The sequence below is a fragment of the Schistocerca nitens genome, chromosome 1 (genome assembly GCF_023898315.1).
Source record: "Schistocerca nitens isolate TAMUIC-IGC-003100 chromosome 1, iqSchNite1.1, whole genome shotgun sequence".
NCBI lineage: Eukaryota > Metazoa > Arthropoda > Insecta > Orthoptera > Acrididae > Schistocerca > Schistocerca nitens.
Genome location: NC_064614.1, coordinates 92,255,944 through 92,328,032, shown reverse-complemented (window position 1 = coordinate 92,328,032; position 72,089 = coordinate 92,255,944).

The following is a 72,089-nucleotide window of genomic DNA, read 5'->3' as shown; positions in this document are numbered from 1 at the left end:
GGTATTCGTGCTGGTCGTCTCCATTCGCTCCAGTGAGGAATTGAGGGACAGAAAGTACGTAATGACTGGAAAGTTGCATAGGTCACACCAATACACGAGAAAGAAAATATAAGTAATTCGTTGATTCTAGACCCATAACACTCTCATTAATTTACATTATTATCTGGAAACATATACTGCGTTCAAACATTATAAAACATCTCGAAGAAATCGACTTTCTGACACATAGTCAGCAAGGATTAAGAAAAGAAATGTTCTTGGGGAACACAAATGGCTGTTTATTGACTCGAAGTAATGCGTGCTATCCACAGGAGATCTCAAATTGATTCCACAGTTATAGATTTGTAGCACGCTTTTGACACCATTCCTCACAAGCGGCTTCTAAAGAAACTGCGTGCCTATGGAATGTCGTCGCAGTTGTGCGACTGGAGTCGTGATTTTTCTGTCAGTAAAGTTAGAGCTCGTGGTAACTGACGGGAAATTATTGAGTGAAACAGGAATGATATATGGGGTTTTCCAAGGACGTGTTAATATGGCCTCTGTTGTTCCCAATACATATATAAACAATTTAGGAAACGATCTGAGCATCCCTCTTATATTGTTTGTAGAAGATGCTGTCGGTTACCGTCTACTCAAGTCATCAGAAGATGAAAACCGATTTCAAAATGACTTAGACAAGATAACTGTATGGTGGGAAAAGTGGCAATTGACTCCAGATAATATAAAGTGTGAGGCCCACCATATGAGTACTAAGAGAAATACCTTACATTTAGCTTACGTGATAAATAACACAAATTTAAAGACTATCGATTCAACTAAATACCTAGTGATTACAATTAAGATAAATGTGAATTCGGACTATCACATAAAAACTGCTGCGAGGAAAGCGAACTGAACGTTGCGTTTCACTGGATGGAGATGCAACAAATCTACTAAAGACTGCCTACACTACGCTTCTCTGTCCTCTTCTGGAGTATTTCTGTTCGGTTTGGCACCCTTACCAGAGAGGGTTGATAGAGGACATCGAAAAAGCTTAAAAAGGGCAGTTCTTTTTGTGTTATCAAGGAATAGGGGAGAGAGTGTCACGGATATGATTCGCAAATTGGTTTGCGGTGAGATTTTTCCCGAAATTTCACTCACCAACTGCCTCCTTCGATTGTGAAAATATTTGTTGACTTCCACCTACATAAGGAGAAAAGACCATCGTATTAAAATTACAGAAATCAGAGCTCTCACGTAATAAAGATTTAGGCATTCGTTTTTCCAACTGGAATGTTAGAGAAATGGTTTGAAGGAGTTCGATAAACCCTCTGCTAAGCAGTGTGAAATGCAGAGCAGTCATGTAGGTGTGGATCCAGATGTAAATGTGTTATTGCGCATTTTTGTGTTATCGTAGTGTGTGCGTTCAGTAAATAATCCTGAACTGCCATTGCAGTAAGCACGTATAGAAGGCGCTCATATGAATAGCTACACGTAGTCGTATTAACGCTGGCTAAATTGTTCCTGTTTTGCGAGGTACCCAAAATACGAGCTTTAAAAATGCGATTTATCAACTGTGGAACGTAAAATAAACAGGAAAAAAACAGTTCTGCCTTTTCAGATTCCGAGCAAGCTCTCTTTTTACACAATTTTATATCGATGAAGTGTTCTGTATGCCACAATATAATCGCCGTATTCCAGGAAACGGTCCATTTAACGCCTGAGAGCTGACTGCCTTTGAAGGTAGAGACTGTTTCCTGCGTTTAACCGAAAAGAACGGCTGGAACTGACCTTCCCGTCGCCGTGTCGGCGCGACCAACCTACCTCTCCGTGAAGGACTCGGCGAGATAAGATCGGCTAGTAGTGTAATGGAGAGATAGCCGGGTGTGGTGAACAGCACGCGGCTCGATCGTGTGAGGGTTTAGGGGGGGGGGGGGGGGGAGACTTGCGCTTCGCAGTCCCGTCCCACAAAGGCACCAGCTCACACGAGCGACTCGTAAATAAGCGCTCTGGTCGTAAATAACACGTTATATCGAAAAGTGGTCCTACATATCCTTGAACATAACCTTGTTCGGGACCGTTAAAAACTCAGATTGACCGGTCTGTTTAATTTATATGCATTTTATGCCGTTAATCTGAAGGCTGAGCGAGGTTCCACTTCGTGGCAAGAGACAATTATAACTGTCCGTGTTGCAGATCTCATCTCTGCCTACGAGTAGTCTGCTGTGGCTGCGCGCCAGTATTTATTGCCGCTAGTCTCACGAAAATTGCACGTAGTTATGCCAACGGCTGAGCTCCGCTGTGTGCGGCGTCTTAATCAGAATTTGCAGCATTTTTTGCAGGAGGTATCTTCAGGTGCAAGAGGAGTAAACCTGTCATTAAAATGCCGTGCTTCACTTCCTTATTTGATAACAAGGGCTTATTTCACAGTAGCTGGAGAGTGTTTATTAGCTTATAAAATGGTAATCACAGTTTACGCCCGTGACTTCACCATGTTAGTACACAAGAACACGTTATTCATATGCCTTGTAATCCCGTCAGTCCTAACAGCCGTATGCTCTTGGTCATGTGTGCAAGCGCTATAAAATACACTCCTGGAAATGGAAAAAAGAACACATTGACACCGGTGTGTCAGACCCACCATACTTGCTCCGGACACTGCGAGAGGCCTGTACAAGCAATGATCACACGCACGGCACAGCGGACACACCAGGAACCGCGGTGTTGGCCGTCGAATGGCGCTAGCTGCGCAGCATTTGTGCACCGCCGCCGTCAGTGTCAGCCAGTTTGCCGTGGCATACGGAGCTCCATCGCAGCCTTTAACACTGGTAGCATGCCGCGACAGCGTGGACGTGAACCGTATGTGCAGTTGACGGACTTTGAGCGAGGGCGTATAGTGGGCATGCGGGAGGCCGGGTGGACGTACCGCCGAATTGCTCAACACGTGGGGCGTGAGGTCTCCACAGTACATCGATGTTGTCGCCAGTGGTCGGCGGAAGGTGCACGTGCCCGTCGACCTGGGACCGGACCGCAGCGACGCACGGATGCACGCCAAGACCGTAGGATCCTACGCAGTGCCGTAGGGGACCGCACCGCCACTTCCCAGCAAATTAGGGACACTGTTGCTCCTGGGGTATCGGCGAGGACCATTCGCAACCGTCTCCATGAAGCTGGGCTACGGTCCCGCACACAGTTAGGCCGTCTTCCGCTCACGCCCCAACATCGTGCAGCCCGCCTCCAGTGGTGTCGCGACAGGCGTGAATGGAGGGACGAATGGAGACGTGTCGTCTTCAGCGATGAGAGTCGCTTCTGCCTTGGTGCCAATGATGGACGTATGCGTGTATGGCGCCGTGCAGGTGAGCGCCACAGTCAGGACTGCATACGACCGAGGCACACAGGGCCAACACCCGGCATCATGGTGTGGGGAGCGATCTCCTACACTGGACGTACACCACTGGTGACCGTCGAGGGGACACTGAATAGTGCACGGTACATCCAAACCGTCATCGAACCCATCGTTCTACCATTCCTAGACCGGCAAGGGAACTTGCTGTTCCAACAGGACAATGCACGTCCGCATGTATCCCGTGCCACCCAACGTGCTCTAGAAGGTGTAAGTCAACTACCCTGGCCAGCAAGATCTCCGGATCTGTCCCCCATTGAGCATGTTTGGGACTGGATGAAGCGTCGTCTCACGCGGTCTGCACGTCCAGCACGAACGCTGGTCCAACTGAGGCGCCAGGTGGAAATGGCATGGCAAGCCGTTCCACAGGACTACATCCAGCATCTCTACGATCGTCTCCATGGGAGAATAGCAGCCTGCATTGCTACGAAAGGTGGATATACACTGTACTAGTGCCGACATTGTGCATGCTCTGTTGCCTGTGTCTATGTGCCTGTGGTTCTGTCAGTGTGATCATGTGATGTATCTGACCCCAGGAATGTGTCAATAAAGTTTCCCCTTCCTGGGACAATGAATTCACGGTGTTCTTATTTCAATTTCCAGGAGTGTAGTTAGCCGCGCGGAGTGGCCACGCGGTCCAAGGCGCCATGTCACGGACTTCGCGGCCCCTCCCACCGGAGGTTCGAGTCCTCCCTCGGCCATGGGTGTGTGTGTTGTTCTTAGCATAAGTTTGTTTAAGCAGTGTGTAAGTCTAGGAACCGATGACCTCAGCATTTGGTCCCTTGGGAATTCACACATATTTGAACTTTTTTTTTGAAGGATACATTAGATGCAAAAGTATCCCTTAACACAAACGCTTCCTTCTTTTCTATCAGTACTACTACCGGGTACAAACACAACTTGTGCCTTTGTTCTGAATCGTTAAAATAGACAAATGGTTCCATAGTTAAGCAATCTGATCAGTGGTAAAAGTATACACCTCGCCCCCGCTGCTCTCTCTCTTCTACCCCCTCCTCCCCTCCCTCCCTCCTTCTCTCTCCCTCCCTCCCTCTCTCTCTCTCTCTCTCTCTCTCTCTCTCTCTCTCTCTCTCTCTCTCGTAGCGTTTGCCCTCTGTACGGAGTTAGCCATTTTTGAAGCTTTGGCAAACTTACTGTAGTGTCGGCAGACTTACCAACACTACGCACACTAATTGAAAGAGGCGGCCAAGATGCACGCGCTAACTCACGAAGGATGGAGTGAGGTCTGAAACAGGATACGTAATGAATGTTATAAAGAAAAGTACGTAGCTTCTGGACTACTTAACTTTAATCCATCCTTTGTATACATCGTTCTTGATGAGACATCTGGAGATTGTGGCGATACAAGTGAGACTCTTTAGATACAAGCTATCTAAGGCTAATGGCGCCTTGCTAGGTCGTAGACATGGACTTAGCTGAAGGCTATTCTAACTGTCTCTCGGCAAATGAGAGAAAGGCTTCGTCAGTGTAGTCGCTAGCAAAGTCGTCGTACAACTGGGGCGAGTGCTAGTCAGTCTCTCGAGACCTGCCGTGTGGTGGCGCTCGGTCTGCGATCACTGCCAGTGGCGACACGCGGGTCCGACATGTACTAATGGACCGCGGCCGATTTAAAGCTACCACCTAGCAAGTGTGGTGTCTGGCGGTGACACCACACTTACACTGCTTCATAATCGTTAAGGAACAGGGACGGACGACATGAAACACAGTAAATACTTCATAGAGGTGAAAATGGTATACTTATAACGGAAAATGGTACAGATTTCGCCACGCTGGAAGGCAGGATAACAGACATAAATAACGTTCTTGTTTGACACAGGTCAGACTTTCAACATAAAATATCGATATCGGGCTCTCAGCAAGGAATGTGCCCTCCTCGGGCAGTAATTCTCATTTTGCGAAAGTGTTCAGGGGTCCTTGAAGTCTATTGTCCCACTCCTCTCTCGACGTGGTTTTCACTTTTGCATGGTCCGGGAACGAGGAGTTCATTGAAAAACACGTCTTCCAAGAGCATCCCAGGCGTGATCTATAATGTTGAGATCTAGGGAGTACGCAGCCCATTAAATGCGTTCAGTATCTTCACTTTTCAGAGCCGGCCGCTGTGGCCGAGCGGTTCTAGGCGCTTCAGTCCGGAACCGCGCTGCTGCTACGGTTGCAGGTTCGAATCCTGCCTCGGGCATGGATGTGTGTGATGTCCTTAGGTCAATTAGGTTTAAGTAGTTCTAAGTTCTAAGGGACTGATGACCTTAGAAGTTAAGTCCCATGGTGCTTAGAGCCATTTGAACCATTTTCACTTTTCAGAGCGTCAGACACCTTAGCGGTCCTGCGTCGGTGGACATTGTCGTCCATTAAGTCCACACCCGTAAGCAGACGGCCCTAATACATAATAATCCCCCTGCAATACCGCTGTGCTGTAACGGTACCTCGAGCAGAGATATGCAGCGGTTTTCGGCTATTGTGTATAACTCCAGCCCATAACATTACGCCTAGGGTATACCGATGATGTTCATTGACATTCTGTGGTATGTAACAAGTCCTCCCCACTCTCTCTCCGCACCAGCTAGTGGCCAGAATCAATTTCCACAGTGAAGTGGGATTCGTCGGAGAACTTGACACTGAATCACTGCTCGCACCAACCAGCATGCTCCCTATAACAACGAACGCTTTCTCGGATATGGCGTGGTTGTAGTGGGATACGTTTAGCTTGCTTCCGAGCATACAAACCAGCCTAACTCAATCGCTCGAAATGGTTCTGGCAGAAACACGTGTGCCATGGTACGAAACGACCTGCCTAGGAGTAAGGTGTCTGTTCCTTTTCGACGCTAGGGATATACATCGACTCCCTTGTGGTGTGGTGACCGTCTACGAGTACCGACATGCTTTAGCACAGCATTTCCACCTTCAGAGTCCTTTTTTAATCCCGAAATGTTACTTTTGGACACACTCATTAATGTGACCACAATAGTGACACTTTGACCGGCTTCGAGACCTCCAATTGCTCGTCCACTGAAACGATGTATTGCCGACTTATCGCCGTACCACACTCAATACCGCACTATTTGGTTCCAAAAGATTCGTCAACACCATGCTGCACAGGCTTTGTTGCAGTTAAAACGTCCTGCCTTCTGCATTTCCTCTTACTATCACGGATCGCGTGTTGCTTAGCAATTGTCTGTTGTTCTGTAGCAATTGGGTAGTTTTTCCTTAGCGAGTTCCCGTTGATCGTTAGCATTTGCCAAGCAGTATATTTTTAATGTTAAACTTCGTGGACGAATGTCCTTCTTGTCGCCACAGTGGCCAGTGAATATACAGGACCGGAAGTTGCGGGCACCATCAGTCTGTGCGTTCAAAGATTTTAACAGTTTGCGTATCGTATCTTCCGGACTGGGGACAATGCCAGCATTTGGCAAAACAAGCATGGGAAATCGCCTAAAAACGACATTCTGGCTTGCCGGTGCACCAGATCCAAGTTCGTTAAGCCACCTCGTAGATTGTAACCGGATCAGGTAAGCTACCGTGCTGTGCGGTAATCTGTTTGAACAGATTGTATACTTATACATCACCTCAAAGAAGTGATAACTCTATCCTCACTAACATGTGAATAACAGATTTAATGAAAGGAGACAGTCTCGCACGTTTGGTGTTCTGCATATTGAAGAAACTGAAAATAATTCATGTTAATAACAATGAATTTGACGTAGCAGGTTTTATTTTGCAGTTTATTATATCGGACTAGTTTCGGACGTTAGCCCATCATCAGCAGAGTCTGTAGTACACAAGACAAATCCATAGTGCTTAGGCGGCTATCCCGGGGCACAGGTCAACTGGTTCCTATTTTCAGGTTGCTCATTTGACGAATTCCATGGGCAACAAAAATTTAGTTTCCAATATTTCATAAAATTGTTAACAAAATTTAAAATGATTTCATCATCTGCTTACTAAGACGTACAATTTTCTGTTAAAGATTTGACACAGTAAGACACGCGTTAAAGTTAGAAACTATGTCTATGTCTGGAGAAAGCCTAACTCACACCGCGCAGATTACAAGAACTCTAGAACTATATGCACTGAAGCGTTCCTCCTTCTCTCTCTCTAAAGACTGAGGTATTTCAATAAAATTATTCCTCAGCAAGTCATGATATGAAGACACTAAGAAATTTTTTCATGACACGAATTTCGAGGCGAGAAAGCGGGAGCTCCACTGACGATAAATAAAATATAGTCTCTTTTTTGACAAAATGCTGTGAAATAGTGTATGATTACGAGTTAGTAATCATTTATGAAATCATCCATCGTCAGAATTAACTTGTGGAGCTGTGGGCATCAGACCTTGGAGGTGATTGATGACGGCATAGTTCGACGGTAGTTGAGTGAACAGGTTCTTAAAATTCTTAAGTAAAAATGGACGCGGGAATGAGGAAACGATTGAAGAGATATCATGGTGATTCCGATTTGTAATACGGAATAAACTACACCAGAACACGTAAGGTGTTCAGTCGTTATACCACTGAACAATCCATCCTCTGTCTTTTCGATGCGACCACTGTCAAAACGGCCATAAGTACATAAAATACTATATTTGTTAAACAGGAAATGAAGAAAGTCAAGAGTACAATATAATCTTTTTACAGTCAGTAACAGTAATTGCCGCTGCCATGTTCACACTCGGCATCAGACAGTGAAACGTCGCAAATATACAGAAGAAAAAATTGAAGTCAGCTAGTTTAATTTATCAAAAACATTTATCAAAACATTTTGGGAGGGGGTTATGCGGACCGAAACAAGAAAAAAATTTCCAGTAAACTTTGGCTCTAAAATGCATACATTAACAGCTATGAGAAGGTCTTCAATAAAGGAGATATGTTTCGTAGTAGCGAAAATGAACAAGTGCTCATAGCCCCTGAGATACGAAGTTTAGAGTCCACGTTTATTGCACATTTTTTGTTGTTGTTTTGATCCTTACTATCACCTCTGGAAGTTATCTACCCTGCAGTCTTAACAACAGCATTACCGGTACATGTACTCCGTTGTCAGAGGTCTCAGAACGATTTTCGCTTATAACTCCCAACTTTTCCGTTTCCGAACCCTTACATCTTCGAATGTTCGAACATGTAATGTTTTGTCCTCTAGTATTCGATAGTGAGGGCGCTTAGCAACTTCCAACAGACGTCGAGCACAATTTTGAACATAATTTGAGAGAGTTTCTAACCCTTTTCTCGCTTACATGCTTAATGTCAAATATTTAACACATTAACTCATGCGTAATCAGATATTTGAAGCTGTTTCACACACGGGGATTCTATTCTTTAAAATCTACAGACCTAAAACACATCAAGTCTCTGTATTTCCATCTTTCCACACACTGTTGCGGGACCTCGATGTTCAGTACAGACTGTCAAATCAAACACATTTCAGCCGTTTAAATCGTTATGTAGTTGGGCCACCAGTTTCGGCGATTTATTACGCCACATTCCTGCCCCCTGACCGATCTGTAAGAGGGTTTCCAGTCGGAGTAGGAGCCTGCATTCAATGCCTGAATGCCTGGTATCGGCAGATTTTTGAGACAGCGATCTCTTCAAACATCACTAGCTGACTTTTGGTACTATTTTGAAGTGATTGCTGTCTCAAAAATCAACGGATGCCAGGCACTGAATGCTGGCCCCTATTGTGACTGGACCAAAGGTGGGAATCCTCCCACACGCTCGTCAGGGACCTGTAGATGGCGTGATATAGCGCCGAAACTGGTAGCCCAATAATATAACAATTTAGACGACTGAAAGGTCTTTGATTTGATATTCCGTTAAAAAAATTATTCTCTCCCACTTTACAAATCTGTACGCTTTCCAGACACTTGTGGTCAGTAATATCCAACTATTCCAGTACTTTATCAAACGGGTTACGCCAAGGGTCGTCCTCATTGTATCAGACCTGCTCTTCGTTAGAAATATCCGTTCTCGCCTGCATCTCCATAAATTTCAACACCAGACTTCCCTTACCTATTCTCCCATAAATATCTCATTTTGGTCTTCCGTCATGATCTCGTCGTTACCCGAATGAGTCCCAGTATCACTCCGTTCGTCCTTCTCTGTTGTGGCCGACAGAGCATCAACGAATTCCCTCATACTGAAGATGTCGAAGTTTAGACCGCTCTCTTCAGTGACGTGTTGTGCCCCACGTATTCAGTGTCTTCAGGTTCTGACTTACTGGTGACTACATCTTCCCACTCTTCATTATCATTTTAGTAATCTTATTCAACACCTCCATCACTCACATAGAAATTCGAATCCTTAGGTACTAGGTTGGGTTGATTTGGTGGAAGAGACCAAACAGCGAGGTCATCGGTCTGATTGGGTTAGGGAAGGATGGGGAAGGAAGTCGGCAGTGCCCTTTCAAAGGAACCATCCCAGCATTTGCCTGAAGCGATTTAGGGAAACCACGGAAAACCTAAATCACGATGGCCGGATGCGGGATTTAAGCACTAGTTGATGAAGTACACAGTCTCCTTCCTTCTCGGATTCTGCTTCGCCATTGCTGTACGTCTCCGTCCTTAATTCTCATTAATCGCATTGTCCATGTCTGCAAATGTCACTTCTTCCAACTCCCTGTTGCACGTTCAGAGCTCGTCTTCGCGACATAACATCATTGTCATCATTAGTGACCAAGAGTCCTAAAGCCACGAATCTCCCGCCACGTGGTTTGTCTAATTCGTCTCTGAATTTTAATCTGACCCCTTGATCAATCAACTGCTTCACGGCAAACCACAAGGGTCATCCTCGCTATCGCTGACATGCTCTTCATGGGAAATATCCCTTCTCATCTGCATCTCTACGTAAATAACAGCACTGGACTTCCGTTACTCACTCTTCCATAAATCTCTCCATTTGGTCTTCCATCATGGTCTCGTCGTTATTCGAATGTGATTAACTATAGTCTGCCCATGAATTATGGGGAGAGAAATTTGCATTGGATGCAAAGTGGTTGCCCGAATCTTCCAGAAGAATATTAAACTTCGCGTCAAATAACATTGCTGACTGAGTCATCAATGAGCCTTCAGTTACTTGAGAAAGGTATTCGATTCGCAATATGTACCTAATCCTAAGAACGCACCTACAAAGGCACAGCTATTCTCATACCAGCTCGCCCAAGCTGTGATTTCTCACCATGTTCAGCACGCAGTTGCGTGGGCTGTAGTGAGCACCGTGATCTGCAGATTGCAACAAATCACCTCTCTATCTGATGTCTAGACGAAACGTGTTATCTCTCAAATTCCGAGTCGAAGTGCTCTCAGCGCGATCCCCCAACGAATTGCTCTCCACCGACACCAAGTACTTTCTCTTCTCTCCAAATCTGCGCAAATCACCAACGGGAAAGTCTCTTCGGAATGCTGGTCAATGATATTTTTGTGAAGAAGAGAACTATCTCTTCTCCTAGCAAAAGTTTTCTATTGTTACATACACTATGTCATCAAAAGTATCCGGACACCTGGATGAAAATGACTTACAAGTTCGTGGCGCCCTCCATCGGTAATGCTGGAATTCAGTATGGTGTTGGCCCACCCTTAGCCTTGATGACAGCTTCCACTATCGCAGGCATACGTTCAATCACGTGCTGGAACGTTTCTTGGGGAATGGCAGCCTATTCTTCACGGAGTGCTGCACTGAGGAGAGGTATTGCTGTCGGTCGGTGAGACCTGGCACGAAGTCGGCGTTCCAAAACATCCCAAAGGTCTTCTACGGGATTCAGGTCAGGACTCTGTGCAGGCCAGTCCATTACCGGGATGTTATTGTCGTGTAGCCACTCCGCCACAGGCCGTGCATTATGAACAGCTGCTCGATCGTGTTGAAAGATGCATTCGCCGTCCCTGAATTTCTCTACAACAGTGTGAAGCAAGAAGGTACTTAAAACATCAATGTAGGCCGGTACTGTGTAAATGCTACGCAAAACAACAAGGGGTGCAAGCCTCCTCCATGAAAAACACGACCACACCATAACACCACCGCCTCCAAATTTTACCGTTGCCACTACACACGCTGGCTGATGACGTTCACCGGGCATTCGCCATACCCACACCCTGCCATCGGATCGCCACTTTGTGTACCGTGATTCGTCACTCCACGCAATGTTTTTACAGTGTTCAATCGTCCAATGTTTACGCTCCTTGCATCAAGCGAGGTGTCGTTTGGCTTTTACCGGCGTGATGTGTGTCTTATGACCAGCCGGTCGACCATGAAATCCAAGTTTTCTCACATCCCTCCTAAAAGTCATATTTTTGTGAAGAAGAGAACTATCTCTTCTCCTAGCAAAAGTTTTACTATTGTTACATACACTATGTCATCAAAAGTATCCGGACACCTGGATGAAAATGACTTACAAGTTCGTGGCGCCCTCCATTGGTAATGCTGGAATTCAGTATGGTGTTGGCCCACCCTTAGCCTTGATGACAGCTTCCACTCTCGCAGGCATACGTTCAGTCACGTGCTGGAAGGTTTCCTGGGGAATGTCAGCCTATTCTTCACGGAGTGCTGCACTGAGGAATGCCGTTTGGAATTCCTGTGTGATGGTCTGAGTAGATGTCTGCCTATTACACATTACGACCCTTTTCAACTGTGGCAGTCTCTGTCAGTCAACAGATAAGGTCGGAATGTACGCTTGTGTGCTGTAGTGTCCCTTCACATTTCCACTTCACTATCACATCGGAAACAGTAGACCTAGGGATGTTGAGGAGTGTGGAATTCTCGCGTACAGACGTATGACACAAGTGACACCCAATCACTTGACTACGTTCGAAGTCCGTGAGTTCTGCTGAGCGCCCCGTTCTACTCTCTTACGATGTCTAATGACTACTGAGGTCGCTGATATGGATGATGATGATGATGGTTTGGTTTAGCGGCTCTCAACTGCGCGGTTATCAACGCCTCTACAAATTCCCAACCTTTTCTCAGCTCACTCTCTCCATATTCATGACTGATGATGAAATGATGAGGGCAACACAAACACCCAGTCATCTCGAGGTGAAAATCCCTGACCCTGTCGGGAATCGAACCCTGATATGGAGTACCTGGCAGCAGGTGGCAGTACAATGCATTTAATATGAAAAATATATGTTTTGGGGGTCGTCCGGATACTTTTGATCACATAATGTACCTATGTTCGCAGTTCTTAAGCAATTTTGAGTTACTGTAACACTTCTCAGCAATGTTTTCTACTTCGGCCAATGCATTCGTCTCCACGACCACATTTCTCAGAAACTGGCCTTCTGAATTCTCTGCTCCGATTTTATTTTAGATTAACCAACTTTTTATGTCAGAGGTTATTCACCCAGAGCAAAACGGCTTATCGCCTTGCAAAGAGAAAAGAACCCCTTCTCAGAACGCAGGCCTGTAGCTTCTTACGGAACGCCGAGATCTTTGTCTGTCGCTTACTTCTTCTGTTTAACGTTCTCTGAAAGCGATTCATCGGCACAAAACGGTCTTTGGTCAAGCGGCACTACTTGTAAAAACTGAGACTGCACAAGCGCAAGTGTTCGTCACGCTATGTTATATGATTTCTGCAAATGTAGTCCTGGACCCCGCTTCGAACAGGGTGTGTTATTCGAAAAACTGCAGCAACGCATCTCACAGATGCCACTACTAACAACGCACAAGCCCCATCCGCTACCAGCCCTTGAAGTGTTTCACGTTGGCTTGGGCTGCGTGGTGATTTGTTATACTTCAGCTCATCTACCAAACACTTAAATAAGTTGCCACCTGAACACTCCTTTTATATACAATGAATGTTGCTTACTGGATATTCGGTCGCCGTTAAGTATTATTAATCAGGGACCAGCAAATCTTTGCTCTGAATCCTTGTGCCTTCTTCCACCAATCTAGCTCAGACTTCACCTCCTTACATGCTGCAGACATAGCTGCTGAAAATTAACTTCTCGTTCTCATTCACCCTACCACATAAATTTCTTACTTCATCTTCAAAATCACAACTCACGATAAATGAGGACAGCTACCAAGTCGTATACTGCCTCTCTGTACTACGTAAGTAACAGATCTGATATTCAACTTAATAATTAATAATCACGGTACATTTATTATCTTTGACATTTCGCTTTCTTAGGTTTCAAGGAGCACTTTCTTCCGCACCGCCCGCTCCATGGAACTCCTGTATCCACCTCAGCAGGTAGGGTCCTCTGACTTCTGTACAGTCACTGAACCGTCACCTCTGGTGTCAGCACCTACGATTTAAAACACCTCCCAAAAGAGGGGTGCTCACCACTTATCGACTACTCTCAGTCACGAATATCATTCCACTGACACATGTATTTAAGGACGTGATACCTCTCGTTCAAGGAATGGGACGTATCACTGTGCCCAGAGTGTTCATCTCGTCTCATCCCCTCGCATTTTCCTCTGAAAGGTGAGCCCTAACTCACATAGAGGTAGGTGCGGACACCAAGTAACTCATCTAGGCCGCTGCACTCAGTCTGGCTCATCAAGCACTCAGCTAAAAGACCTGTTCAAAACACTGGGCATTTTAACTGCTCCATTTGAATACATTTACCAGTCAGTTGTTTACATGAAAATTAACATTGCATGCAACAAGATATATACTCAACTTACATTTACCAAGAAAAAGTGAACATAAAACTCAAAACAGCATTTTCTACCAAGGAATAAAATTGTACAATAAATTACCAAAAGACATTAAAGAAATTGCAAAAATACGCTTATTTAAGAAGGCAGCTAAAAAAGTACCTGTTATGCAACACATTTTATACATTGAAAGATTATTTAGATAAAACAGAGTAAGGGTTTGATAAAAATGTTATACAAATAAATAAATAACAATAAAGATTATAAAACATCTAAAATTCCACACAACACCTTCACTTTATGTGATAACGTAGATTTTCCCGGCGTATCAAATACTGATGATTTTCACGGGTTTGCAGCCGGGTTCCATCGTCCTGACGACAACACGATATTCCGGCGGACCATCTGGCCGCCATCTTCAGGTGAGATGGAGTGCACAATAACGCCGGAACTGAAGAGACCTAAGATTCGGCGGCGCCTTTATACCGCAGGTACGGGCCGTTGCGCGTGCGCGAGCAACGGAAGAGCTGCTGCCCTCTGTGAGGCGAAGAATTGCAGCAGCGCCAGCGGTGAAAACTGTCAAAAGCGAAGAATCGTATAACGAACGCAGGTCTGTTGCTTCTTACGGAACGCCGAGATCTCTGTCTGTCATTGACTTCTCCTGTTTAGAGTTCTCTGAAGGTGACTCATCGGCACAAAGCAAGGTTCCTTTGAAACGGTTTTTGGTCAGGTGGCACTGCTTGTAAAAACTGATACTGCACAAGCCCAAGTGTTCGTCATGCTATGTTATATGATTTCTGCGAATGTAGCCCTGGACCCCGCATCGAACAGGATGCGTTCTTCGAAAAACTGCAGCAACGCATCTCACAGACGTCACTACTAACAACGCACAAATCACTGTCCGCTATCAGCCTTTGAAGTGTTTCAGGTTGGCTTGGGCTGCGTGGTGGTTTGTTATACTTGTACTAATCTGCCAACCACTTACATGAGTTGCCACCTGAACATTTCTTTTATATACAATGAATGTTGCTTACTGGTTATTCGGTCGCTGTTAAGTATTATTAGTCAATGACCATCAAGTCTGTGCTCTGAATCCGTTTGCCTTCTTTCACCAATGTAACTCAGACTTCACCTCCTTACAGGATGCAGATAAAGCTGCTGAAAGTTAACTTCTCGTTCTTATTCAGACCTACTAAGGAGACTGCCTAGCTACGCTTGTCCGTCCTCTTTTAGAATACTGCTGCGTGCTGTGGGATCCTTACCAGATAGGACTGACGGATTACATCGAAAAAGTTCAAAGAAAGGCAGCAGGTTTTGTATTATCGCGAAATATGGGAGAGAGTATCACAGAAATGATACAGGATTTGGGCTGGACATCATTAAGAGAAAGGCGTTTTTCGTTGCGACGGAATCTTCTCACGAAATTCCAATTGCCAACTTTTTCCTCCAAATGCGAAAATATTTTGTTGACACCGACCTACATAGGGAGGAACGATCACCACGATATAATGGAAATCAGAGCTGGTACGGAAAGATGAAGGTGTTGATTCTTTCCACGCGCTATACGAGATTGGAATAATAGAGAATTGTGAAGGGTGTTCGATAAACCCTCTGCCAGGCACTTAAATGTGATGTGCAGAGTATCCATGTAGATGTAGATGTTATATTAGCATTTACACTGGTGAGGGAGAACACTATTATCATTCGTTTTACAGCGTGTTGCTTCACATTTGAATGAAATATACAGGGTGTTACAAAAAGGTACGGCCAAACTTTGCTCACACACAAAAAAAGAAAATATGTTATGTGGACATGTGTCCGGAAACGCTTAGTTTCCATGTTAGAGCTCATTTTATTACTTCTCTTCAAATCACATTATCATGGAATGGAAACACACAGCAACAGAACGTACCAGCGTGACTTCAAACACTTTGTTACAGGAAATGTTCAAAATGTCCTCCGTCAGAGAGGATACATGCATGGAATCCCTGGTGCGCTGATGCAGCCCTGGAGAATGGCGTATTGTATCACAGCCGTCCACAATACGAGCACGAAGAGTCTACATTTGGTACTGGGGTTGCGTAGACAAGAGCTTTCAAATGCGCCCATAAATGAAAGTCAAGGGGGTTGAGGTCAGGAGAGCGTGGAGGCCATGGAATTGGTCCGCCTCTACCAATCCATCGGTCACCGAATCTGTTGTTGAGAAGCGTACGAACACTTCGACTGCAATGTGCAGGAGTTCCATAGTGCATGAACCACATGTTGTGTCGTACTTGTAAAGGCACATGTTCTAGCAGCACAGGTAGAGTATCCCGTATGAAATCATGATAACGTACTCCATCGAGCGTAGGTGGAAGAACATGGGGCCCAATCAAGACATCACCAACAATGCCTGCCCAAACGTTCACAGACAATCTGTGTTGATGACGTGATTGTACAATTGCGTGCGGATTCTCGTCAGCCCACACATGTTGATTGTGAAAATTTTCAATTTGATCACGTTGGAATGAAGCCTCATCCGTAAAGAGAACATTTGCACTGAAATTAGGATTGACACATTGTTCGACGAACCATTCGCAGAAGTGTACCCGTGGAGGCCAGTCAGCTGCTGATGGTGCCTGCACACGCTGTACATGGTACTGAAACAACTGGTTCTCCCGTAGCACTCTCCATACAGTGACGTGGTCAACGTTACCTTGTACAGCAGCAGCTTCTCTGACGCTGACATTAGGGTTATCGTCAACTGCACGAAGAATTGCTTCGTCCATTGCAGGTGTCCTCGTCGTTCTAGGTCTTCCCCAGTCGCGAGTCATAGGCTGGAATGTTCCGTGTTCCCTAAGATGCCGATTAATTGCTTCGAACGTCTTCCTATCGGGACACCTTCGTTCTGGAAATCTGTCTCGATACAAACGTACCGCGCCACGGCTATTGCCCCGTGCTAATCCATACATCAAATGGGCATCTGCCAACTCCGCATTTGTAAACATTGCACTGACTGCAAAACCACGTTCGTGATGAACACTAACCTGTTGATGCTACGTACTGATGTGCTTGATGCTAGTACTGTAGAGGAATGAGTCGCATGTTAACACAAGCACCGAAGTCAACATTACCTTCCTTCAACTGGCGGTGAATCGAGGAAGTACAGTACATACTGACGAAACTAAAATGAGCTCTAACATGGAAATTAAGCGTTTCCGGACACATGTCCACATAACATCTTTTCTTCATTTGTGTGCGAGGAATGTTAAGCGAAAGTTTGGCCGTACCTTTTTGTAACACCCTGTATATGCGAGTCTGTATGGAACGGACTCAGCAAGGTCTCTGTAGCTATGTAGCACACGATGCCTACGTTCAGATCACGGAGTTCTCGCAGTTACCAGGTCAGTGGATTGTGGGTGCGGAGCTGGAGACCCATAGACCCATAGCATCACAGAGGTTCAGTTTATGGATGTCAGTTTATTGCATGGACGAGGGACTTCAGCTGATGATATATATGTGAGAAAAAGTACCATCACAGCTGTTTCTTGAGAATGTCTTTATTCTGTTTCGAGGGCACATTACCGCCACGCTCAGGCCGCACAACTGCCAGAACTATTTGGTTTCCTCGGCGCTTTTATTCTGGGATCTTCGTTACTAGCACACATGGAGTCTAGACTCCTGATGAAAGCTAGTCTACGTGTGCCGATAACAAGGACCCCACAATAATGCGCCAAGGAAATCAAATAATCTTTTGGCAGTGGTAGGTTCTCAAACGTCAACGTGAGTTTCCTTTCATGCTCTTCAAACCACTGTAGCTCTATTCTGGCCATGTGGCACAGACAGTTATTCTACTGGAACATGCCACAGCCATCGGGAAGGTATCACGCATGAAGCAGCTCTCATGGTGCCTTCGATTACTACCACAGGGCCAATGAAAGCCAAGGGGAATGTACTCGATGGCAAGAAACTACCCCCAACGGACTGCATCCATGGCCCAGTGTTTGTTTTGAGCGGCCATTTCTGACACGACCATAGATCTGGTGTCACAAGAAACGTGATTCATCCCATCCGAAGCTGTTTTCACTGAGTCATAGTCCTATCTGGATGATACCGTGCTCACTGCAATCAAAACTGAAGGTGTCGTTTGGTCGACATGGGAATACTTAGGAGTGCATCTGCTGTGGAAAAATGGTTCAAATTGCTCTGAGCACTATAGGACTTAACTTCTAACGTCATGAGTCCCCCTAGAACTTAGAACTACTTAAACCTAACTAACCTAAGGATATCACACACATCCATGCCCGAGGCAGGATTCGAACCTGCGACATTAGCGGTCACGCGGTTCCAGACTGTAGCGCCTAGAACCGCTCGGCCACCACGGTCGGCCGTCTGCTGTGGAGACTCGTGTTCAATAATATACGGGGCACTTCTGTGACGCCTATACAGACTTTCACGGATGATCAGGAAGAGCAAATATATCAAACTTTGGTAAGGGACCCTGGTCCAGAACCGACCCAGTCGGAAGTTATAAGCGGAAATGGTTCTGATACCTCTGAAGTGGACCTCTTTTACTGCAAGCTCTTTGATGTCCATGCCTTGGGAGGCGGTGGTATGGACTAAAACAAGGAGAAAATGTCCACTAAACATGGATTCTAAAATAGATAACGTAAGAACTAAGAGCACTCTTTCAGTAAAAGAGATGCGTTTCACAGTTGCAAAGATGAATAAGTGCTCATAGCACTTAAGATACGCACTTTAGCGATTATATCTGTCTCCTGTTTAGATCCATACTACCTCATCCAAAAATATGGAATGAAAAGAGCTTGCCGTAGAAAAGATCCACTGTCAGACACATCAGAAGAATTTCCGCTTATAACTTTCGACCGGTCGTTCCCGGACCAGAATCCCTTGATCTACATCTACATCTACATGGTTATTCTGCAGTTCACAGTTAAGTGTCTGGCAGAGGGTTCATCGAACCATTTTCATAATACTTCTCTACCATTCCACTCTCGAATGGCGCGTGGGAAAAAGAAACACCCAAATCTTTCCGTTCGATCTCTGATTTCTCTTATTTTATTACGATGATCATTCGTTCGATCTCTGATTTCTCTTATTTTATTACGATGATCATTTCTCCCTGCTTACGTGGGTGTCAACAAAATATTTTCGCATTCGGAAGAGAAAGTTGGTGATTGAAATTTCGTAAATAGATCTCGCCGCAAAGAAAACCGCCTTTATTTCAGTGACTGGCACACCGACTCGCGTATCATATCAGTGACACTCTCACCCTTATTACGCGATAACACTCATACATTTACCCTTCTCCATATTCCCAGAAAATGTGTTATATCATCACGAAGTCATCCAAAATGCTGAATTCTGTGCTCCAGAATACTTGTGCCCGTGCCAGCGTTGCACTGTCGTTAGAGTTGTCCCTCCTGCTTTATAGAGTACTAACTGAGACCCCAGCATTGCCCAGGTATACACTTATTCCAATATTCAGTGCATCCATCTCCTGCTATCTGCCTCTCTTTCTGTCAGTCTCCTCCTTCAACTCCACTCTCTGTCCCTCTCCTTTTTCCCCTCTCCCTACCCATCTCCTCCGCCTCCCCTCTCTCTGTTTTAGCTGCTCCTCACTCCTCTGTTCATCTGCTCCTTCCCCTCCTCCATCCCCTCCTCCCCACTCTAATCCCATCTTCGTCTCCCCCTCACTACGTTCATTGCCTCCTCCCCCCTCTCCCTGACTATCTCCTCCTCTCCCCTCTCTATTTCCTCTTCCCTTTCTCTGTCAGTTTCCTTCTCCCTCTCTGTCTGTTTCCTTCTCCCTCTCTGTCTGTTCATCTCCTCCTCCCTCCTCTCTCAGCATATCTCTTTCTCCCCTTGTTTCTTTCCATCCAGTCCACTTTTATTACTCTGTTCATCTCATCCTCTCTCTGTCCATGTCCCCTCCCCCTGTCACTGTCCACTTTCTCTTGCCCCCTATCTGTACCCAACTCCTCCTTCACACTTGTGGTCTGGCCATGCCCTCCTCTCCCCTTCTTACTCAACCCAAAGGAGGCTGGTGGTTCTTACCTTCACAGTATTGCTTTGCAGAGTGAGTCTAACACGTGTACCAAATTTGGTTGAAATAGTGCTATGGTTTTGGGATGAGCTTTTTACCTATGTCTTTGCACGCATCCTCACATCTCACATATATTTCACAAATATTTAACGTATTTCACACAAATTTGTACACATATGTCACCTGTATCTCTAGCGAATTTCGCCCTGCAGTTTCATTCTCACGCAGCTCAATATTTATGACGTCGTATATCCTGAACTATATGCTGTACAATAACATAACTTCTTAGGTACATTCAGTGGTATATATGGCTGCTGTCTGTGAAATGTGGTGTGAATTAGAGTCAGTAATAAAGAAGTAATAAATTAAAACGTCATGCATGATGCGGCAGTGTTTCACACATCTCGGTGTTAATGACGTCATATCTCCTACAATTAGTAGTGAAGGACTATTAAATTAAAACGTCATGCCCGAAGCGACTGTCTTATTGCATAAAATCGAAAATGTAGTAACAGACAAACTTTTCGCCTTTTATCATTTTGTGGGAGTTTTGGCGCATAAAAAGTTTCTTAATGGTTTAAAATTATGTGTAAAGTTTGTTGCAAGGCTCTAAGTGCTCTCAAACTGAAATGCTGGATGATTTAAGTACGGGTATTCGTACGTCGTAGACAACACTGTCTTTCCACCCCCATCCCCACCCCTTTGACAGGTAGGTGGTTCTTACCCCACAGCGATGATTTCCAGACAGTAAGTGACATTTGTACCAAGTTAGGTTGAAATCGGTCTTGTGGGTTAGGTAGAGATATGGAATATACGTACATCCATTTCTGTAAGCTGTATGGATGTAAGCCTATGAACTCCACGTTTTGTGGTCAGATGTGGACGTCCAACACTTTGTCACCTACTCGTAACTTCACCATCTTCCACGTAGTAAGCGAACACCCGACCAACTTTACCGTTTTGGAGACACTCGTTCCCATGCGGCGACCACAACAATCTACGCCAGTTTCAAAATGTTTATGTCAGAGTGTTTCTCCATTTGTGGCCCATAGCTCTGTTAGACAGACTGTCAGTTCGTCTCACTTCCGCTCACATGTTTTCCTTACCGCGTCACGGGGCCGCAACGCCAACAAGCTTAATTAATTCTCGCTGTGGGCGGTGGACATAAAGTTTCCGGTCATGAACGTCTTGCTTTCTTACTTGGCCTAGCCAGGTAGTGGGCACGCACGTAAATTTCGCGATCTACATTAAAGTTCCGGAGCAACGGAAAATTTGGAAAGCGGCTTGTTGACGGTCAAGATCGAGTGAAAGCAGGGAACGTTCTCAGTGCGACATCAGTTCGCTTAACGGTGTGTCTGGCAAATCGCACTTTCTCCCACACAACCGTGTCGAGTTAAAAAAAAAAAAAAAGAAGACATACGGCTCTGGTGATAAATAGCGGAGAGCTAATTTATTCGGTCGTTATAAACGTGTTAGTAGGCTCCGCTTTCGCTACTTACTTCGTCGATAGACCTTGCGGAAAGGAATTCACTCAGAATCACTTCCTACTAGACCACAAATGAAGGCGTTTAAAGTGACATACTCGTATTTCGTCTACTACACAAGCTCCAGCCTTCCATCGTAATTCCCGTCTCTTAAACCGCTTGTTCCTGCAGACCCGGAACCAGCAAGTACGTACACCCTTCGATGAGGGTACGTGAGAAAAGCGTGCTAATATGTAAGGCATCACAAACTCAAGTCATTTTTCCAGAAAGACTGAAATGTGCCATTGTCAAACACCTCCATAAGAAAGGTGACAGGATAGACGTCAGTGACTAAGGACTCGTTTCACTGCTCACATCGTTGTACAAAATAATGAGAAGGTGATGTATTCTACAACAGTATCTCAACTGAACAAAAATATCCCTAGAAAATCACAGTTTGGAATTCAGAAGAGTTGTTCTACTAAGAGTGTCATTTAATGTACGCTTGCCAAATTTTAGAAGCAGTATACAATAAAACAGCGCCGGTTCGCAGTTTCTGAGATCTGTATAAGGCATTTGACAATACTCTCCTTGATAAATCGGATTGATGGTACAGCCAACCAGTGGATAACGTCATATCTAACTAAAATAATGCAGAACGTTGTACTTATTCATTCAAGCAATACAGTAGGGGGACGTTCTACTGACTGGGGAGAAATCACGCATGGGGTTTCCCCAAGGTTCAATCTTTCGTCCACTACTGTTCGTCATATATATGTAAACGATCTACCGTCTGACATACAACAAACAGAATTACATCTTTTTGCAGATGTCACTAGTACTATAATCAATCCAAGCATACCTCTACTTACAGAAACAGAAAATATGGTTAAGAATGGTCCTAAAAGTATCACTGACTGGTTTTCTGCGAATGGTCTCACCCTCAGTTTGAAAAAGACACAACTTATTTAGTTCTACGCATAGGGGTACTACACCAACCCTAAGTGTAACATACGGCGAGAAAATACTAAATGTTAGAAACTTCAAAATTGTATGGAGTCCGTACTGATGAGAATTTAAACTGGAAAAAAGCACATATCTGAACTCCTAAAACAACTTACTTCAGCGAAATTTCACTTAGAATCATCAAAAATCTTGGAGAGAGATACACCAGTGAGTTGGAATATTTTTCGTATTTTCATTCAATAATGTCATGTGGGGTATGGGGTAAGTCACCTCAAGAAAGAAAGTCTTCATTGCTCGAAAACGTGCAATAAGATTAATATGTGGTGCTCACCCACAATCATCTTGTAGACATCTGTTTAAGGAGTTCGGCATTATTACTAGTGCTTCACAGTATATTTATGCCCTTATGAAATCATTTGTAAATAATCCACTCCGTATCAATTGGAACAATGATGTACATAATTACGAAAACAGAAGGAAAAATCAAATTCATTACTCCACATTAAGATTGTCTTTAGCACATAAAAGAATGCACAATGCTGCAACAAAAACATTTGATAATTTATTCAGTGATATACCGCATCTGACAAACAGCAAAGTAAAATTTTAAAACAAACTGATAAAGTTTTTCCTTGAAAAATCCTTCTCTTCCGTAGAGAAATTTCTATTACTGTAATGTATAAAAGTTGTCGCGTGAGAATTACTATCTCACGTTTCTATATTAAAATAACTTATAAATGTTTGACATGTAGCCATATTTACAAATTACTTTACGATGCAAATGTAAAATTACTCCTCCACTCAGTTAAGATTTATGGTGTAAATGATCCATGGGACATGAAACTAACAGCCTCTAAGTTGGCAAATAAGTCCTTTTACTGTGCCAGCATATACGAGTCCACAACTGACTGCGAAATCACTATAGCCTTAAAACGGTCACAAGACCATGATTCCAGTGACTTGACTCATGAACTAGCAGCTATTAGTTCGATATAGTTCGCATTTTCTACTTCCACATTAAGTACGTACGGGACTAAGCAGCCCCCCACCCTCCAAAAAAAAAAAAAAAAAATATGACGCGGAGGGCAGCAGTTGTACGTTCGCTTCTAATAAAGGTACTTTGCCTAAACCAGGTGCAAATAACAAAAAAAATGGCTCTGAGCACTATCGGACTCAACTGCTGTGGTCATAAGTCCCCTAGAACTTAGAACTACTTAAACCTAACTAACCTAAGGACAGCACACAACACCCAACCATCACGAGGCAGAGAAAATCCCTGACCCCGCCGGGAATCGAACCCGGGAACCCGGGCGTGGGAAGCGAGAACGCTACCGCACGACCACGAGATGCGGGCTGCAAATAACACTTCAAATTCGCTGCAGAGGTCATTCAGAGCTTGAATGTCATTGCATACCAGGATCGCTATGCATGTGACAGTATATGCTACCAATATGTTCCAAAAAGATGCGCATAAAAACTGGATTCTTCCGGGGCTCATACCTCGGGTTCTGTCGGTGACAGTAAGGTAGGGTGAAGTGTGTCAGACCTTGGGGTAAGGACCAGTTGTATAAGCAGCAGAAGGGTAGCTTTAGTGTAACAATCCTACAGTGCCGGCCGAGGTGGCCGAGCGGTTCTAGGCGCTACAGTCTGGAAACGCGCGACCGCTACGGTCGCAGGTTCGAACCCTGCCTCGGGCATGGATGTATGTGATGTCCTTAGGTTAGTTAGGTTTAAGTAGTTCTAAGTTCTAGGGGACTGATGACCTAAGATGTTAAGTCCCATAGTGGTCAGAGTCATTTGAACCATTTGAATACTACAGTATAGATCAGCCTCGTCCAAGAATAGTGCCCGGCGGGCGCACCCGCGCCCCGCGGGCGCCAAGCAGTGTAGTTCAGCGCCCCGTCCGCGACCGTGTGTCGCTAGTGTCGGCATAGGAGCGAGAGAGAGAGCTGCGGAGCGAGTGAGGTCGCACACCACTGCTCTACAGTGGACTGTCCCGCAGTCAGAGTCAACGCAAACAAAATAACAGAGGAAACAGAGGAAGCGCGCCTCTGTAAAGGAGGCCGATGAGCAGTAAACAAAGCAAACCATTTACCGCTTAGGTATCAACTAGTGTTCGTTTGGCAGAATTACTACGCAAAGCTTTAGACAACAATATCCAAAACAAGAATCGAAGAACATCTTAGTTGTTTTCTGACCCACAGGTTCATTCTATTACTACTGCACATGCACACTCGTCGTATGTACAATAGGCGTCTTCTGAAAAATACGTCAGTTTCTTAAATGGAGTCATAAATATTCTATTTTAGAAATAACTTTATGTAAGGGATATAGAGTCTCATTCTTACTGTTAGCAGTTACAACTAAATATTTTTTGTTATACTTCGGGCTACATCTCTTTGTATCCCTTTCCAGAGTTTAGAAATGGGATCCTTAGTTTGCTGTTTTGTACGTAATAATTTTAACCGACCAAGTTTGAAAACTTATTAAAAAAATAGAATAAGGTTATAAAGCTCTTTAATTCTTACAGTCAACATTGTTAAATAAGACAATTAACAAGATACACTTTTTTCTTTTTCGAGGAAACGATTTTGTCAACGTTTGGTACAATATTCCCTGAGACTGATAACCTCAAAGAATTAGTCAAATTTTTATCGCCAAGTAATGAACGGTTCTTAGTTTTAGCAAGCTTTAAAAGAGAGGAAAAGCGCTCACAGATATACGTGGAACCAAACATTGAGAGAACTTAAGCCGCGTGCTTGTGCAAAAGAGGATATTTCTCTCGTGGAAGACAGCCGTAAAAGTCATCCAAAGTTTTACACATGAGAAAGCGGTCCTTCAGGCGGATATCGCACTGCATGTCAATCAGCTCTTGTTGAAGCACTTGTGAGACGCCCTATGCCGAAGGGAAAACGGCTGAACAAACATATTTAAGGCCGATTGAAGCTCACTTATCTCCAAAAATCTGTTTACAAACCGTTCTTGTAATTCGCAAATGATTGCAACATAATCTGAAAAATCCACATCTTCTATAACGCTGTCTAGTGCAGGAAAGTGTCCACAATTCTTCTCGCGCAATTGTATTTCCCACAAAATAAGTTGTTTTTTGAAATTCTTGAATCGTCTGCACTAAATCAACGACATAGTGATTTTCGCGTTGAAGTGAAATGTTTAAAGTATTTAAATGACCAGTAAGGTCACTCACCCACTTAGGATCTCAACGTAATTCTTCTCGACGTCCTTTCATTTCCAAAAAGGTATTTATTTCGCCCCTCAAGGAGAAAAACCGATGAAGTACCTTTCCTCCACTCAGCCATCTTACTTCGGTGTGGTAGAGGATGTCCGGGTATTCCGCTTCGATCTCAGCCAGAAAAATTCTTTAAATTGGCGATTTGTGAGTCCATGCAAGCGAAGATAATTAACCGTTCGAAGAACTGTGTCCATAGCATTTTTTTATGTTGACTATCTTCGCACAATGTGCCTCCTGGTGTATCAGACAATGGACTGTCGCGAATAAGGAACAACCGACTTCAGCCATTTTTGACCTCACGTAACTCAGAAATGCAGTGCGTATCCCTCGTAGCGCAGGGGCTGCATTCCTTGTTACACTGGTCATGCGTTCCCATTTTAAATCCATTGACTCTAACACGTTTTCCACCGCTAGAAAAATTTCCAAACCCGTGGTTGTGTCTTTTAATAGTATAAGATCGACAAATTCTTCGGTGAAACGCAGAATGTCGTCGACACCTCGAATGAATGTGACGAGCTGAGATATGTCCGCAACGTCCACGGACTCGTCAAGAGCGATAGAAAGTGAAATGAAGTTTGCCGCTCTCTCCATTAATTGCTGCTCCATATCTGGGACCATATATTCGACTCTGTGTGCAACAGTTTGAGACGAAAGAGCTATTTTTTCAAATTTTTCCGTGAGGTCTGGTGGACAAATACAAGCCGCCGAGTCGACCAGGCAATCCTTGATGAGATAACCAGCAGCAAAGGGTTTCCCTGCTTTCCCAATTCTCAGCGATCATTTGTAACTTGCGCAAAAACTTTGCCCACCTGTTTCCTGCTCGTACCACGCCAAAAAAGAACATACAATTAATTTTGAACAATCCTGTTTTTAAAACACTTTTTTCACTTTCACAATTAATTGTTTCATTCATTGAAACTCAAATAAAAAACTAACAGAAAAGATTGGTTTCAGATGCGTTTTTCCCCAGTTCCGCTGAAAAGGACAGCGATGTGTGGTCGGAAAATAAATTTTTATGTATTGCAACATTTGCGTACAGCGGCATGGCGAGGCTCGGCGGGCGGTCTGCACGGCCAGCTAAGCGACACGGCTGGCCAATGTGCTGGCGATCGCGGGCGGTAGCGCCCCAGGGGCGCGGTTTGGACGAGCCTGGTGTAGGGTCAAAGTTTTAATGTTACATCTTCCACCTTGGGAATAAGGACTAAATTGTCTGGTTCTTTTTGCATTCGACGCCGTCTACGGTGCGTCTCAGGGGGCTTGTGGGGGCACAATTCAGTTCATAACCGGTTTCTTGGAAATTTCGAAATTTGTGGTAAGGTCTTATGGGACCAAACTGCTGAGGTCAGTCGTCTCTAAGCTTACACACTATTTAATCTAACTTAAACTAAGTTACGCCTAGGACAACACACACATCCATACCCGAGGGAGGACTCGAACCCCCGACGGGGGAGCCACGCGGACCCTGACAAGACGCATCAGATCGCTCGTCGACCACGGGCTGCAGCCGGTTTCTGTGAAAACCCGAAAAAAGCATTTTCACCATTTTTTCGCCGTCGGTAGCAGATATCTAAATAACTATACGCAACAAATTGCTCAAACCTTAATGCTATAAACTCCCCATATTCAAAAAACCTTTTCCCTTATCGAGAAATACCGCAAAGCTTTTCGGTACCAAAACCGGGCCGCGGATTCCACATGGGTACGCACAACAGAGCAAATGGATGAAAATTTTACAATACACCCTTAAGCTACCAGTATCGAATAACCTTGAAATTTTTATTAATATCTTTATCCGTTTCCATCACAGAGAGGTTCAAAGTTAGCTTACTTGTAAAAGTAAAACACGCACGTAAAATACGGTGTGAGGTGTAATCTATGTAATAAGTAACCGCAGCAAATCGCTCAAATTTTAATGGTATACTCTCTAGTCATTATCTAGAAGTTCCATCTAATCGTTTCCCAGAATCTTTTTTCGTTTCGAGAAACAACCCAGGAACATGAGTTTTGGGTACGAAAACCGAGCAGTGGATTCCAAGACGATTATGCACGCAGATGGCTGTAATTTTTAAGGTGTACTTCTAAGACAACCTTGAAATTTTTCTTGATATCTCTGTTTCTGAGGCAGGTTCAAAATTATCCTACTGGTACACATAAAATACACACATAAAATTAGATGTGAGGCGGAAACGTAATTTATTAAATGACGTAGTACGGAAAAATTTGCTGTCAAGTGTCTGCGTTATCACCAGAAGGGTTCTGGAAACTCCACGTTGTAGTACTGATAGAAATACAAAATTTTTGTGCACGTACAATTCGGTCTTAGGTGCAAAATTAGATTGGAGTTACTTCAATTTCACAAAAGTAAACTATCAAAACATTACTGAACCATAAAGGTCTTCTGATATGAGTGACATGCTATATTGTAGCAGGGAAAAGAAGGGTATGAGCAGAAAAGAACAGCTATCGGAGAACAAAAAATGCGGGTATGCTGAAAGGTTCAAAGTGTGATTAAAATTAAAGGTAAGTGGACATCAACGATACGATTCGCTAATGACATTCCTATCTTGAGTGAAGGTGAAGAAGAATTACACGATATGCTGAATGAAATGAACAGTCTCATGGTTACACAATACGGATTGAGAGTAAATCGAAGAAAGACGAAAGTAATGAGAAGTAGTATAAATGAGAACAGCTAGAGACTTAGCATCAGGACTGATATACACGAAGTAGATGAAGTTAAGGACTTCAGCTACTTAGGTAGCAAAATAACCAATGACGAACGGAGCAAGGAGGACGTCAAAAGCAGAACAACACTGGGAAAAAGGGCATTCCTGCCCAGGAAGTCTATTAGTGTCAAACATAGGCCTTAATATTAGGGAGAAATTTCTGAGAATGTACATTTGGAGTACAGCTTTGTGTGGTAGTGAAACATGGACTGTGGGAAAACCGGAACAGAAGAGAATCGAAGCATTTAAGATGTCATCCCATAGCCGAATGTTGAAAATTAGGTGGACTGATAAGGTAAGGAATGAGAAGGTTCGGTGAAGAATCGGAGAGGAAAGGAATATGTGGGAAACACGACAATGAGAAGGGACAGGATAACAGGACATCTGTTAAGACATCAGGGACTGACTTCCGTAGTACTAGAGGGAGCTTTAGCGGGTAAAAATTGTAGAGGAACACAGAGATTGGAATACATACAGGAGATAATTGAAGACGTAGTTTGCAAGTGCTACTCTGAGTTGAAGAGGTTGTCACAGGAGAGGAATTCTTGGTGGGCAGCATCAAACCAGTCAGAAGGTAATATCTCAAAAAGAAAAAAAAACTCAATTTAAAAAGACTGTGACTGAAAACTGGGGTACCAGCTGCCTCATTGTACGGTCCTCATCAGCTTTACAAAATTTCCGAAAAAATATGGCACGGGAACATATCCGCATTTTTTTAAGCTGAGAGAGAAGGATATAGTGGCAACAGGAATGAGACGGAAAAATAATAAATACTGAAGGTAGTGGACAGTAGTTTTGGTATAGAACGACCGAAAGAGACGATGACAGTGTGAGAGAGGGACACAGTGGCAGTGGAACGTTGTTGACAGTGAGTGAACGGTGCTAGTAAAAAAAGTGAGGGAGACAGTACCAGTCGGAGAGGAATAAAGAGAAGGAGAAAGTGGTGGTGGTGAAGAGCCAACGATAAGGAGAGACAGAATTTATGGCAATGACCACGAGGAAGAGAGAGAGAGACGGCGACAGTGAGAAGAGACAGCAGCAGCATGAATGAACAAATGAGGTAGTAGTAGTAAGGGAGAGCAAGACTGAGTGAGTGACAGTGGAAAGAGACACAGATAGCAAGGAAACAGCGGCTGTGAGATAGGAGACAGTGGCAGTTGGAGAGACACAAAGATATAGTGACAAAGAGGTGGGCTGAAGGAGTGAGTGAGAATGGGCAAGTGGGAGTGGACGGATATGAACGACTTGGAACGATGGGCTAGTGGGTGTGAACGAGTTACAGCTACAGACGTTTGTGGGTGTGAGAGGCGGTTTGCATGTTAAAAAGAGAGACAGTATTTTCCCAAGCCAAAACATTTGGGAAAAATTTTAAAGGTGCTGAGGCAGCTGGTACCCCACTTCTCAGTCAGTGACTTCTAATAAACAAATAACTCAAATGGTTCCAAGCACTATGGTACTTAATATCTGAGGTCATCAGTCCCCTAGACCGTAGTTCTACTACTTAAACCTAACTAACCTACAGACATCACACACATCCATGCTCGAGGCAAGATTCGAACCTGCGACCGTAGCAGCAGCGCTGTTCCAGACTGAAGCGCCTAGAACCGCACTGCCACAGCTCTAATAAAAATGTGCTCCTATGGGAGCAGTTTTACGTTGGTGACATTATCTTGCACCGAGGAACCGAACATTCTTAGTTTAAAGCCCATGTAGCATGTCCCTTGTAAATATTCGTTGCAATGCTGTTTTTCTCTTAAGCAGTAGTTTATTAGCACAGTATGGGACTGTATAGTAAAAAGTATTAATAAAAATAACAAGAGCATTTGTATCGCAGTGCTTCTATTGCTAATCGACTAATGAGTCGTTAAAAGTTCAAGGGGTGATTAACAGAACCATCTTACTGTGGCATCCTCTGAATGTGGTCTACGTAAGTGGAGGGAGAAGATGGTGTTACGAGATAATGGTAAAAAAAGAAAATGGTTTTAATATATGTCATCAGTTTAGTGGATGGTATCTGTCTTGAGCAAATCTTGAAACTATTCCACTGGTTCGTGTTCCCACAAAAACAGCAATAAGGGTTTTTCTTTATTCTAAAACATCTAAAATTAGCAATGCTATAAAAATTTGAAAACATTATTACGTACCTCCTGTTTGGTTCCAAATATTGTATTCTGTGAATAGTTTTATAATACATTTCTTACTTTAAATCACAGCATGGTTCTACGTTTGCTGCCGTTGCATGTAACATATTTTCTATGTTTTGTTGCCGTTTCGTCGACGACACATATCATCTGCAACTGTATTAGCAGGTGCTATTAACAAATATGAAATAGTTCACTTAAATACGTTAGCGTCAGACTGTCGGGAATTGCTGTAGCTTTGTGGATACACTTTCTGTGTGCGCCAGGTTCTTAAGCAATTTGCCATGTACTCACAACCATTGGTCGGCTTGCAGTTGCTTTTAAAAAGTGAAAAACATAACTTAAGACCAAGGTGTAAAGTTACCTTCTTCAGTGCTTAAAAGCAACTTCAGTACGACCTACGAACGTGAGTACATGACAAACTGCGTAAGAATGTAGTGCACACCGAAACTGTATGCACAACACTAGCTCAAATCTTAACAATATAACGCTGACGTATGTAAGTTCACTCTTTCATATTTGTTAATAACAGCCGGTCAGACAACTGCAGATGACATTCTGTATGCTGAATAAACGACACCAAAACACAGAAAATAGGCGTAAATAACGGCAACAAACATAGGAATTCCAGTTCGATTTTGCAAAGAGTACTCTACGGCATTGGCCCCTAATCCAGCTTCCATTTCTCGCGAATCTCTCGCCCAGTGCAAAATCCCAAGCGACTGGAAAAAAGCGCAGGCAACTGCAGTATATAAGAAGGTAAAAGAACGAATTGCAGTCCAATATCCCTAACTTCTGTTTGCCACAGAATCCTTGAACATGTTCTCTGTGCGAATATAATAAAATTTATTGAGACTGAGATGCTTATTTTCATGAATCAGCATGGTTTTAGAAAGCATCGCTCGTGCGAAACTCAGCTCGCCCTTTTCTCACACGATATAGTGAGAGCTATGGATGAAGGGCAACAGGCAGGTTCCATATTTCTCGATTTCGAGAAAGGTTTTGACACGGTGCCCCATTGCAGGCTCTTAACGAAGGTACGAGCATATACGAGGTGTGGCTAGAAAAAAACCGGACTAGTACTGGTGAAACAATAAAACGAATGCAATAAGGCTGAAAGTCGCGTGGCCTGTCACGTGACTCTCGCTCCGCCTACTGCTCGAGTTTCATCTGCCTCCTGCACTCAGTCTGCCCGTGGCGTCTGTTTTAAGTAGTTGACGTTTTGTCTGTGCGTCGGAAAATGTTGAGTGTACAGAAAGAACAGCGTGTTAACATCAAATTTTGTTTCAAACTACGAAAATCTGCAAGTGAAACGTTTGTAATGTTACAACAAGTGTACGGCGATGATTGTTTATCGCGAACACAAGTGTTTGAGTGGTTTAAACGATTTAAAGATGGCCGCGAAGACACCAGTGATGACACTCGCACTGGCAGACCATTGTCAGCAAAAACTGATGCAAACATTGAAAAAATCGGTAAACTTGTTCGACAAGATCGCCGTTTAACAATCAGAGCAGTGTCTGAGTTAACAGGAGTTGACAAGGAAAGTGTTAGGCAGATTCTTCATGAAAGTTTCAACATGAACAAAGTGTGTTCAAAAATGGTTCCAAAGTGTCTCACAATTGAACAGAAGGAACGCCGAAGAATGATTTGTTCTGACATCCTGGAAAACATTGAAAGTGATCCCACCTTCTTACAAAATGTTATTACTTGCGATGAATCGTGGTTTTTTACTTACGATCCCGAAACTAAACGCCAATCGATGCATTGGAAAACTCCTGGTTCTCCACGACAAAAAAAAGCACGAATGTCAAAATCGAAATTCAAGGCAATGATGATTGTTTTTTTTTTTTTGACATCAAAGGGATTGTGCACATTGATTGGGTACCAGAGGGACAAACAGTGAATCAGCATTACTACATTAGCGTCCTGGCTACCCTACGTGAGCGAGTACGGAGAAAACGGAACGATTTGTGGAGAAAAAGGTCATGGATCCTTCACCAAGACAATGCCCCAGCTCACAGTGCGTTGCCAGTGAAGACGTTTTTGGCAAAACACAACATTCTCATCTTAGATCATCCACCCTACTCACCTGATTTGGCCCCCTGTGACTTTTTTCTTTTCCCTAAAGTCAAGTCAGCTTTGAAAGGAACTAGATTTGAGACTGTTGAAGCAGTAAAAGAAAAAGCGACGGAAGTAATGTATGGACTTACCGAAAATGATCTGCAGCACTGCTATGGACAGTGGAAAATTCGTGTGGAGCGGTGTAGAGACAGAGGATTAGAGTACATTGAAGGAGATAACATGAAATTGTAAATAATTGTAAATAAATGTTTTTTTCCAGCATCAGTCCGGTTTTTTTCTAGCCGCACCTCGTAGATTAAGTTCACAGATACGTGAGTGGCTCGAAGAATTCTTCAGTAATAGAACCCAGCATGTTACCCTCGACCGCGAGTGTTCATCAGAGACAAGGGTATTGTAAGGAGCGCGTCAGGGAAGTGTGATAGGATCGCTGTTGTTCTCTGTATACATAAGTGATTTGGCTGACAGGGTGGACAGCAATGTGCGGTTGCTTGCCGATGATGCTGTGGTGTACTGTAAGGTGCCGAAGTTGAGAGACTGTAGGAAGATACAAGACAAATTTCCAGTTGTTGTGATGAATGGCAGCCAGCTCTAAATGTGGAAAACTGTGTGGCAATGCGGATGAGTAGGATGATCAAACGTGTAATGTTCGGATGCAGTATTTCTAGTGTCCAGCTTGACAGTCAAGTCCTTTAAATAACTTTGCAAAGTGATATGAGATGGAACGAGCAAGTGAAGATTGTGCTAGAGAATCCGAATGGTCGACTTCGGTTTATTTGGAGAATTTTAGGAAAGAGTGGTTCATCTGGAAAGGAGACCGCTTACAGGACGCTGGTGCGATCTATTCTTGAGTATTGCTCGAGTGTTTGGGATCCGGACTGAAGGAAGACTTTGAAGCAATTGAGAGGCGGGCTGCTAGATTTGTTAGTGATAGATTTGAACAACACACAAGTCTAACGAAGATGCTTCGGGAACTCAAATGTGAATCCCTGGAGGGAAGGTGACGCTATTTCGAGATGTACTGATGAGACAATTTAGAGAACCGGCATTTGAAGCTGACTGCCCAACGATTCTACTGCCGGCAACACATAATGCGCATAAGGCCCACGATGATAAGATACGAGAAATTAGGGCTCATACGGAGACATATAGACAGTCGTTTTGCTCTCGTTCTACACTGCTGGCCACCGTAAATGCAACACCCTGAAGGAAGCATCCGAATCAAGTGAAATTTACACCATGGGTTTGCAGCGATGAGATATGCAACTGATTAGAATTTCAGCGCAGACGCACATCACGCGCGCCTGTGGCGCCACCTCATAGCGCCATTTAAGGCTTGGCGATTTCGACGAGTGTACGTTCGGCACGTGTGTTTACCTTGTGGTTGTTTCACAAGACGATCAGTTATGCCTCGTAGACAACAGCGAACATCTTTTGATCAAGTATCCGAGTTCGACAGAGGAAGGATACTGGCTTACCGAGATTGTGGATTATCATACAGAGAAATCGCTAGTCGTGTTGAACGAAACCAAACAACTGTAATGCGGATATGTGACCGTTGGATGCAGGAGGGTACGACGGACCGACGTGGTCGATCGCATTCACCTCGGTGCACCACTGCACGTGCTGATAGGCAAATTGTGCGCATGGCAGTGACGGATCGCTCAGTGACATCCCGAACCATAGCACAGCACATTGCGTCTGTAACGCATCATCCAGTGTCTGCGCGTACCATTCGACGCCGTTTACAGCAGAGTGGTCTGTCCGCAAGACGTCCATTGCTTCGTCCACCATTGACGCAGAACCACAGACGTTTCCGTCGCCAATGGTGTGATGACAGACGGATGTGGACGGCAGAATGGAATGCCGTTGTCTTTACTGACGAGGCACGCTTCTGTCTGCAGCACCACGATGGTCGGATTCGAGTGTGGAGACACCGTGGAGAGAGGATACTGGACATCTGCATTATGCACCGCCACACTGGTCTTGCACCGGGTATTATGGTATGGGGCGGTATTGGATATTACTCTCGCACGCCTCTAGTACGCATTGCCGGTACTTTAAATAGCCGGCGCTACATATCCGAGGTGCTGGAGCCAGTTGTCCTTCCTTACCTTCAGGGCTCGGCCACAGCCATATTTCAACAGGATAATGCGCGACCACACGTGGCACGCATTGTCCAAAGGTTCTTCGTCAATAACCAGATTGAATTGCTTCCCTGGCCGGCTCGCTCTCCGGATCTTTCGCCGATAGAAAACATGTGGTCCATGGTTGCTCAACGAGTGACCCAGATTACATCCCCAGCTGCCATACCAGATGATCTTTGGCAACGTGTGGAAGCTGCTTGGGCTGCTATACCCCAGGAACACATCCAACGTCTCTTTGACTCAATGCCGAGACGTGTGGCAGCGGTGATCTCCAACAATGGCGGCTACTCTGGCTACTGATTCTGGTAGGAACCACATGTCAAAGACGTCTGTAAACGTAATCATTTGATACTTGGTCAACATGTTATCTACAAAATAAATCTTGTTGCGCTACCTCTTGTCTTTCTTGGTGTTGCATTTACGGTGGCCAGCAGTGTATTTGCGAGGGAAACAGGAAAGGAAATGACAAGTTGTGGTACAGGGTATACCCTCCGCCACGCACAGTGTCTTGCAGTGTATCTATGTAGACGTAGATGTAGATGAACCACGCTGTGAGTTAGAGTAAGTTAGGTATTATGAAACTATTCACAGAATGAAATATTTGGAACCAAACACATCACTGATCCGTGGTGCGCCTTTTCTGACACACCAGCTCTTTGGCACGTGTCTATCGATTACCCGGCTGTACTACGATCTTTGCCCCCTGAGTGATCTGGCGGCTGTTTCGGCGGTCGGAGAGTTGGGTCCGGATTCGCTACGAGGCGGAAGGACGTGTTCGCAGGGACGAAGGAGGAAAACACGCGGGCTCGACCAGCAGCGGCGCGGTCGGTCTACCTTGCAAGACGGGCGCGAGTTTGTGGGGGACCTGCCTGACGTCAACTACGGGCGTTGCCCGTCGCATTGCTTCGGTGCCTGTTTTCTCGGAGGAACCCATCCCTCGATACCATCTCGAATAACGCTCTCCATCGAAGGTGTAAGTAGTTTTGGTGCCTTCGTTTCGTTGAACGATTTGCGTTCCAGCGAGTGTGCTTGTTGGTTGGTTGTCCTAATGCACGTGTTGCTGAAGTAAGAGCAGCCGGCAAGGTGTGTGACCGCATGGAGACCAGCAGCCACTACCTCCTTCAAAATATCGGTATTCCCAAAAGATGTAGCAACTGTAAAGTATTCAACATAGTAGGTCACAGTCTAGTTGTTATTTTCTGCATGCCAAGCTTACACAATTGGCAGCTACATCGCAGACCTATGCAACGAAATTAAAGTGCACAAAACCCAGTATCATTGTGAAGTTGTGCATTTGAATAACGTGATATCATCTTGAAATTATTACCATTTCGTCTTTGTGCACATTGTCTGACTTAATCATACGTGGAGATTTTGTTTGACAAACTATGAGAGTGTAAAGGTCTGATACTATGTTTCACCATTGGAATTGTGTACAGTACTTAGTTTAAATGCTGTACAGCATTGATATTGCTGAAAAATTTGGCTCACTTTTATTGAAAGCATTTATTGGTTCTTCATTTATATTGTTTATTGATCTGTTAACTTATATTAATTGATGTTTGCTTGGTGTTTGTCATGTTTTCTGCGGTCTGTTTGTGTTCCAGTTTTCTGAGAGTTGGGGTGTGTGGGAGCGGCGCCACGTTTCGCTTCGGTGCACAGAAGCTGTGACGTGTCCTCAAGTGGGAAGTGACTCCCGGTTGGGCCCCAGCGTTTAGGTGTTGTTTTGGACGGCTGGTCTGCTGATTCCAGCATTTTAAGTTAAGTTTCCTTTTGCCCACTTCAGCCTGGCCAGTTTGGTAGTTATTGAACCTATTTTATGTATATGTGAAAGAAAGGTTTTTTTATTTACTTGGGAATTAATTGTGTTAATTAACTTGTTGTGCTCCTTGTGTTATTTGGGTTCGTAACGAACTGGTGTGTGTTGTAAATCACTTCCTTATTGTAGATTATTGCCCTCAAAAAAGGAAACTATCTGTGCCACCTTTAAAATCACCTTCAGATTGTAATTTGTCTCTTAAGTCTTGAAATCTCCGTGGCTTATCTTTTAAGTAAGTTGTTGTAATTGTACGTTTTGATATTGTCTTAAGAACGGCTACGAGTTCGATTGCCTCTAATCTGTTCTATAAAAGCTTGAATAAATTGTTAATAACTGATTTACTAGGTGTGTTAAGGAGTGACATAGTACGGGCCTTGTCCTCCCATGCTAAGTGTACCCCTCATCCCGACTCCCTAAGTCACAGTCACATGTAATAATGTTTTGCAATATGTAAAATGACGCTAATTTTCATGTTTTAGAAGGAAAAAACCCCGCTGATGTTGGCGACGTTGCCGCTGACACTATTTTGTAAAACAAAGACAATTGTATAAAACAAGTGTTTTGCATCAAGGATGACCCACAAGCTCATACTTGTTATCAGGTTCAGTTAGCTGCCAAAACTCACGGCGGCCCCCTTGGTGTGCGCCACACAGACGCGCAGCGCTCTGCTGTGAGGACGGCGCGGCGCCAGCTGCTTGGGGCGCCTTGTTTACACGGCGCTTCCTGCCGCCGGCGTCGCCACGTCACGCAAACAAGCAGACGGCGCCGCAGTGGCGCCGCGCCTAACGGCTGTGAAGCTGGGGAAGAGGTAGTCTGCAGGCACTGGCTGTGGTGATCACACAGCCCGCCATCTGCAGCTGCCGCTGCTTTCTACGTCTACGTCTACTTCTCGGTGATTACTCTGCTATTTCACAATAAAGTGCCTGGCAGAGGGTTCAATGAACCACCTTCAAGCTGTCTCTCTACCGTTCCACCCTCGAACGGCGCGCGGGAAAGGTGTGTGGGAATTCCGAAGGGACCAAACTGCTGAGGTCATCGGTCCCTACACTTACACACTACTTAAACTACCTTAAACTAACTTATGCTATGAACAACACACGCACCCATGCCCGACGGAGGATTCGAAGCTCGGGTGGGAGCTCGGGAGCACTTAAATTTTTCTGTACGACTCCTGCTCTCTCTTATTTTATCGTGATGATCATTTCTCCCTATGTAGGTGGCTGCCAACAGAATTCTTTTCGCAATCGGAGGAGAAAACTGGTGATTGAAATTTCTTGAGGAGATCCCGTCGCAACGAAAAACGCCGTTGTTTTAATGATTGCCACTTCAATTCACGTATCATGTCTGTGGCACTATCTCCCCTATTTCGCGATAAAACAAAACGAAGTGCTCTTCTTTGAACTTTTTCAATGTCATCCGTCAGTCCCACCTGATGCGGATCCCACACCGCACAGCAATATTCCAGAATATGGCGGACAAGCGTGGTGTAACCAGTCTCTTTAGTAGACCTGTTGCACCTTCTAAGTGTTCTGCCAATGAATCGCAGTCTTTGGTTTGCTCTACCCACAAGTTTATCTATGTGACAGCTCCAATTTACATTATTTGTAACCGTAATCCCAAAATATTTAGCTGAATTTATAGCCTTCATGTTTGTATGACTTATCGCGCAATCTAAATATAGCAGATATCTTTTAGTACTCATGTGAATAGCTTCACACTTTTCTTTATTCAGGGTCAATTGCCACTTTTCGCTCCGTACACATATCTTATCTAAATCAGTTCGCAATTCGTTTTGGTCATCTGATGACTTTACAAGACGGTAAATGACAGCATCATCTGCAAACAATCTAATAGGGCTACTTAGATTGTCTCCTATGTTGTTAATATAGATCAGGAACAACAGAGGTCCTATAACTCTTGCTTGGGGAACGCCGGATATTACTTCTGTTTTACTCGATGACGTTCCGTCTATTACTACGAAGTGTGACCTTTCTGACAGGAAATCGTGAATCCAGTCGCACAACTGTGGCGATATTCCATAGGCAAGCAATTTGGTTAGAAGGCGCTTGTGAGGAACGGAGTCAAAAGCCTTCTGGAAATCTAAAAATATGGAATCAATTCGACCTCTCCTGTCGACAGAACTCATTACGTCATGAGTATAAAGAGCTAGTTTTTTTCGCAAGAACGATGTTTTCTGAATCTGTGATGACTGTGTCAATAAATCTTTTTCTTCGAGATAATTTATAATGTTCGACCACAGTATATATTCTAAAACCCTACTGCAAATCGACGTTAGTGATAGGGCCTGTAATTCAGCTGATTACTCCTACTTCCCTTTTCTGGCTATTGGTGTGACTTGAACAGTTTTCCAGTCTTTAATTACGGAACTTTTAGTGAGCGAGCAGTTGTATGTAACTGCTAAATATGGAGCTATTGTATCAGCATACTCTGAAGGAACCTGACTGGTATACAATCTTGCCTTTATTAAGTGATTTAAGCTGCTTTGCTACACTTAGGATATCTACTTCTATGTTTCTCATCTTGGCAGTTGTTCTTGATTGCAATTCAGGAATATTTACTTCGTCTTCTTTGGTGAAGGAGTTTCGAACCTTATCTTGCGCAGATGTACGAGGGTAATCATAAAGTCTTAACTAATACCTCGAAAAAAATAAAATTATGTACCGGATGGGCAAAAAATAGGAACACCACTAGAAAGACGTGCCTGAAAATAAATGCAAATGTCAGTCGGGACTGCAGGTTGTACTGTTGTATTTGACCACGAACGACACCTGTTCAAACGCATCAATACGTTGCAAGCAAAGTTGTAAAACTGCCGTAGGCTACCTCAGATTATCGTTAAGTAAGCGCTGGCTACGGTAGTTTTACTAGTCGCATTGGTCATTTAAGTTCGTAACCGCATTACCTGTGCGTTGGGTGTGTTGCATACTTATGAGGCGTTATCTCATTTCGTTCGCTTTGTTGGCATTTGCGATCAGCGTCTTACTAAATTCTACATGACACCCGAAGCAGTGAACTGTCTAGAAACGGAGTGTGGATATATAAAGGGCTGCGTGACGTACGAAACATTGTTGTACTACATAGTTATTCTTGTACTACGTAGTTAGCGTCCTTCCTCATTCTCAAAAATAAAAATTATTTATGGTCAAATTGAAATTGTCAATGTTTAATTCAGGTTCATTCGGAAGTTGCTGATTTGTAAACAGAGGGATGTTGCAGTGGAAAGTAAAAAAGGAAAAAAAAATATTAATCGTACAGCGCTAGACAATGCAATTTCTTAAAAAAAATATATAAAAATTAAAAAAAAATCAGTAAAACCAAAATGTATCAAACATCGCTACATAGAACTCGTATAAAACATGTTTCTATCACTAATAAACAACTTTTGCACTTATTAATGATAATATCTAATTCACAGACTGAAACCGACATTCGTATGGAATAGTGTAGTGAACAGAGATGAGGTCTGAAGTGTGAAAAATCGCAAGTTCACGCCCTGCTTTCGGCGCACATTTTTTTCGCCTGGATGTTTAGTAAAAGGTTTGTTGGTTGATTCGGTGGAGGTGACCAAGCAGCGATGTCATTGGCCCCATCGGATTAGGGAAGAATGAGAAAGGCATTTACGTGAAGCGATTCGGGGAAATCACGGAAAGTCTAAACCAGGATGGCCGGACGCGGATTTGAACCGTCGTCCTCCCGAGTGCGGGCCCAGTCTCCTAACCACTGCGCCATCTCGCTCGGTGTGTTTAGTGAAAGATTCCGCGACTTTATCAATTTAATAGAAGTATAATCTATGTATGTTTGCAGGTATGTATATTCAGGCGCCAAATAATTGTTAAAGTTCTTGATTAAACCTTCACCTGCCATTTATTTTGCACAATTCGCTACTAGTTTCGGTCAATGACGTTTATCAAGCTCAACTATCAAAGTTTCAACATGAATTTTAGCAATAATAGAAATATTCTGTAATATTGCACTGTAGTGTACGAAAGAGCGCTCCCTATTCAGGAGTGAATTTGTTCGATTGCCTGAACGTGCCAGCGGACATGGATCAACGAATTGCGAGATTGCTGTGTACCTTATTGCCTGATTCTCCAGGTTGTGAGATACATCGTTCCTTTATAAATTTTATCCCCCCCTCCCCCCTCCTCCCAACAAAACACATACACAAACACACACACACACACACACACACACACACACACACACACATACATACATACATACATACTTACATACAGTACAGACACAGTGATGTCCTTAAGCTTTTATTACAAAGTGAGAACTATGAAATAACATTTATTGGCACTGTACTACTCGTAACTGAAGATTAAATGTTGATGTCCTTACATGGGACTTTTCTTTTTGTTACGTATTGCACTGATGGATATTAAAATTTTCATTTACGTGCAATAGAAATAGAAAAACATGGTTAGCATATGAACAAGGGAGTAAATGTGTGTGTGTGTGTGTAATAGAGCTAACGCTGTATGTTTGTGTGTGTCGACTTTCGTAAACTGATACAGTCGACAACTGCTGTTGGAGAGGGGTGTCACAAATTGAGTTGGGGACCACGTTCAGTGTAATGCACCAGGAAGCCTTTACTCAGCTTCTCGTCTTTCTTCGGCTGACGAAAACGTCGCGTTGGTTATTGGCAGCAGACATAGTCAATTTGTTTCGGTGCTCCACTAGCAATGGACATGGGGCAAGACCACCCACGTGGCGTAGCCCTCAGGGAAGCAAGGAACTGAAAGTGGAATTCCTTTCCTTTACTGAGATCCTTCTTTTCCGTGATACATTATTTTCCAAGAATTGTTTAAAAACTTTGGAATTGCTATAGCGGGTGAGTATAAAGTCTTACCCCGATTACAAAAAATTATTTCTACACTACTTAAGAGCCAAAGAAACTGGTACACCTGCCTAATACCGTTTAGGGCCCCCACGAGCACGCGTAAGTGCCGCAAGACGACGTGGCATGGACTCGGCTAAAGTCTGAGGTAGTGCTCGAGGTAACTGATTCCATGATTCTTGCAGGGCTGTCCATAAATCCGTAAGAGTACGAGGATGTGCAGACCTGTTCTAATCAGCACGTTGCAAGGCATCCCAGATATGCTCAACAATTCCACGTCTGAGGAGTTTGTTGACCAGTGGAAGTGTTTGAACTCAGAAGAGTGTTCCTGGAGCCACTCTGTAGCAAATCTAGACGTGTGAGGTGTCGCATTGTCCTGCTAGAATTGCCCACATTCTTCGGAATGCACAATGGACATGAAAGGATGCAGGTGATCAGACAGGATTCTTATGTACGTGTCACCTGTCAGAGTCGTATCTAGCCATATCAGGGGTCCCACATCACTCCAATTGCACAGGTACCACACCGTTACAGAGCCCCCACCAGCTTCGACAGTCCCCGGCTAACATGCAGGGTCCATGGGTTCATGAGGTTGTCTCCATACCCGTATACGACCATCCGCTCGATACAATTTGAAACAAGACTCATCCGACCAGGCAACATGTTTCCAGTCATCAACAGTCCAATGTCGGTGTTGATGGGCCAATGCGAGGCGTAAAGCCTTGTGTTGTCCAGTCATCAAACGTACACGTGTGGGCTTTCGGCTCCGAAAGCCCATATCGATGATTTTTCGTTGAACGGTTTTGCACGCTGAAACTTGTTGATGTCCCACTATTAAAATCTGCAGCAATTTGCGGAAGGATTGCTCTTCTGTCACGTTTAATGGTTCTCTTCAGTCGTCGTTGGTCCCGTTCTTGCAGGGTATTTTTTCGGCCTCTGCGATGTCGGAGATTTAATGCTTTACCGGATTCCTGATATTCACGGCACACTAGTGAAATGGTATTACGGGAAAATCCTCACTTCATCTCTACCTCGGAGATGCTGTGTCTCATCGCTCGTGCACCGACTATAACACCATGTTCAAACTCCGTAATCTTGATAACCTGCCATTGTAGCAGCAGTAACCGATCTAAAAACTGTGCCAGACAGTTGTTGTCTTATATAGGCGTTGCCGACCTCAGCACCGTATTCTGCTAGTTTACACATCTCTGTGTTTAAATAAGGATGCCTGTACCATTTTCTTTGGCGCTTCCGTGTAAAAAGCTATGTTACATGCAACTATGTGGTTTGCTGTAAATGGTAGCTTCATTCATAAAGCTTATTATCAATGCACTTCCACTCATTAATATGATTTTTCTGCGGATGGAAGCTTAACTCACGAAGTGTTTATAGGTACAGGTACACTTCTGCTTGTGCAGTGACAGCATCTAATTTTGCTTCTTCTCGTTATTACAGGTACTTAACTGAGGAGTACAGCTGCCACTATGGCGTCTCTGCAGTGAAAGCGCAATGTGTTTTATTTATTCTTTCATGACATACGATCGCCTATTACAGATGAGCAACAGTTTTGAAGGTCCTGTGGTCGAGACCCTCCATACTCGAGAAGCATGAAAGTATGCTTTGGGAAGTTTAAAGAAATTGGTTTTGTTGGTGAAAACGAAAGAAACGGTAGACGTGAGTGAGTGACGATAATGTTGATATTGTGCGTACACAGTTTCGACGCAGTCCGCTGAAATCGACGCGTCGTGTTTCCAGAGAAACGGTTGTACCCCGCAGCAGTGTGGTGAAGATTTTACAGAAACGACTGCAGTTCGGTGGATACAAAATGAAACTTCTCTACGCTTTGCATCCAGATGTTAAACTCAGACGTGCTGAGTTTGTCAGGAGCATTGCTACCAGTCACGATTTTCTTTTATTTATATTTTGCACAATGAAAAATACGCGTTCTTCTTTTTTTAAAAAAAGGGAATGAATTCCCGAAACACGTGGTTCAGAAAATAAATAAAAGAAAATCGTAAATGGCAGCAGAAAAGTTACTTACAAACAATCCCACTGCTTTCAAATACAAATACAATTATTGCACTATTCTTTTTCACTGAGCCTAGTATTACCACTGAGAGGCACCCACATGCCTTGCTCATACTGTGGCATCAAGCAGTCAGGCCTGCAAGATGACTGGTCTACCAAGCGAGTGGACTCATTCTTATTTATCAAGTAACATGAACTCTGGTACTCACAATTAAGTTAAAAGTTATTCCTCTGTTTGGATATTACGCAACGGAAACGGAAACGCACATCTGACTATTAGTAATTTACACAACTCTGACTGTTCACTACGTACTGGCAATACCACATTTTCTTTCTTATTTAACGGATTTGATCAACACGTGGCCATCGCACTGCATATGAATGGCGCACACATTATAAATTCTGGGTATCGTGACAACATACTATTCTAAGGAAAAGGTTACCAATCTTTTTCTTTTCACTATCTTATTTATTCCGATAAATTCTATAACCTAAACACACAAATTCTATAACCTACAACAATAACACACGAGAAATTCCGCCCAGTGGGCATGGCTTTACATTGGTGATTCTCTATCTTATGGTCTCGTAATTATTTAACGCTACAGTGTACTTTCTGGATAGGATGGTGGATCTTTTTCTATATCTCACACTTCGACTCTCACACCCATCATTACGAAAATTTCCTCCAGACAGCGGTACAAAAAGGAACATGCATAACCCACTGCCACTGAAACTATCTTGTTACTCTCCCATGCCAACCACACATACTTAAATTTCATGAAATACATCACACTGGCAACATACAATACAAAGAATAGTCAGAACGTTATAATCACATCACTTTCAGCTTTCCCAGTTCAATTAGTATTCATCCCAGTTTCACACGACACTGCCCCACTTCGTAGCTTTTCTTTCCTACCATGAACTCTGGAGGATATATGCACGTCTTCCTGTGCAATGCAAGCCAAGTGGCGTTGCTGGATAGACGGCTGACTCACCTTGCTTCTCTCTCAGAGTATTATAGTTTGAATCAAGCGTCACACGGAAACATAACACGCAAAGTAATATTAAGAACATATTCATCACACACGCGAGTCGTCAACTGATACCATGGACGAGTACTTCTCTTTATCCTTTGTCCCACACACAGATTGAGACTCACACAGCACTCACCACGTGGAATTACTCGTTTCTAATTTCAAGTCCTGCACACGCCATTTCTTAAATATTTCCAACTTATAGTACACACGCTAGTAATTCAGCTTAACTTAAACACTCGGAAGTATTTCAACTTATTGCTACACATGGTTTCATTGTGACCGTTGGTCACTTCCGAAGATTACTAGCCGGCCGCGGTGGTCTAGCGGTTCTGGCGCTGCAGTCCGGAACCGCGGGACTGCTACGGTCGCAGGTTCGAATCCTGCCTCGGGCATGGTTGTGTGTGATGTCCTTAGGTTAGTTAGGTTTAAGTAGTTCTAAGTTCTAGGGGACTTATGACCTAAGATGTTGAGTCCCATAGTGCTCAGAGCCATTTTTGAAGATTACTACGATTCCCTTAATATTACCTGCCTGACATTTAATTCTCCCCACAAAAGTTCCTGAAATAGAGAAATTATTATTCCAAACTACTCTTAAGTATTTCACGTGCATACCATGTCTCCACACGTGTTATGTTTCCGTGAGACGCTTGATTCAAACTATAATACCCTGAGAGAGAAGCAAGGTGAGTCAGCCGTCTATCCAGCAACGCCACTTGGCTTGCATTGCACAGGAAGACGTGCATATATCCTCCAGAGTTCATAGCAGGGAAGAAAAATTACGAAGTGGGGCAGTGTCGTGTGAAACTGGGATAAATGCTAATTGAAGTGGGAAAGCTGAAAGTGATGTGATTATAACGTTCTCATGCACACCTAAGACAGGTCTTACCAACACAAGATCCAGCGCCAGAGTGCTGAAACATGGCCGTTCTTCAGGTCATCTCGCACCTCCGTCGAGGTGGGGGAAGACCATGCTACCCATTGGTCAGCCACATTTCAGACGCTCAAAGCTCCGGTAAATTTCATCTCTTTGGTTCCACCAAAGGTGACCAAAAGATCGTCTCAAAGATGATCATATATTCACATTCACTATCTGCGGTTAGCAGACGACCATACATTCATTCATTTCACAGATCTCACCAAACTGGATGTAGGGATTTATTTTGTGGGAGTGCACATGTGATCAATTAAATAAATAAATTGTCATTCTTTCCCACACTGGTATCCGGATTCGCTGTATTAATTGAAATTGAGTTATTATTAGAAAAAATATGTTGTACTGAAAAGAATAACGAAGAATGTTGTACCTATTCGGGCGGTACTGTACCCTTTCACCACAGCTACTCACCTGGACATACCCGAATGTTAGAGTAGCAGAAATTTCAACCATAGGTGGTATTTCAACAACGGTGTACCGATATACTGGTTGCTAGTTGTTCGCCAGTTCTTGTATGTAAAATTTCTGGACGGATGGATCGGTAAAGGCGGCGTGCAACATCCTGGCCACCACGTTCAGCAGACACAGACACAACCCGACTTGTACTGTTACGTTAAGGGTAAGGTGTTCAGTATACCAGTTCCTGATGCGCAAACTCTTACGCCACGAATACGAAATACTGCAGCAGCAGTGACAGAAGACATGTTGGCAAAGGTTTGAGTGAAACTGTGGTGTCACCGCAAGGCACCACACTTGCTAGGTTGCAGGCTTCAAATCGGCCGCGGTCCGTCAGTACACATCGGACACGCGAGTCGCCACTGTCGACGCTAGCAGACCGAGCGCCGCCAGACGACTGGCCTTACGAGACAAGCTAGCCCATTGGCATGCTCTACAGCCGACTTTAATAGGAATGATTCACCTGCTATAGCTTCAGAGATCTCATTTGCAGAGACGTTAGTTAGCATAGCCTTCGGCTAAGTCAGTAGCTACGACCTAGTCAGGCGCCACATACAGTTTATGCATTGACAATTGATCTATAGTTGTGAAGCAATCCGAATTGTAAAGCAGTATTCGCAGTTCAGTCTATAACTGCACTTGTAAATATTATTGTGCAAAGTCAAGATCGACGATCACCGCTGATGCTGAATTAAAGCTAAGTATTAATTGTATTCCTGTCTATTAACTTTCTAATCACGTAAGATGTTCCAGATACATCCCGTCAAGTATAGTTCATTGAGCCTCACGTGAGCCTACGTGATCAATGCTTCACACCTCGTGATCAGACTATGAGTCAAATTGCGTGACTCAACCGGGTCATCGTTTTTCCATGAGGCCCATAGTTCCGCCTCAAACATAACAGAAACTGTCTCTCGCCTAGACATTACATAGGAGACAGAGGGAGCACATGTGGAAATGCGTCCATAAGCTACCATTTGCAATAAACAGCATTGCTGTATCTAACATAATTACTTAGACACAAATTTTTGTAATTAGGTCAAGATTTTATGCTGACCCTCTATGTAAAAACACGACAGATTTTAGTAAATTGTTGCTTGGAAGGGGTCATCACGTTTGTAGCTCTTCCCCTGGATCAGCCTGGCTGTTCCTTCCCAACGGTGCAGCGGGTTTGCGCGGATCCTGCCATTTCTGTGCTGTCGACTTCCCAGCCCGCAGGAAGAACCGCTGCTCGGTGAGAACCGGAAGCGGCGGTCGGTGTTCCTGGTGGCCGCTCTCCGCCTGCAGGGCTTCAGCGGCCCCACATCCGGCTCGGCAGGTGGCCCGTGACGTAAAACTCGTTCGTTCACACGTCTCTTCTCACGCCTCCACTGCTGCTTCAAATCCCGTACACCGGGGTTGCAAAGCCGAACAGTTTCATCGAGTGTGCTTGCCCCAAGTCGCTTTACATCCCACGTAATATCGTGGACCAACCTGGACGTTAGAAAAAGTCCGGTACCACGTTCTAGCAACTAACTTGATACTAGATTTTTGCACATTTTTGAAAAGTATGTTACGTTATTTCTTTCTCTGTATAATGTTTTCCAAAACGAAAATTTCAATAGCAGGAAACCACAGTAGCATATTCAGTTGCAAATACAAAATCCGAGCCGGCCGGTGTGGCCGAGAGGTTCTAGGCGCTTCAATCTGGAACCGCGCGACGGTCACAGTTTGTAATCCCTCCTCGGGCAGGGATGTGTGTGATGTCCTTAGGATAGTTAGGTTCAAGGAATTCTAAGTTCTAGGGGACTGATAACCTCAGATGTTGAGTCCCATAGTGCTCAGAGCCATTATGAACCAAAATCCAAAAACTACTTTGTAAACGAATATGTACACTACTGGCCATTAAAATTGCCCTACCACGAAGATGACGTGCTACAGACGCGAAATTTAACCGACGGGAAGAAGATGCAGTGATGCGCAAATGATTAGCTTTTCAGAGCATTCACACAAGGCTGGCGCGGGTGGCGACACCTACAACGTGCTGACATGAGGAAAGTTTCCAACCGATTTCTCATACACAAACAGCAGTTGACTGGCGTTGCCTGGTGGACCGTTGTTGTGATGCCTCGTGTAAGGAGGAGAAATGCGTACCATCACGTTTCCGACTTTGATAAAGGTCGGATTGTAGCCTATCGCGATTGTAGTTTATCGTATCGCGACATTGCTGCTCTCGTTGGTCGAGATCCAATGACTGTTAGCAGAATATGGAATCGGTGGGTTCAGGAGGGTAATACGGAACGCCATGCTGGATCCCAACGGCCTCACATCATTAGCAGTCGAGATGACAGGCATCTTATTCGCATGGCTGTAACGGATCGTGCAGCCACGTCTCGATCCCTGAGTCAACAGATGGGGACGTTTGCAAGACAACAACCATCTGCACGAACAGTTCGACGACGTTGGCAGCAGCATGGACTATCAGCTCGGAGACCATGGCTGCGGTTACCCTTGGCGCTGCATCACAGACAAGAGCGCCTGCGTGTACTCAGCGACGAACCTGGGTGCACGAATGGCAAAACGTCATTTTTTCGGATGAAACCAGGTTCTGTTTACAGCATCGTGATGGTCGCATCCGTGTTTGGCGACTCGCGGTGAACGCACACTGGAAGCGTGTATTCGTCATCGCCATACTGGCGTATCACCCGGCGTGATGGTATGGAGTGCCATTGGTTAAACGTCTCGGTCACCTCTTGTTCGCATTGACGGCACTTTGAACAGTGAACGTTACATTTCAGATATGTTACGACCCGTGGCTCTACCCCTCATTCGATCCCTGCGAAACCCTACATTTCACCAGGTTAATGCACTACCGCATGTTGCAGGTTTTGTACGGGCCTTTCTGGATCCAAAACATGTTCGACTGCTTCCCTGGCCAGCACATTCTCCAGATCTCTCACCAATTGAAAACGTCTGGTCAATGGTGGCCGAGCAACTGGCTCGTCACAAGACACCAGTCACTACTCTTGATGAACTGTGGTATCGTGTTAAAGCTGCATGGGCAGCTGTACCTGTAAGCGCCATACAAGCTCTGTTTGACTCAATGCCCAGGCGTATCAAGGCCGTTATTACGGCCAGAGGTGGTTGTTCTGAGTACTGATTTCTCAGGATCTATGCACCCAAATTGCGTGAAATTGTAATCACAAGTCAGTTCTAGTATAATATATTTGTCCAATGAATACCCCGTTTATTATCTGCATTTCTAGTTGGTGTAGCAATTTCAATGGCCAGTAGTGTAGCTCCTCAATTGGCCTCACAAGGGTTGAGTTCACCCTGCTTGCCAGTAGCCCTCGGCAAACAAAGACGGTGACCCATCCAACTCCTAACCAACCCCGACAGCGCTTAACTTTGGTGATCTGACAGGAATTTGTTATTACCATTGCGGCAAGGCCGTTGGCCTCTAGAAACAAAAGCCATACTGTAGATAAAAGTTTAGTGAACTTTTTATTCATCGTATTCTTAAATTAATTGTCAAAATCTATTTTTGATGTGAAAATCTTGTAATTTATGATAAAGAAAACAATTTATAAATGTATCGGTGATAAAATGATTTGTGTAAAGTATTGAAAATTCAAAATATACTGTAATAAATTAACTTAATTAACGAATCCAACAACACACTTCTATTTTTTCAGTTGTTGTAAACTATAAAAGCCGAAGCTGCAAATGCAGAGTTGCTGTCGTTCGTGCATCAAAATTTGGATGAGGACGATGTCCGTAAAAGTCATAGTAATCTTATCGTGCTCGCAAAGATCTGCCAGTTATTAGTCCACTTGTTCATACAAGTGTAGTGTAATAAACACCAAAAGCTGAATTACAACCCTGGCGTCGTCTACATTACTTACAGAAGCAATTCGCACATAAGGTTTCTCCAGGCAGCAAACTGCAGATAGATACCAAGAAACATCGTGGAAGACTACATCAAATGATCAGATGAGAATTTTAGTTACCAGGTCATGTGTGAATATCGCTTTATCAACTTCAGTTTTACATGACAAACACTTGTAAAACATTTGTCACTTGAATGTTGAACAAACTTATATAATTACATTTCATTATTGCCTATTTGGATTGTCCCACAGTGTCATCATTCAAACGAATTACCGATGTTAGAGGCCCGAAAGACTGCCTGACAATAACAACACACAGAAATGTTGCTTATCAATATATTAAAATGGATGATGATACAGAAATGGCATAAAATAAAGCGGTGATTGTCTGAAAAGAAAAATGAGGTTTTCCCCACCTGGCTGTCAACTAACAAAACAACAACTAGTCACCCTGAGAACAAGTGAGTTCTATACGTGAATTTTAAGACTACTTGAATGACAAAACCTTACTCATTGTGTTCCTGTAAGAGAGAGCAAAAATTTAACGGGGTGTAGAGGATGCTCACTGAACACTTCGAGGTAGGGTACCTGGAGCCGGAGAAGTCAGCTTAAGGAGATAATAGGAATAAAATCACATTACTGTATACTGTTTCATTTACATTAGTTACAGTTAACTCCAAATACCACCATTGACACAACGAACGCACCATTCTACTGTATCTTACAAAATCTGCTGAAACTCCCTGTCATCAATTTCAATGCAAGTATGACATCGACAAACAAGATTCTGACGCACTCTGACAAATATCCCTGGTGTGTTTCGGGTCATGTGTTTCGAGTCACATCATTGTTGTTGTGGTCTTCAGTCCGGAGACTGGTTTGATGCAGCTCTCCATGCTACTCTATCTTGTGCATGCTTCATCATTTCCCAGTACTTACTGCAACCTACATCCTTCTGAATCTGTTTACTGTATTCATCTCTTGGTCTCCCTCTACGATTTTTACCCTCCACGGTCCCCTCCAATGCTAAATTTGTGATCCCTTGATGCCTCAGAACATGTCCTACCAACCGGTCCCTTCTTCTTGTCAAGTTGTGCCACAAACTCCTCTTCTCCCCAATTCTATTCAATACCTCCTCATTAGTTATGTGATCTACCCATCTAATCTTCAGCATTCTTCTGTAGCACCACATTTCGAAGGCTTCTATTCTCTTCTTGTCCAAACTATTTATCGTCCATGTTACACTTCCATAAATGGCTACGCTTTCAGAAACGACTTCCTGTTACTTAAATCTATACTCGATGTTAACAAATTTCTCTTTTTCAGAAACGCTTTCCTTGCCATTGTCAGTCTACATTTTATATCCTCTCTACTTCGACCATCATAAGTTATTTTGTACCCCAAATAGCAAAACTGCTTTGCTACTTTAAGTGTCTTATTTCCTAATCTAATGCACTCAGCATCACCCGACTTAATTCGACTACATTCTATTATCCTCGTTTTGCTTTTGTTGATGTTCATCTTGTATCCTCCTTTCAAGACACTGTCCATTCCGTTAAATTGCTCTTCCAAGTTCCTTGCTGTCTCTGACAGAATTACAATGTCATCGGCGAACCTCAAAGTTTTTATTTCCTCTCCATGGATTTTAATATCTACTCCGAATTTTTCTTTTGTTTTCTTTACTGCTTGCTCAATATACAAATTGAATAGCATCGGGGAGTGGCTACAACCCTGTCTCACTCCTTTCCCAACCACTGCTTCCCTTTCATGCCCCTCGACTCTTATAACTGCTATCTGGTTTCTGTACAAATTGTAAATAGCCTTTTGCTCCCTGTATTTTGCCCCTGCCACCTTTAGAGTCACATCATAGGCAGATACAATTCTGACAACTACTTCCATCTGCGTACCCACTGGGGTCTCATACAGAGGTGCCTTGCATATCCCCATAGGTATCAACTGAGATCCGGGTCAGATCATCTCGCAGGTCCTGGAATAGGTCCTCCCAATCCAGCGACCAGAAAAGGGAGATTGAGATGTTTGCGGACATCTAGACTGAAGTGAGGCGGTGCACCGTCATGTTGCATCCAGATCCTGTCAGGAACAGCCAAGGGTACGTTCTCCAAAAACTCAGGTAGAACTCTTTGCACGAACCTCAAGTACAGCTGGCATTCAGACGGCCAGGTAGAAGATGTGGCCCAATGAGATGGTCGCCTACTACGACCGCTCTGATATTCACAGCAGAACGGACTTGATGGTGGGACTCTACTAGAGCGTGAGGGTTTCCCTCGTCCCACACATGGCTATTCCTGCTGTTTGAAGTACCCCCGCGATCAAATGCGGCCTCGTCAGTATACAGCACGATTTGGAGGAAATCTGGTCGATCAGTCTTCTGTTGGAGCAATCACTGACACAAATCGACCCTTGGTGCAAAGTGAGTCACAAACATTGCATGGAGTCTTTGTGGGTGATACGGGTGTTATTGTTGTTCGTGGAGTACTCGCCACAACACTGGTCTGTGCAGCGCCAATTTCACGTGCAATACGACAAGTACTTGTAGTGGGGTCCGCTACGACACGTTCCAGCACCTACTCTTCAAAATCTGGTATGCGAGTGGTCCTCACGTCGCCAGGTCCCTCGTGTCTTCTTTCCAATGACCCAGTCTTCCGCATTCGTTGATCGAGAGCAATAAACACTCGTCGTGACGGACGATGCCTGTTAGGAAACCGTTACCTGTACACCTTTCAGCAGTGAGAGCGTACAAAATGTGCAGGTACTGCTCCAACGTATTGTACATTTTTGTCTGCGAATAGCATTGAGTAATAAATGGGTCTGTTGCTGATTCGTAGCACGTTCTTTCCGTAAATACGATACAACAGAGCCCCTTGTGGACAAGTAAAGTAAACAAAATCTGCATCATGACTTCGTAGTAGTCAGACTCGTTCTTCTTGTTTCCTTGCACGAAATAAAGAAATGGTTCAAATGGCTCTGAGCACTATGGGACTTAACATCTATGGCCATCAGTCCCCCTAGAACTTAGAACTACTTAAACCTAACTAACCTAAGGACATCACACAACACCCAGTCATCAAGAGGCAGAGAAAATCCCTGACCCCGCCGGGAATCGAACCGGGGAACCCGGGCGTGGGAAGCGAGAACGCTACCGCACGACCACGAGCTGCGTACTCGAAATAAAGAATGTACATGTAAATAAATAACACAGTACGTGTAAACTTCTAAGCATGTTACGAGGGTGAGTCAAATGCAAACCTTAAATTTGTAATAAAAAATCGAAATTTCGCGTCGTTAACCTGTAAGTTGGTAAGCGTGCTACAAACAGCGTGCAGAATGGCCTGTAGGTGGCAGCATAGTGCAGATACACACATACCGTCACAGTATCAGTATAAAGATGGCCGCCCCACTTGCGACTTGCACCAGGGAAGAACAGCGTTCTGTTGTTCGGTTTTTGCGTAGTAAAGGTGTGAAACCTATTGAAATTCACCGACGAATGAAGGTTCAGTACAGTGACGCATGTTTGTCACAGCAGCAAGTCTACGAATGGAGTAGGAAGTTCGCAATTGGTGTGACTTCAGTGGTAGATGCTCCTCGTCCAGGTCAGTCATAACGAGTTGTGACTACACAGAACATTGCAGCACTTGAAGCCACAGTGAAGCAAAACCACCGAGTGAGACTGAATGACATTGCAGCATGTTTACATATTAGTCATTGGTCAGCACACCACATTGTGCATAATGTGCTCCAGTTTCACTGAGTGTCTGCAAGATGGGTGCCACGGCAGCTGACTCCTGAAATGACAGAACGATGTGTTGATTCTTATGAAGAACTTCTTCGGCGCTTTGAACGAGAAGCTGATGGCTTCCTGAAAGAATCGTTAATGGGGACGAAACCTGGGTTCACTTCCACCAACCAATTCCTCATCCACACTCGCTAGACCTTTCCCCATATGTTTGGACCACTCAAAGATGTAATGGGAGGAAAGAAGTTCCGTTCTGATGAAGAGATACTTCACGCGGTGCATGAGTGGGTGCGCGGCCTACCAAAAGAATTTTTTCTACAGGAATTTATGCACTTTGTAAGCGCTGGAGGACTTGCATTGAGCGTGGGGGAGATTATGTTGAAAAGTGATACAGCTTTGTACCACTTCTGCACAATAAATAATATTTAAAAAATATTTAAGGTTTTCATATGAATCACCCTCATAGTTGTAAATAAGTTGGAAAACCGTAATGCTAGAGAATGCGGTAAACAAGTTTACCTCCTGATCTCCTTAAGCTGGCTTCTCCGACCCCAGGTTTCCTACTTCAAATTATTCCTTGGAGCAATGCTCTGTTAATTTTTGCACGCTCTTATGGAAACACATTGGACTATTTTAAGCCATAATGGGATTAAAGCGTGATGGAGATAAGATACAGAAAAATGTTTAAGATAAAAGCTGTAGGTGGCAAGGAGAATCAAACATTGCTATTAATGGTGGTCACCTTGATCTTGATTTTCAAGGTGTAAGAGCGTGGCAAGTTTTAATGAAGGTAAAATAAGCAAATATGTTTCCGTTCTAGTAGGAAACTCGGAGTACAGAAGGGATGCAGAAAAATGCAATGTTAGATGCTGATTGGGAAGAGCATAAGGAGACAAGTATTATTATCAATAACCGTGATAATTATCTAAGGTCATTCGAAGGTTGAGTTTTCTTTCGTTGAACTCCTATTTATAACGTCGGATTTGGAAAAACGAGAAAACAGAGATTTGAACTTTACGTTTTAATTAATATCTTTGTTGGCAAAAATTAATAATATCGCAGCATGTAAATATTACTGTGGCGTTAGCAAGAGAGAACAAACGTTAATGAAACGTAGGTAATTTATTTACAAGTCGTTCAGTACGTTCCCTCACGTCTCATTCCTCGGGATGCCCATTCCATTTTCAATGTACCCTCCGCCACACACCGTCAGGTGGATTGAGGAGTATGGATGTAGATGTATCTCATATTCTAATTTGCTGTATCCCTCCTCTACTCTAAGTTATCCATACTAGAACTAAAACTTGCTTATTTGACCCTCATTGAGCTAGCCATTACCTTGATTGAAGTATCATTTTATCCTTAAAATTTGCAGCTCTTTCGAAATCTTGAGTTAAATATATGGGTTTCCATTTTTAAAAAAATCACTTGACCTCCAAATCACCCAGAAAATCACGTTCAAGGTCACCGCTATTTGTAGCAATGCCTGACACTCTTCGCCACGTTGAACTTTCAACTACAATAATTTGCAGCATCTCATCTTCATTCCGAGTTATTCCCCGTTATGGATTAAAATAGTCCACCATGAATATCGGGAGAAATGACCACCGCAATAAAATAAGAGAAATCAGATTTTTCGCAGAGAGATTTAGGTCCTCGCTTTTGTTGCGCGCTGTTAGTGCGAGGAACGGTCGAGTATTAGAATGGAAGTGGTTCTTTGACCTCTCTGATTAGCACTGAAGTTTCGATTGCACAGTAGAATAGTCATATAAATGTCAGCCTGTTACAAACCTAGTTCTTCTTGTAATAAAATTCAAAGTTGTGCATTTTGTGAATCGCATCACCATTGTATTATTTCACTATTGGCCGGTTAGGTCAGTTCGTAGTTCGAAGAAAACAAAGACGTAATACCCCGAACAAAACCTTGCCTAGCAAAGTCTGTGTATCTTCAGTCATCCTTTGGTTTGAGCACGTCTTCGATTTCTTTTGCAGGATCAATGAGTCACAAATCGTGCTGTACAAAACATCCATGTGGCCCATACTTGCTTACTTCTCCAGTTCATAGGCCCCATATCAGTTAGATCTATCAGTGGACGTAGACGGTATACCAAGAAGTGTGACGCGGCGCTCGCAGGCTCCTTTGAGAGGCGAGAGGGCGCAAGAGAAATTTGGAATATTCTCAACTGGTCGATACTCTGAGAAAACTACTACACACCTCGCGAAAAACTGCTTCCAAAGCTTCAAGAACACTACCGTCTTTCCGGACGAAGTACGAATATTCTTCACGATGCAACGTATCGTTAGCGTGCACCATTTTGTGAGGTGACAGGATACGCGATGTGACTCACAATAAGACAAAGAAGCAGCCGCATTGGTAGAGCGCGTAGAAATGTAATTGAAACGATTTGACTGGTTCACACTGCGATGACCGCGATACGACCCCGACGCCAGTCTCTATAGTATCGTACGGTGCAACAGGAGCGACTGTTGCTCCACGCAACTTCGTCGTTCGATACAAATTACGACTCACCAGATGCGCCTCGAAAAAACTTGTTTTTATGCAAATGAAGCAAAGGTACATCCCTGTCTCCACTTAGTTTCTCAGCAAAACTTTTACTTTTTGTGTAAACCACGCTATTTAGATTCCTATTTATTCTCCGCTGTACTGTCTTTTTTATTCGATACTAAGGAAACTATTCGGTACAAAAAACATTTTTTCGCAGTTCATAGACCCACATCACAGCTTGATAATGAACTGTTTTTTCGCTATTTTTCGTAGTTACTGTTATACTTCGCAGATTAGTAAACCACAGGACATATTTAGAAAAGTTTGTAGTGAATGCATGTTGTCGCTTATCAGCGTTTACATTTGGTGCATTTTATATCGTACATTGCTACACACGAGATACAGCTAAAATATCTAAAGTGTTCTTGACGGTCGAAGCAAAGCCATACATCTTCCCTTTTTCGACAAAATATCTGAGGTATATTGGAAGCTATCCGCGACAAGTTGGCTGCTACGTCACACACTCGAAGCTATTGCCGTCAGCTATGCCCTGCTATGCGGAGTGCGGTGTTGCCGTGTGTTTCTCGTTTTCGTATGCTATTGATACAAGCCAAAGGTGGAAATGAAATTCTAATTGAAATGAAAAGACATTGGGAATCACGTGCTGATAATGCTGACTGGATTTTTTTTCAGTCTGTGCTTTCTGATTCCGCGAAACTTTGTGACAGGCGTAAATGAGATCTGATATCTAAATTACTGTCACTTCTGAATGAACAGATGGACAAAGTCGAGAAGGGTACGTCAGGATTTTATTTTTCATGAGCTTCTTCCATTTCTCCAAACACAATGTCTATCCCTATACAGAGTTGACCACCCACTCGTTCACCGTCAATGGTGACTGATCTCACTTCAAATCTAACATCGTTTCTTCCGAATACTCCTCAAACTGAATCGTATTCTACTTTTAGAAACTAGACATTTGTAGAAATACTGTGCAAGCATTACTAATTTTTTACCATTATTTATCACATATACTACACTGGATAAAGTACCATTCTAAGAGTTCTTCTAAAACATAAACTTTTCATTCTGGCACTGTGGCATTCACACTCTTTCACCAACTAACCTTATTGTAACGAGTAATTTCTCAGCGGGAGAAACAGCAAGTCGAAAATTGCGTCCAGCTGTATCAGAGTAGCTGCTACTAGTTGCTTCAAAAGTGGGAACTGTCTGGACTCATCCTGTACAAGTCGTGGAATCTGTGTATGTATTCAGAATCATCAAGAGAAAGCACGGTCTTCATATATAAAGGGTGGAGCCCGTCTATGCCCACACCGACGTGGTGACTATCTCAAAAGATCTACTGTCACCTCTGCATCTGTAGTTAATAATCGTGATGTTATCCGTGCGTCTGGGTAGGTTTACCCACTAACAAGGTCGCATTGAGGAGACAGATGCTGCACGAAAAGCGAAGGTTATCGGTTTCAACGGCAGAGGAAAAAAAATGGCAAGTCAATCGCCAAGGAAAAAAAGCCTGCGCGATAGACTGGTCGGGTTGTAAGAGCAGTGGCGGTTTCTTGCTATCTGCGAAAGATCGTGCAAGGGTAGGGTGGTTGTTAATTTAGGGTACCCTACAATGCTCGGTACCGCTGTCTTAGCTTAGGTCGTCATAAAGAGTGCCAGTCCTTTCGAAGAGAGGTACTGCTGGGTTGGGCACCTGCGAAGTCTCCGGGGCCAGCTGCAGCTTTTGTACTTGTCACATGCAAACTTTGTTGTATAAGTGGCCGATTGGCCATAAATCGATCACTGTTTGAGGATTTTGGTTGGGTTTGTTTGTGTTTAGTGTGCAATATGGCTTTGCTGAGTTGCCGGTTTGTCGGCTAGTTTACACATGGCGGTGCCAGTTAATTTTGTTGTGCTGCAGAGGTGCTTGGGTATTTGTCAGGTATGTGTGTTGGTGTTATCTATAGGCGGTTAATTGTCAATACGTAGTTGTGTGTTGGGGTGAATGTGTTTCCACCTATGGTTGTGATTATAGTTACTCGGGTTAAGGATGAAAGGATTGTTCGAATGTCTTATTTCCCTGTACAGTCGCGTGGAAAGTTTTTCGAATACCACCTTGAGAGTCTCAAGGCGGTACTCTCTGCATGATCTGCAGGTGACGCAGACATATTGTAGCTGCGTATCCCCAAACTGGAGCTGCGTACGTCATCAGTGGTCTTATAAGTGTTATGTCCATGGACCTCGACACCCTTCTATTCAGTGTGCTTTACCTGTTGAACATAGGATAAAGTTGTTTGAGCCTCGCGTTTTCTCGGTTGTCGAAATACCTTTGATATTTATAGCACTGCACAGATGCACCCAGTACTTCCTTTTTAAGTTTCTGACTTGAAGTCAAACTATAGCCGTGCGGTCTAACGCAATGCTTTCCAGGCGGGAAGGCGCACCAGTCCACGGCACGAATCCGCCTGGCGGTGTCCGGCCAGTCTGTGGATGGTTTTTAAGGTGGTTTCCCATCTGCCTCGTCGAATGCGGGCTGGTTCCCCTTATACCGCCTCAGTTACACCATGTTGGCGATAGCTGCGCAGACACTTTCTCCACGTACGCGTACACAGTAATTACTCTGCCACGCAAACATTGGGGCTACACTCACGTGGTGTGAGACGATCCCGGGGTCCACTGGGGGCCGAACTGCACAATAACACTGGGTTCGGTGTAGGGTGGCGGCGGGGTGAGTGGACTGCTGTAGCCTGTTGTGGGGTTGTGAAGCACTGAGGGCTACGACGGGGACGACGCCTCTCCGTCGTTTCTAGGTCCCCAGTTCAATACAATAGAACACAATACAAACTAATGTCCTTTTCAGACGAGCACATGATTGCAACCGGAAGTGAAACATAAATGTGATTCGTAGTGTCTTTTTGTGTTCTGTATCGCGTATCACGTTATCTTAGTGAGAACTGTACCGTAGAGATCTTGCAGAAAACATTAAGGAAGTAATAGTATGCTAAAGGCGAGCAAACAATTATTCTTCTCACGTTCTGCCGATGAATGGAAAGTGTACCGTCGATTATTAATGCAATAAATATGGAATGAAATACAGTGTAAAGTGTGGTAAAAAAAAAAGGGCGTGTGACAGTAGTATCGCAGAACGTCGAAAGTAATGTCAGAGATTATTACAAACCTTCTCTTTTATGTGTTAATCGGCTGCTGTGCTCGTTAGAGACAGAGAGAGAGAGAGAGAGAGAGAGAGAGAGAGAGAGAGAGAGAGAATCTCTGTACTATCATTTCTAATAAAACGATGGCATTATCGTCTTGTTGAAGTTGTATGTATCATGTGTGTTCGAATAATATATCAACTGTTAATTTCAAGTTGTCATGGTTTCTTTTACCTTCACTTCCCTCCCGCGTCATGGAACTGAATAATAAGAATTATTCTAGCTTTGCAAAACTCTATCGTTAAAGCATTGCTGGTTAGTGGCCATCAGCCGCCGTTACGCCAGAATAACTTAATTTCGAATATTACTGGCTGCACCCGACAAATAAAGAAGCACTATTTACATCATTTAAGAGAGAAAGCTATACCGATTTGTTTTGACAAACAATGTATCAACCGAAATAATTTCTTTGATGCGAATACGTAATGCTCCGATGTAGTTAGTCTTGCTACGAAATAATCCCTGCACGAACCTATATTATAAACTAATGGAGTAATGATCCATTTGAAAGCATAAAGGAATATTTTCAGTCAAAGGTCGGTACATGTTCCCTATAAATTTCTTTAGTTACATAGGTGAGTTGTACTGGTGGCTTCTCCCGTAGCGCGAAAGTTTATGCCGAGCAGTGTACAGTGCTTATTACGCGCTGCGACTAATACCATTGGAGACGCGACTTTATTGCAAATAGTGTCGCACATATAAACAACTTTAAAGAATTCTCTTTGAGTACGAAACGAATGATTATTATTCTTGGCTTTTGCTAACTGACCATTGCTACGAACAGTTTCACACGTAACTTGACCAAACTGGTATTATCACGCCGAGCAGTGGCTGCGTGCGGAAATCCAATAGCCTTGCAGAATCTGCTGTTTTTCGCCGCCAGCAAGGAGAAGCGGCAAGCAGCCAGTACACAGGAAATAAATCATAATCTATGGTACGAAGTACCCTGTCCTACATCCACATTACCGAGCGAGGTGGGGCAGTGGTTAGCACACTGGACTCGCATTCGGAAGGACGGCGGTTGAAAACTGTGTTCGGCCATCGTGATTTAGGTTTTCCGTGATTTCCCTAAATCGCTTCAGGCAAATGCCGGTATGGTTCCTTTGATAGGGCACGGCCAACATCCTTCCCTAGTCCGATGGGGCGTATGACCTCACTGTTTTGTCCCCTCCCCCGAATCAACCAACTACCCAACAACATCCACCTTGTACTCATGCTCAGATTATAGACATAGTTGTAGTTAATTAGAATTAAATAAAAAGCTAATTTTTTAAAAACAGAATTCTCAAACCTTTCCGCACTCTTTCTTCTCAATCCGACCTTCGGAATTAGTACGATAGATATTTCTTTATTAAGGTCCTATCGGTCGCGAAATGGAAACCACAGTGAAAATCCGATGGCGGTTTGTACAGAAGTGCTAGGCGGTGTGTGTAGTACGAATGTGGATTATGTCCTGTCGTTCTTTTCAGTTCTGAGCACACAATGAGTGCGTAAAGGTGCCAAGAAAATAGTGTCTCCCGCCAAGTAAGAGTGCCTGCCGAGAGATTTCGCCTGATTTTATGCAGCCCACATAACTTAACTATCATGCGTTTCCTTCTTCATGACAATTCTCGGCCGCACACCGCAGGGGTAATGAAGACGCTCCTGCAGCCTTTTCGATGAGAAATGTTTGATCACCCACCTTACAGGCCGGACTCCGCTCCCTCTGATTTTCCCCTCAGATTATATCAACCGCTGGCTACAGAGACAACATTTTGACACAGACAACAAGCTGTAGACCAGCAAAAAGAACCGGGGTAAAGCACAGCAGCCTTCCGGGGGGTATTGGAAAGCTGGTACAACACAACCGCAAATGTTTAAGTCGGTGTGGCGACAATGTAGACAAGCAGCTGGACGGTGTAGCTAACTGTTGCAAATAGAACAATTTTGATTTTCACTGTGATTTCCACTTCGCAACCGATCGGGACTTAATAGACGAGTAGCCCTCGTACTTTAGTCGAGTATTTATGGGGCAGATTTTGGGTGATTCAACCTGTATACATTTGAATTGTTGTGTTTAATCTTTACGTAACGTTATACCTATTAACGTGTAAGAAAGCATTTTAAATTTTTATATGGAGTTTCTTTGACACTGGAAACTGGTAGACAGATAACCGGCAATTGACACCGTGCACCGTTTTAGCCGTTTGGTAATACAGATACGAGGGGACTTCGTCTGTCCCGCTTAGTTCAACTTAGGAGTACGTTTCCAGTTGCCACAGCAATTCAATCACGCACTGCGATGCAACTCTTCTCTGCACCGAAGTTGGACTGTGAATGCAGCAAGCCCAGATAAGTATATTATCATCTGACAATATGCCACTCTTGTACTGCGCAATGGTCTTAGCGCGGGACTATGTATTAATTTATTTTCCGAAGTCTCTAGGTATTTTCCACTCTGATGTTGGTATCTCAGAAACATTGTTTTGGAATGATTGAATAGCTGCTTGAGGTCATGAAAGTCGTTCTGTAAGCAATTTTCCTTTGACACAAGACAACAAAGAGACGTCGTTAGGCGAAAAATTGTGTGAATAGGGGTGATGAGACATTGATTCGATGTTTTACTTCGTCAAATAACTGTCTGGCTTACTACCACGCAGCTGATGTCTCGACGAAGAAAAATGCGATACTCTCTTATTTTTTCTATTTTTATCGAAAAGCTGTGCCAGTATGTGGGTGTTACGTTGACGAGTTGCGCAACGGATTGATCTGACAAGTACACTTTGGCTGCTGCAAGAAGCAATTTCCACCCCACACTACTACAGAAGTCAGACAGACGTTTCTAACGTACCAAAAAGAAATGCCTGAAAAACTTTCAGCAATAAATATCTTCTGGAGTCGTCCGCTGTAAGGAAAAGACACAAAAATATTCAATTTTTTAAGGTAAGTAGTGGGATACTTGGTTACTGGAGTATTGCTAGTTAGTGTAAGAAAAACATTAAACGCCCCCTCAAAATACTATTTATTGAAAAATCTGAGAAAATCAAGTGAAACTTTTATTTATAAACTGATACACAAATTTCCAGGTTCTTTTCGGAATAGGAGGTTACCTCTTATGGATAGGAATGCTGTTAATGAAATTTATATACAAAGTGTGGCAAATCTCTTTTATCCCTTTTCTTTAAGAATATTATTTACTTGGCAGAATGGCTGAGAGCTGCACCCACTCAACTTGAATAATTATCCGATTGCATTTTTCTAAGTACGGTAGAGGCTGCCGCGTGAGAAATGTAATGGAGTGACGTGAATGAGGTATGTTATTTGTAATGGAGGAAAGATGGGGATCGCCTATGCTGTAGCGCAGAATACTGTGAGCTGCGACAACTGCTGCCTGCGTCGTTTGCTGCTGAAAAATAACTAAACCATCTCTTTCTATCTGGACTGACCTTCGCCAATTGAACTCTCACTACGCATTGATGAAGTCAAGGACTTCCATCTGCCCCTAGTCTAAATATTGGCGTGGTACACCGGTCAGATAAGCAGTCCGTGGTGATGCCACTCAATGTTTGCTCGCAGGCACTAGCTAATACTCTGTCTTTGTTCACACTGCTCATTAAGTGTCGTGGGCAACACAGTGAACAGACGCTTAATTGCTTAATCGCTAGCGACAGAGGTGCTCTCTCAGTGCAGTAGTGAGTAGAGAGTTTGTTATTCATTCTCTGCGTGTTCCCATTTCAAGAGCATTACTGGAACGACCCCCCTCCACACGAAAAGCAAAAGGTTATATCATCCACTGTCTTTCCCTCACTCCTCTGGCTCATTGCATCAGAAATAGTCTGCGTATCAGTTTTACTCTTACAAATGGGAGAATGGCGCCCCGTTTAAGCCGACCAATCCGGAAATACATAGCATCTGCGTTAGGCGTTTACTGTCCACTTGTGAGAACTCTGAAACTGCTCACTAGATCCGTCAAAAATTGCGAACACTAGGGCTCTCCCAAACAATACAGCGGGTTTGGCTTTTAAGGTGAACATGTTTTCTCTGACAAAAAACTGTTTTGGTCCCTGGGCGGTCGGACGGCCAGCACAGCTGCGTGCTAACTCGCCCTCCTACGGACTTTCCAGCGGGCTGGTTGCCTCTGCCGAACAAAAGCTCTTGTGACCATCATGTCTTGAATGTTTGTGTACACCAGACTTGACTTTTTAATCTCGGTGTGCACTTGCGATCTATTTATTAGATTTGTATATCGATTAAATGGAAATATGTAAAACTGACTCTACCCTATTGAGTTCGGGCTGGAATGAAACGTCTTGAAACGCAGAATACGATGGTGAGGTCGGAATATGTAATAAATGCAGGTCAAGAGACCACGCCACCTTACATTTGTGGTAAGAAAATATTTGTATACCATTCATCACTATGTGTTCATCAACCCTGTAAATAGTGAAGCCATCGTTTACTAGTAAGACTTTCCTCAATGAACTGCTACACACTATTTGATCGAAGGTCTCTGGCCACCCTTATGCAATGTGGACTCGGCCACTACATGTCGCGAGAGACAGACCGGCCCCTATAAACAGAAGTGGGTGACCTTTGTGTTCTCAGAAGAGAAGCAGTGACAGGAGAATGAGTCGCTCAGAAGAGCTCACTGACTTTAAACGTGGACTGGTCATTCGATATCACATGAGTAACAAACCCATCATGGTCATTTGAAACCTCCACCTACATAGTGATGTGACTGTGAACTAGAAATGCCAAGGAACAACCACAGCTAATATAGGAGTAGGAAGACCTCATGTACTTACGGATAGGGACTGTCGACCATTGCATAGTGTGGTTGTAAAAAATCGCATGTAGTGAGCAGAAGGTACCACTTGTGAGTTCCACAGCGCTAGAGTCCGTGCAGAATACCATGGCTGGTAGATGTGCAGACGTCAGGGCACGTGTGGGGAAAGTGGTAGAGGTGGGGGTTATGGGCAGGCATCGTAGGGAAAATGCACAGCGCTAGAGGGAGGTGCTGTTCTAAACTAAAGCCTACGCTCACATTTTTTTGTAAATATTAAGTGGGGTCTCTCCACGCCCACATCTGCATGGTGACCATTAAAAAAAGATCTGTCACATCTGCTTTGGTTAGTATCTAAAATGAATTCCGCCGAAAATGCAGCAATTCATTTTCGCCTGGCTTGTTAATCACTTGTAACTTTCAGAAAAGCGTCATAAGTGGAGAATTTTGGGTAAAATCAACACATTTCTCTGGTTGCCATGTAAAAATTTGCGTCTTTTGCCAAAACACAGCGGAGTTTAATCTGTCTCAGCTTACGTGCAAGCTGTGCAGACACAAATGCGTCAGTATTCTGAAACAGTGGTTTATTAACTTTATTGTGGAAGTGAGGAAAAATAAGGTCAGTAGCTTATGAAAAAGCACATCCTCGGTACAAAAAAAAAGAAAGTGTAATGGCTTCATCTGTATTGTTCCAAAACCCATAGCATTTCGCGTTTCACCACTTATCGATGGACCTTAAAAATTACATTCTTTCGTCGAAAAAGTCTGTAGTTAATGGAATAAAACGGTAGGTAATGAAGTTTTGCATAATAACGATATTGCAAAATACTCTCTTCTTTGCATGCTATCATTTGCCAAAATCATATTTCAATATCTGAAACCGCTTATGAAATATGAGGAATGTTGTAGATATTTAACTCTGGGCTGATCGCTGGCGCGGCACGATCGCAAGTGAGTGTGCTACTTCAGATTAATTTTCTCGAGATTGGTAACAGATAGATTACCTCTACCCAAGTCTAAAGAAAAATTGAATATGTTAACTAAATTTCATACGCAGCGACGTATTACGTCATATGCTTAGGGAATTGAAAAGAATAGTCTACAACGGTCGAGCAGGTCTTCATAAAACCGCACATTTCTGTAGTAACTGCAATTCTTGAATTATGTAAGAGTGAAGCCACTAGTCAGTGAATTGGAAACACGCTATGCCATGTGGCAATCCTATGGACGTGTTTGGGTTTCGCAAATGAATGGAGAGCGTTAGCTGCTCCACTTGTAGTGCCAATAGAGAAGCCTGGGGAAAGGTATAACGGTATGGGGCTGTTTTCCGTGGCCAGTCTGTGCTCCTTACAGCACTTCAGGAAACGCTGAATGCGGACGGATAGGAAAAATTTTACAGTATTGTGTACGGCGTGCAGCAGAGGAACAGTTCGGAGACGATGATTGTTCATAAGGCAGCATCTTTGAGGCAATGGTTTGTGGACAGTAGGTTCCGGAAATGGCGAGGCCTGCCCAGAGTCTCGAGCTGAACCCAATGGAAAATTTTTGGGATTAGGATCAACGTCCAACATCACAACCTTCTTTGGTTTCCCCTCTTGAGGAAGAATGAGCTGTCATTCCTCCGTAGACATTCGGAAACTTCACTGAAAGTGTTTCCAGCAGAGTTCAAGGGGTGGTAAGGGGGAAGGGTGGGCACTCACCATATTAACGTCCTCTAATAGGTATCTAGATGCTGTTGATCAGGTAGTCTGGTTAATTCCGGTTCGTCTTGGAATAACCAGACAGTTCGTGGGCTGTAGGGATATGAACGTTTTCCCAAAACCTATTTTTGAGTTTCTGCCAAATCCCAAGGAATCCACCGGAAAACAGAACTTTTTCACAACCGTACGTGCTTTCAGAATCGAATGTACAATATTCTTCGACTTGGCTAGCAATGTCGCTATCTCACTGTGTCGCATGTCTATCCTTGTCGACCAGCATTAATCACTGACTCTAGAAGGGCTACGACTGAATTCTGCAAATCATTTTGAACAGTCTTTTCTGGAGGTGATGGATTACCAAAACTTGAACAAATCTGTTAGGGGCATTGCTATTAATCATCACTTTCTCCATGTTTGGAGGATGTTGTTATTCCACACTGTATTTAATTAATGAAAAACCGTTTAAGTGGCCTTTACAATCAAGCCATTCTGAGTCACTTGAAACCACACCACTTTTTTAAACACTCGTGCTACTAGGCACCACGTGTTAAGCCCCTTGACGACCTACCTCCACAAAGTTCTGTCTTGAGCACGGTGACTTGCCTTCAAACACATCCAAGTCAGGCTCTCAATCTGGTCTATTTACCACATGGACTGGCATTCCCCAAGAGACCTTCCAGCACCTGATTGAACGTACACCTGCGAGAGGGTATGCTGTCGTCAAGGCTAAGGGTTACAAGAGTGGGGGGGCTTACTCCGAAGCCGAGCTTCCTCAGAATCGATCAGTTTGTTTGGTGTGCTGTTGGCGGCATTCGGAGTAATTTACTCATTTCTAGAGCATCAGTCTTGCGACGGTCTGCTTTCTTCACCGTCCAACTTCCTGCTGCAAAGATCATGATAGGGGAGATTAGAGTTCAGACGGGGATGAGCTTCTTCTTGGAGGTGTTTCCCAGATGCGAGTAAGTTTCCTGCAAAATTTCTCACTATCGAAATGCGCCCACATATCTCAGGCTCGCAATGTCCAGTTATCAGTGACAACAGGTCCTGCATACCGGAAGCGACTGACTATCTCATATCCAGTAATTCTTGCCATGTCAGGTCCGTTGTCGATAGGGCGATCTACACTACTGGAAATGGAAAAAAGAACACATTGACACCGGTGTGTCAGACCCACCATACTTGCTCCGGACACTGCGAGAGGGCTGTACAAGCAATGATCACACGCACGGCACAGCGGACACACCAGGAACCGCGGTGTTGGCCGTCGAATGGCGCTAGCTGCGCAGCATTTGTGCACCGCCGCCGTCAGTGTCAGCCAGTTTGCCGTGGCATACGGAGCTCCATCGCAGTCTTTAACACTGGTAGCATGCCGCGACAGCGTGGACGTGAACCGTATGTGCAGTTGACGGACTTTGAGCGAGGGCGTATAGTGGGCATGCGGGAGGCTGGGTGGACGTACCGCCGAATTGCTCAACACGTGGGGCGTGAGGTCTCCACAGTACATCGATGTTGTCGCCAGTGGTCGGCGGAAGGTGCACGTGCCCGTCGACCTGGGACCGGACCGCAGCAACGCACGGATGCACGCCAAGACCGTAGGATCCTACGCAGTGCCGTAGGGGACCGCACCGCCACTTCCCAGCAAATTAGAGACACTGTTGCTCCTGGGGTATCGGCGAGGACCATTCGCAACCGTCTCCATGAAGCTGGGCTACGGTCCCGCACACCGTTAGGCCGTCTTCCGCTCACGCCCCAACATCGTGCAGCCCGCCTCCAGTGGTGTCGCGACAGGCGTGAATGGAGGGACGAATGGAGACGTGTCGTCTTCAGCGATGAGAGTCGCTTCTGCCTTGGTGCCAATGATGGTCGTATGCGTGCTTGGCGCTGTGCAGGTGAGCGCCACAATCAGGACTGCATACGACCGAGGCACACAGGGCCAACACCCGGCATCATGGTGTGGGGAGCGATCTCCTACACTGGCCGTACACCACTGGTGATCGTCGAGGGGACACTGAATAGTGCACGGTACATCCAAACCGTCATCGGACCCATCGTTCTACCATTCCTAGACCGGCAAGGGAACTTGCTGTTCCAACAGGACAATGCACGTCCGCATGTATCCCGTGCCACCCAACGTGCTCTAGAAGGTGTAAGTCAACTACCCTGGCCAGCAAGATCTCCGGATCTGTCCCCCATTGAGCATGTTTGGGACTGGATGAAGCGTCGTCTCACGCGGTCTGCACGTCCAGCACGAACGCTGGTCGAACTGAGGCGCCAGGTGGAAATGGCATGGCACGCCGTTCCACAGGACTACATCCAGCATCTCTACGATCGTCTCCATGGGAGAATAGCAGCCTGCATTGCTGCGAAAGGTGGATATACACTGTACTAGTGCCGACATTGTGCATGCTCTGTTGCCTGTGTCTATGTGCCTGTGGTTCTGTCAGTGTGATCATGTGATGTATCTGACCCCAGGAATGTGTCAATAAAGTTTCCCCTTCCTGGGACAATGAATTCACGGTGTTCTTATTTCAATTTCCAGGAGTGTACATTGATCAGCGAGAGCATTATGACCACCTACCTAATACGTGGTATGTCCACCTTTGGCACAGATAACAGCGGCGTCGTTGTGGATTGGAAGCAATGAGGCCTTGGTAGGTCGCTGGACGGAGTTGGCACATACATTATGTGATCAAAAGTATCCAGACACCTGGCTGGAAATGACTTACAAGTCCGTGGCGCCCTCCATCGGTAATGCTGGAATTCAGTATGGTGTTGGCCCACCCTTAGCCTTGATGACAGCTTATACTCTCGCAGGCATACGTTCAATCAGGTGCTGGAAGGTCTCTTGGGGATGCCAGCCCATTCTTCACGGAGTGCGGCACTGAGGAGAGGTATCGATGTCGATCGGTGAGGCCTGGCATGAAGTATGGATTCCAAAAAATCGCAATGGTCTTTTATAGGATTCAGGCCAGGACTCTGTGCAGGCCAGTCCATTACAGGGATATCATTGCCGTGTAACCACTCCGCCACAGGCCGTGCATTATGAACAGGTGCTCGATCGTGTTGAAAGATGCTGTCACCATCCCGAATTGCTCTTCAACAGTGCGAAGCAAGAAGGTGCTTAATACATCAATGTAGCCCTGTGCTGTGATACTGCTACGCAAAACGACAAGGAGTGCAAGCCCTCTCCATGAAAAACACGACCACACCATAACACCACCGCCTCCGAACTTTGCTGCTGGCACTACACACGCTGGCTAATGACGTTCACCGTGCATACTCCATACCCACACCATGCCATCGGATCGCCATATTGTGTACCCCGTGATTCATCACTCCACACAACGTTTTCCCAATGTTCAATCGTCCAATGTTTACGTTTCTTACACCAAGCGAGGCGTCGCTTGGCGTCATGTGTGGTATATGAGCAGCCGCTCGACCATGAAATCCAATTATCTCGCCTCCCACCTAACTGTCGTAGTACTTGTAGTGGATCCCGATGCAGTTTGGAATTCCTGTGTGATGGTATGGATAGACGTCTGCCTATTACACATAACGACCCTCTTCCTTTGTCAGCGGTCTCTGTCTTCAACAGACGAGGTCGGCCTGTACGCTTTTGTGCTGTAGTGTCCCGTCATTTTTGCACTTCACTATCACATCGGAAACAGTGGACTTAGTGATGATTAGGAGTGTGTGAATCAAGTGACATCCAATCGCCTGACCACGTTCGAAATCCGTGAGTTCTGCAGAGTCCCCCATTCTGCTCTCTTACGATGTCTAATGACTACTGAGGTCGTTGATGTGGATTACCTGGCAGTAGGTGGCAGCAAAATGCACCTAATATGAAAAACGTATGTTTTTGGGGCTGTACGGACACTTTAGATCACATAGTATAATTCCTGCAAATTCCGGAGGTGAACGAGGAGTTATGACGTCACGTTCAATCACATCCCACGTGTGTTTGATCGGGTTCAGATTTGACGAGCTGTAGGGCCATCACATGAACTGTAACTCGCCATCGTGTTCCTCGAATCACTCTATCACGCTCCTGGTCTTGTAACATGGCGCATAATCTTGTTGAAAAATGTCAAAGAAAATGGTTCAAATGGCTCTGAGCACTATGGGACTCAACTGCTGTGGTCATTAGTCCCCTAGAACTTAGAACTACTTAAACCTAACTAACCTAAGGACATCACACACATCCATGCCCGAGGCAGGATTCGAACCTGCGACCGTAGCAGTCGCACGGTTCCGGACTGCGCGCCTAGAACCGGGAGACCACCGCGGCCGGCTGAAAAATGTCACTGCCGTCGGGAAACATGATCGTCATGAAGGGGTGTACGTGGCCTGCAACCAGTGTGTGATACTCCTTGGCCGTCTCAATGGAACGATGAGTGTCCACGTGAATGTTAGAGCATCATGGAGCCGCCACCAGATTGTCTGCGTCCCGCAGTACATGTGCCAAAGAGGTGTTCTCCTGGAAGTCGACCGATTCGCACCTTCCCATCGGCATGATGCAGAATGTATCAGGATTCATCAGATCATCCAACGCTTTGCCATTGCACCAACGTTCGGTGCCGAGGTCACGTGCCCATATCAGTTGTAGTTGTCGTCCGCGCATGCCTGAGTCTTCGGCTGCGGAGGTCCGTCATTAGTAGTGTTCGGTGCACTGTGTGTTCAGACACACTTGTACTCTGCCCAGCAAAACGTCTGATGTTAGTTCCGCCACAGTTCGCCGCGTGTCCTGTTATGCCAGTCTCCCCAGCCTACGACGTCTCTCGTCTGTGATGAAGGGTGGTCGCCCAAGCCCGCGACCTCTGGACGTGGTTTCACCTGTGTTTCTCCACTTGTTGAAAACACTGACCATAGCATTCCTCGAACACCCGACTAGTTGTGTAGTTTCCGAAAAGCTTGTGCCGAGCCTTCAGGCCATCACAGTCTGCCCTCGTTCAAACTTACAAGGGAACCTCCCCATCGCAACCCCCTCAGATTTGGTTGTAAGTTGGCACAGTGGATAGGCCTTGAAAAACTGAACACAGATCAATTGAGAAAACAGGAAGAAGTTGTGTGGGACTGTGAAAAAATAAGCAAAATATACAAACTGAGTAGTTCATGGGAAGATAGGCAACATCAAGGAACGCAGGAGCGCCGTGGTCTCGTGGTAACTTTTGCAGCTGTGGAGCGAAAGGTCCTTGGTTCAAATCTTCCATCGAGTGAAAAGTTTAATTTTTTATTTTCAGTTTATGTGACAAACTCTTATGTTTTCATCACTTTTTTGGGAGTGATTATCACATCCACAAGAAAACCTAAATCGGGCAAGGTAGAAGAATCTTTTTACCCATTCGCCAAGTGTACAAGTTAGGTGGGTCGACAACATATTCCTGTCAAGTGACGCACATGCCGTCACCAGTGTCGTATAGAATATATCAGATGTGTTTTCCTGTGGAGCAATCGGTTGACCTATGACCTTGCGATCAAATGTTTTCGGTTCCCATTGGAGAGGCACGTCCTTTCGCCTACTAATCGCACGGTTTTGCGGTGCGGTCGCAAAACACAGACACTAAACTTATTACAGTGAACAGAGACGTCAATGAACGAACGGACAGATAATAACTATGCAAAAATAAAGAAAGTAAAATTTTTACTCGAGCGAAGACTTGAACCTAGGACCTCTGATTTAACTGCTGCTCACGCTACCACTGGACCACGGCCTCCTGAATTCATATTGTCCATGATGTTGCTTATGTGGCCCATGGACTACTCAGTTTGTATATTTTGCTTATTTTTTCACAGTTCCACACAACTTCTTCCTGTTTTCTCAATTGATCTGTGTTCAGTTTATGAAGGCCTATCCACCGTGCCAACTTAGAACTAAATCTGAGGGGGGTGCGATGGGGAGGTCCCTTGTTAGATACATCACTCGTCTTCTCCATTCTACACACGGACATCACGCTTAAGATACTAGATGCATCGTGCTTGTATCTGACTAGTGGTCATTCCTCACCAGGTGACGCTGCTATCGCTTGGACGTGTTTATATCGACACTAAGTTGGTACTCATAATGGTCTGGGTGATCAGTGCACAATTATCAAAAAAATGTTCAAATGTGTGTGAAATCTTGTGGGACTAATTGCTAAGGTCATCAGTCCCTAAGCTTACACACTACTTAACCTAAATTATCCTAAGGACAAACACACACACGCACCCATGCCCGAGGGAGGACTCGAACCTCTGCCGGGACCAGCCGCACAGTCCGTGACTGCAAAGCCACAGACCGCTCGGCTAATCCCGCGCAGCCACAATCTTCACTATCGCATTTGTGTTGTTGATTTCAA